The following is a 59595-nucleotide window of genomic DNA, read 5'->3' as shown; positions in this document are numbered from 1 at the left end:
GTCGACGGGATTTCCCGTAACTACCAATTTTTATTTCATACTCATTAAGTACTTATATATGACAAATTGTATAAAAAGTGCTTGCATATACCAAGTACTTACAGTGAATTCAAAATATTTGCGTGTGGTATCGCGAGAGTCCTGCCGCCGTGCAACCCCGCCAAGAACGGCCCTGCTCACGAGCCGCACTGTAACTCCTAAATAGACTTCTCTAACATCAGTTCTTCCCATACAAAAAAAGCAGAAATAGTATTTATTTAGACATTTAGTTATCTTAGGCACAAAATATGACAAATGCAACTTTGAACCATTATCTGCGATAAAATAATGTACCACTCGAAAGCTAAAGTTCGTTCTCATTCGAGTGCTGATATAGGCAAAGCAATCGTTAAACTGATTAAGGTTGCTTTTATCACGGGTCTTTCAAACGTTTTCATTTTTATCGCTTCAGTTAATATACAAAAACGGATGAGAAATCATAAAAAAAATTGAGTACTTACAGTTAAAAAATTCAGTAACACAAATATATCAGAATTTTTAAAATACATTGTAAGTGTTTTTAAAGTGATTTGTTTCTTAGCATGAGTAAAATGTCGCACAGTTACCTATTTAGAACGTCTTAATGAAAACGAAATTTTGGGCATCACTGAATGTTTTTAACTTTAGGCGCGATGCTTTGATTTGATTTCTGACTAGGTTATCTTGATCTTTAATGAAGACCTAAAACATTTCTAAGTCATTATGTTCCGTCTCGTTACTTAACGTTATTTTGTATAGTCAAACTGTTTATCATCTGCGTGATCTAAGAAGTATTGCCAGTGTACAAAGTATAAGATTTTTTTATTCACTTTTCACGCCATTTTTGAAATAATATATTTTCGAAGTATTGTCATTCATGCCGTTAAAACATGTTTTATTAAATGCGTTTATAATGGAATGTATTAGGTATCGTTACAGAATAGTTTGATTTTTAGATTTAATTTATATCCAAGAAATGTTTCAAATGAACTTGATTTTTATTTTGCAATTTAAAAACCAAGTTTTGAAAGATAGCTATGCTAGTTTTCGTCAATTTAATAGAAAATAATGCTAATTTTAATTGCAAAAAATCTGAAAAATTGTGAAAAAATATTTATTCTTAATTTCCAAATGGATATTATCATTTATAGTTAACAAGTTAAATATTTTTCACAATAAATGTTTTGATCTAAATATTCTCTAAGCTGCTTTCCAGTACAAACGTCTTCAGTTGTTTTAGGCAAATATAATTCGTATATATCCTAGTCATGAGATTATATTAAAATGTCGGTCCTTGAAAACTAAATTTATCTTTCATTTTCAATTATTTTTTATTTACTGTGAAATTTTTTTATCTGTATTTGAAGACAATTTAATGGTCTGCATTTGATGTCATATAAATGAGCAGTATTTGAAAAGAAATGTAATGCTTTCTGTGGATGAAATCTGTGTAAAATACTTAAGCCCACCTTAATTTCAAAACAAGGTACTGTAGAGCGTCAGTTGCCACTTAAGTTATAGGAAACATTTGTTTCTGCTTAATAGTAAGGTGTCACAAATAAGCATGAAGTTTAGAACCCTGAGTATAACGAACAATGTGTCACGGGGTTACAAAGTTGGAAGCAGAATGAGTCAAATATTATATTAGATGATTGTTTATTTAAAAATTTTGCATTCCAGCCTTTGGATTACGTGGATTTCCATTCAGAATACTTCTTTTCTGTAAACAAGACTCTACACTAGCAATCTCCATTACAAACTCAGAAGCAAAGTATCATATTTACAGATAAGCGGTATCAAGTCAAATCGCTATTTATTCATTATCCGGCGACTGAAACACCATTTTGAAAACAAAACAATCTTAGAAATGAAATCTTAGAGCCTAATTTTCACTTTATTAATTAATTTAATTATCACTTTATTTCAGACCGAAAACCGACGATATTGAATCAGGTAAATATTTATTGAGCTAAATTCGAAAATTACCGTAGTATAAGACGCACCCCCCCCGTTTTTTGTACACATTTTTGAAGGATAAAGCTTTATTACTGATCATTATAAGGAATTTACAGTATATTAAATATAAGATAATACAAATATAAAGTAATACTTTCTGCAAATATCCAATCTATCTGGGAAAGAACACCTTCTAATCTCCTTCGTCAAAACCCAGACACTCATCTCCAGAGCTAAATGAAGAGTCACTTGAAACGTTTTCTAAATCAGCATCTGAAACCTCATTCAACAAATTGTCTTCTGTACCATCCAGTATGTTACTAATGCCACACTTCTTAAATGATTTAACCACTGTCTCTGTTTTCACAGCATTCAATGAAGCTTTGACCCATTCACAAATGACGTATCGACGCTATAAATATCGACGTATAAGACGCACCCCGTTTTTCAGACCTATTTTCAAAGAAAAAAGTGCGTCTTATACGCCAGCAAATACGGTATTTAAGAAAATAATTTTATTAAAAAAATTCTAGCTCATCTGCTGCTTTTATATCGTGTATTTGATTCGCATCCAACTTGAGCTATACTGTTTTTTCGATAAGAGTTTCCTTTTGAAAATGTCGAGCTGATTGAATACGATTCTTCTACTCTGTAGGCCATGAGACGAATTTTCTTTTCCTTTCAGCACCGTTTGGATAGTTGTTCTGTATCGTGCACATCAGCATAGCCGTCTGGCTGATCATCCCGTGATTTCCACGGGCAAGTCAAATGTAGCAAAATTTGCTTATCCCGCGATTTCCGCGGGCATATGTTTTTTTTTTCTTTATTGAGGAGCGTATCCCGTTTTTTCCCCGTTTTACCATTGAAATAAATTATATATAGTATTAGGCGTTTAGTTTACGTTTTGGCCAACAGATATCGTTAGTTGTCCACTAAATTGCGCCATTTGAAGGCACGTGGTATTAGCGCTCAAACTTCACTTTTTGCCGCTTTTTTCTTACAGAAATATCTGCTAGAAAGCATTCAACGATTATCTTGATTGTTGAATTAAATTATTGAATTATTAATTAGATTACTAATTAGATTGATTATTACTTAGATTTATTGAATCTGGTGCAAAAACTGCTAAGTTGGACTTTGCCTTGAATCCTGTTTTGAACTCTATCATACTAAAATGCATTTCTAAGGTATTTTTCCCTCAGTGCTTTATATTTTCTTAAACTTTATACATTTTACTTTTATATATAATGCAATAAATAGAAATTAACTGTAATTCGATTGAAATTTATTTAAAAAGTTATTTTTTTTGGTGATAACATCTGAAATTGGTTTTTCTGGCAACTTAGTTTCTCATGATAAAAATCTATATAAAAAATATTTTCTAGAGAGAAAAAGTGCATTTTTCAATTCTCCAATATATATAGATTTAAAATATGAAAAATTAATACACAATTTTTAAAGAGATTTCGGTCCACAAATTGAGCAGTCAGAGGTTTAAATATCTGATCAATGATATGTTTGTATAAGCCTGTCGATCATGGAAAAGTACCATAAGACAGGATTTATAGAAATGTTACATTCTCAGTGAAAATGTCGCTGCCGTGGAGAAAAATTTAGATCATAGACATCCAAAATAAAAAGGGCATTGTTGCATTTTAGCAAGCGGGCTGTTGCTTGAAATTATCTTGATACAATTAGAGTTGTAGTGTGAATATTACCAGGATTCCTAAGCAGACGTGACCGAATATTGTCGATTTCTTGTAACTTACTCCTTTGCCGAAAGTAATAGAGCTTCCGAAAATAAACAAGTTAGTGAACACACCCACATTGCAAGTTATCCTTGTACATGAAATTTCCCAACCACATTTGAAGCAGATATTCGTCTTCTTGTTGCTAAAGATTTATCAATTACAATATAAAACTGAGGTTACGTTTCTTCTGGTCTGAAAAACAAGAAAGAGATTATCTGAAGGAGTTCTAACCAGTATAGAAATATTAAGCGCCTGTAACCGACCAGCAGAAGTGGCGTCACTTCCGATTCTCACGTGTCCCAAGATGGCGGTGGTAATACTGTGACGTCACTTCCGCCGGCCGCTTAGGGAAGGAAAAAATTCGTCGTTGCAGCTAAATAAAACTTTCAAAAAATTTTGTCGTTGCCACAAAAAATGAAACTATTGTATATGACAATTCATCTGTCTGTGTCACTCCCATAAAAAACCAAGATTGCAGCTGCGGTCACGAAACTTTACAGCCTTCGGCGTTACCCATTACTGTTGTGACATCATAGAAAAGCCTCGAGGCCATCGCTATTTGGGATCAAGTGACAGACGGAAGTGATGTCATTTCCGCAGATCGGTTACGGACGCTTACTACTTGCAATATTTCAGAATCGCCAAATATTTCAAATAAATTTTACAGAATTTGAAGAATGTATCGGACTAGGCAAGAATAAAAATGTTTAGTTTAATGGCATTAATTTGATTGGACAAAAGATTAATTGATACATTTTATTTTACCCTAAAAAAATTGTGACTTCACAAAGTTTCCAAATTCACAAAAAATAACAATATTGCATCTTCTTTTCGTAATATCGAATAATTTATTGTTAAGAATTTATTTATAACGATGTCTCTAAAAATGCAATTGAAAAGCTATTTACCTCTGTTTATAAACCCATAAAAATTACATAAAAATTTCCTGACAGAAAAAGTTAAGATCTTTATCAGTGCTTACTATAGAAAAACAATCTCGGCTAAATTTCGAACATTTGTAGAGACATTAGGTATTTTTGGAAGCGGACAAGACGAAAAATGAGCAAACTCCTTCGCCGGCAATCAAACCACGGACCTCTGGAATACCGACCCAGCGTGCAAAACCACTACAACATGAAGGCACGCTAGAAAGGCGGGAAAAATACCTTATAGACTTATGGTTGAAATTTCTGAAGTGAATAAGCATAAACAAAAAATTAAAAATTTTAAATACTGACTAATGATGACGTAATATTTCATGAGTAACAACTTATGTAAATACGATCCCCAATGAAGTTTTCCTGAAGTAGACTAATGGCTTAATCTGGAACTGGTTATTACAATGTAACGTATTGTACCTGTGTTTTTAGTTTAGTTTACTTTAGAAATAATGAAAAATAAGAAAATTAGAAAAGAAACATGCCAATGTAAAATTTATAATTAGACAAAGATTCAGCTCTAGTCTGTCGTACTGTTTAAATAAAACTATCGTTGAGGGGAATCAGATTCAGGTCCATCTTATTAAATTTAATAAAATTTAATGTGATTAATAAATGGGTTAATTCTTTTACTATTATTATACGATGCATATTTATTTCAACATTCTCCTCACATAGAACAATTTATCTTTAAAACCATGGTTAAATTTATTGAAAAAAATCTATAAGCACTTTTGTTAGACGTATATTATCCAAAATATGTTCAAAAGTTTTGATTATGCTACATGTTCTGAACTGTTAAAAACATTCAAACTTAATCATCAATGGTTTTTTAAATGAACTTTATCTGTGCAATGAAGAAAATGTGCATTTACATGAGCATCTAGAAAAATGAATTAGTAATCGTTCTATCGTTAACTTCTTAATATGCATACAGGATTTATCTAAGTATACTGGTAGTGAAGGTTCCGCTATCTGTGCTCGAAAGTTGTGATATATTTCTGAGTTTTAAATTATTTATACCTACTTTGTCATGGCTATGGAACACAGAACCTAGTGCAAATAAAAGTTTTGCGAACAGCTGAATTTATAAGATTTTAATTAAAGTAACCTTATCAACCAATATTATATTTTTACAATAATCTATGAAAAATTAAAAAAAATTAAATCGCATAAGAAATATTCGTGTTTTGATTCTGTAGCAAGTAACTTGAAACATTCTAGCCATTTTGTTTTGTTCGGCATGGATCAAAAAGGCTAATTCATTTAACCTTTTCTGATTAACTCATAATTTCTGTTAGAGTACTACCAAAAATTTTACAAAGAATTTAAATTGAAATGAAAAGTAAAGGATACTAAAAACAATTTATTTTAATTCAGTAATTCTTGCTTGAGAATGAAGTATTTTATAAGAAACCAGTTTGCAAATCTTATCCATTCTGAAGTAAAAAACGTACAGTTAGATCTCAGCTTTCTGTTACATGATTGAGAGAGGATTTCAGGGCCACAGCAGAGATTAAAATGCGCCACGTCCTACTCGATATCCAACATTTAGATATGATAAGGTATATGATCTTCGAACATTTGCATTTAGAAACGTGGTTGACTAGACGATAAATTTGAAGTAGCCTATAAATTTCAGTACAGATTATGTTAAACACAATATCAAAAGCAGTCATTTCGGAAGCAAATTTTCCCACACTCTTCAAGATGTGGATTTAAGAAATTATGGTGTTCAACATATTTAGCAAGCTGATTCTAATTTCAGCTACACAGATGTTATTCATTCTTGTGAGAGGCGGGCAGTTCGTTTTTAGTGCTGCTCTTAGATTGGTAAATATCAGTCATAAAGCATTTATTACTATCAAAATATTGTGAAAAGTTTCCTGTTATACAAACGTAAAAAATGTTACTAAATATACTTGGGAATTAAGTTTAGGAACTAAGAAATTTTTGTGAAGTTTGTTTGTTTTATGAATACTGGCTTAGTCATTAAAATATTATATTTATCTTAATCATACGCTATTATTACAATGTAAAGTAGTTAACCATGTTGTAGGTAAAGTACATGAGACAACTGGTCAGAGGAATTCAACAAGTGTCCAACAAATATCGTTAAATATTTGCCGTGTTTGCTGTACTGTACGAGCTGTAATTTATCAAGAATGAGATTAATGATGAAGGGACGCGAACTGATAGCTTATAATACTTCCTGTATTAAACGTAGATTGAACTTTGATACCTGCTTTTCTTAAGTTTCACTCGCTCTTGACAAACCACAGTTTAATGGGGTAGAATGACGATCTTTCATATTTTGATCACATCGCATGTATACATTACTCCTGGTATTTTGTGACACGAAGAGTAATTTGGGAAAATATTTGTTAGAAACGACATAATATGGAAAGCACATTATTGCCGTTTTGATATAAAAAATAAAGAAAATACGCATTGTGTGAAATAAACTAATGTGTTCTAAAATTCATTAAATAATACAAAATATTTTGTGATGAGGGGGATGCACGTTGATTTCATCTCAGCTAAACTCTTAGCTGAAACATTTCTTCTACAATTGAATAAAATCAGATCAGTTCTTCTTTGTACCAACTTAAAATGTTCTATAAAATTTGTTATCAATCATAACGCCAAGATATTTCATATTACCTACAAATTTGATTTTTTGCTTTGGTATTTCAAATTTGGTGGTCTAGTCTTTTTACCTCCTCTGGGAAAAAACAATGCACATGTTTTTTCTATATTAAATTGTAATTTTTCTTTATTTTCCAATCACTAAGTATTAGAGCAATTACATCAAATAATTTTTCCATTTTTTCAAGGGAATCGTGTTTTATGAAAATCATAATATCATCAGCATATGCAATTAATCCAACAATTTGAGAAAACTTCCCCTTCAGCAAGTTAACCACAAAAATTTAGAGCAGGGGAGCACTGCAGGAGCCCTGAGGGCATCCTTTATAAATATTCATTACTAAATCTTTACTATTATTATTAAAACAATTAAAAACAATTTTTCTATTGCTAAAATAACTTTTAAATAGATAAAACAAATTTCTAGGTATTTTTAAATCAGTTAAACCATGCAACAAGGCAGACCAATCAACAGAGTTAAAAGCAGTCGAAATGTCTAGAGAAATCAAAGCTACGTGTTGTTCACCCCTAAAACGTCTGACATATCCAACAACTCCGCACCTCTTTCTAAAGGCAAATCCATATTGAAACTCACTAAGTGGACATTTATTAACCATAAAGTGTAAAATTCTATTAGTTACCAATTTGCCTAGCACCTTACCCAAAATATTCAAAAGTGTAATGGGTCTTTGCTTTTCATTAGGCTTAGGAATCAAAATAATTCGACCAATTTTCCAACAATATGGAAAAAGAGTAAACTTAAGACAGGCATGATATAGGCAAACAAAAAAATCTGGGTAATAAAAGAATAATCCTTTAATCAAAATAGAATGTATGCGATCCGGACCTGCACCAGCCATATTCCTCAAACCCAATATAATACTCTTAACTTCATTATATGTGAATGGTGAGTCATTCTCACTACATTTAAAAACATCATCTTCAAATATGTGTATATCTTCTGGTTCACCCAAATCAATGTATGAACCTTTGTATGTTCAAGTACCTCTTTAACCTGTGTCTAACTTGAACCTGTGTATGTTCAAGTACCTCTTTAACATACACAGTATTAATATCTTGCTCATCACCCATACCATCAGGTCTTTTCAACTTCAGCTGTAAATTTCGCTTTCTAATTGCCGTCTTATGAAGACCATCGTAATAAACAAGTAATAAAGAATGCTTCTTAAAAAATAATTCTCTTTACATACACTCTTGGTCTTCCTAATCAAACTTTTATAAATAGCCAATTTTTATTTGTACTTTATCTTACGTAAAATTCTAGTATTATCATCTAATCCAATACCTGTCAGATTCTCCTATATGCACGGATACGTCTTTTAAACCTTTTCAATTTGAGCGTCCACCATAAGATTACATTTCGAGTCTTCCTCTGTATCAGCAGATCGCAATCTACTCTCGCCTGAAGCAACATTCGAAAATCGTTTACTACACCAGTCAATTGTTCACTGTCATTTACAACACTAATTTTCTCACTAAGCCTCATCATATCGACTTTAAGTTTCTTACACAGCCTGTTGACTCTTAGAATATTGCTCGATACCAAGGCCCCTCTTCCATATTGAAGACAAGAATCTGTCATTCCGAAGATTATATAAGGAAGATCGTTCAGAGAATCATCAGTACTGATTTTAAGTTTGCATTGGTTGATCCAGGTTGCTGGATCCAAATCTGTCAAGCCTTGTGTAGTAAAAAATATCACGGCACCATATGTGGTGAAAATATTATTATGAAGAGCTATATGTAGTGAGAATAATTTGTATGTAGTAAAAATACTTATATATTTTAATTTCTTATGTAATGAAAATGTGTTAATTTCTGCAAGCTATGAGAAATATTTAATATAATTATTCAGGTGTATAAGTGATAACCAAAATTTTGAATATCAATTTTATCAGCGATGAAGTTATAACAATGATTAAGAGTACATCACGTTGTTTCCGCAATAACCCGAATGATAGGGATAAAATATGTGACCCACAGAGGATAGCAAAATAAAGTACTTACCCCAGACTTCGTGATATTTGAAGAAGAAAATACAAGTTATTCATCTACTATTTATCTTTCCTATCAAAAAACTTTATTGCTGAGCTCACACAAATAAACAAGAAAATTAAATATCAGATCATAACTATAGTCCTACTATAAATACAGAGCGTCCATTCGTTTATCGATATACTGCAGAGCACTATCCATTTGCATCACTTTCTATAGATCACTAAAAATCTGGAATCGAAGAAATATGTAGACCAGGAATATACTTATCTTGAAATTTCTTTTGATTTTGAAGCTTCTACCAGTGAATTAATTTGGAGCAGTCACCACGTGGCGATAGACAATGGATGAGTCTTAAATTGCACAATGAGATCGTTAAGATTCTTGTTTTAAATCTTCATTCCACCCAGGATGAATTTTCAGCAACTGCATATAGAATGAAGATATTCAATTAAAAAAACTACAGTTATCGGACTTTTTAGGAAAGTTAAACGTGTATCATGGCACGGCTATAGGTGAAGAGACAGTCCGTGAAGAGACAGGCCGAAGCCCGTCTTTCACCCTTGAACTCCCAGTAGCGAAGAGGAAAAAAACCGGTCCAACAACTGCCAACAAGGGCTTGGACGATACGATGACGATTCTTGAAGCGATAGTCTGATGATAGATGCCGGCTTGCTAGCACACTTTGTCCGACAGGAGAATTAAAGGTTGCAATAGAATTAAAGTTATTAAACAAAATTAAATTATTAAATACAATAAAATTAAACACCAACGTTCCTCTTGCATCGATCAATTTGGCCCCCAGCTAAAATGCTTTGAATTAAAAATCCCCCACAATTAAAAACCTTTTATATATAGATAAAACCTCTTCCAATTTATGAAGATTCACAGCAATTTCCTCTGCAGGAGAAAAGTATGCTGATATGAAACTAAATTCCTGATCTCCCATTAATACAATAATAGCTGTTATTTCATCCATTTCACATTTCATAATCCACTATAAAATCAGTTGCCTCTTTTAAAACAAGAATTGCAGTTCGTCCTTCAACTTCAGCTGCAACTGTCCAGTCATTTTCAATAAATGCCAATTTTCCATTAACCCAATAGGGCTCCTGCAGTAATGATCAGGACTAACACCAATAACATTTTGGAGAACAAACAGCTTGGCAGCAGCTAAGGCGCAGTCGTTTATGTTGATACTTAAAATAATCATACAAATAAATTTATATAGTAAAACCATGTGAAAATAAAACAGATATACACAGAAATGAAAACACATCTGCTAAAATCTAGTTATATAAAATACTAGAGCCAATAAGTACATACATGCTAAAATTCATGAAGATTAAATCATACTTGTAATTATTTAAAATCAAAGTCCATGTGACCTCTAATAAATTCAATTTCTCTCTTTAAAGAGGGGCAGTTCTTATCTGATACACTGTGATCACGTTTCAACTCTGTACCATACTTCTGATTAGAAACCACGCAGTTAACACATTTTCTACCTTTGTCTTTATTTTTACAAACAGTCACAAGATGATTTCCAGCACATTCGGCACAATGGACTTGGACTTGATCCTTACAAAACCTCTTAGTTTTGACAGTATGCCAAGCATTGTGTACACTGTCTTGGTCTTAAAAAATCTCGCAGAGAAAGCACGCCATCCAATTGCCTGACGTGTTCTTCCAGTATTTCCCTTTGATAAACAGAATCAACAGAAAAAACACGATGGAGTGTCCTACCCAGTCCTTTCTTAGGAATATCAAACAAATGTCTAGCACATTCGGCATTATATACACAATTACGTTTCAAGACATCTACAAGTTCTTCATTTTTAAAGGTCTCCCCCAACACCATAAACAATAATTTTCGGTTTAATAAATCTACTCCTCCTTGGTTTAAAATACTTCCTCAAAAATTTCGTTTATTTCAGTGGCACTTTCAAGCCTAACTACTTCATCTTTACTACCTAATTTCAACGAAAAGTCTCCATTTTCTCTTCTAATGGACCTTTTAATCTTAACCTTGATATCTTCTGGCTTGATCATGCTGCTAAGTTCATATAATACATCAATGCCATCAGAGGTAGACTTTATCACTATCTCATCATGATCTTTTTCAAGAACCGAAGAAGCCATTCTTTTCGAGTTGGACATCTTATTTTCACTTAGGCAATCCATTCGTTCCAATAGAGAGATATTAAGATCAGAAATTTCGTCTTCAATGTCCTTGATATCATTTCTATTACTGCGTATAATATCAGCTTCGGTCATAAAGACACTCCTCCACAAATAATGAAATAATTAAAAATTCAAAGCCATAAAGGTCATAGGACCCATCTGTGGTTAATAATTGCACATCGAATGTTTAAATCAGTAACTGGTAAAAAAACTTTGGAAGCGATACAACGTTTGTAAAAATTGAGGTATGGAGTGATAAAGATTCCTAATCTCATACTGCGATACTATCTGCTAGACATTATTCAATTATTTCTCCATTTTTGAGATATTTTTGGGTGCCCGATTCTGGTGGCCTTCCATTTACCATATATTTTCGATTTCGAAAGGTCTGGTGACCTTGCTGCCCAAGGAAGAGTACCAACAGCTCGAGACAGTCTAGAGATATGCCAGCCGTATGGGATCTAGCAATATCCTGTTGGTAATGGATCCAAGATAGTGTGTCATGAAGGGTAACGCTAACGGTCACATAAACATATTGTTGATCTGTTAAAGAAGAATGAAGGGTGACTAGGGTCGACTTGCTGTCTTAAGAGATAGCATTTAACACTATCACAATAGGATAATGTTTGTGTGTCTCAGTAAAACAAAAGCTGATTGTGATCGCTGGCCCTGGACCCTCCACACCCCGCCCTTATAGTCATCTGATCTCTGGCCTTAGACCCTTCCCTATGGTCATCTGATCCAAGACTGAAGAAGTTATATCTGAGCGCTGTGTGATGCCAAGTGAGCGTAATCCCGCCGAAGCCAAGCGCCGTGACTTGATGAAGCATGTCCTGCATGGTATAGAGGATACTGTAGCACGCTGGATATGGGCAATGATACCGTTGGGGCAGTTGGGCCCTGTCCACATAGTAATTCGTTTTTGCCTCCCATTTGTGCACCTTCACCTTCCCAGAGCTTTAATTTCGCCGATGAGTACTTTGCAGCAACCCATTACTGCTAGCATCTTTGAAGAATCGTGACCATACGGTGCAGGGGCGGCCTATTGCTTGGTATGAATCTGTTTTACGTATTCCTAATATGTGATCATATTCGAAGTCGTCCAACTGTCTATAAAGTCTTCGAAAACGTCTTACTGGAATTGCTGTGTCCTCAGGGAATTACAACGCCGGCAACGAGAAAAGATAAACGTCTACAATTGTTACTTGTTTTATAAAATACTATCTTAAGATGCTAAAGGTACGGAAATGCGGATATATGTAGTCAACAACAACAGTAGCAATAATAACAGCAATAACAAAAAAAGATAGCAATTTTAATAATAATAATAAATTTTGCTAATCTTGTCGTGGGCCGCAAATAAGAATGAAGACATCAGGAGCTACCAGGCAGTCATCTTTAGCCTATATAATTACACATGATTACATATCCTTCATTCTTTGGTTTTATACACATAATTACGAACTTCAAGTTTCAATGTTACATTAAAAAATAGATACATCATACCTACCAAATATACTGCCTTGAACTACCAATAGCTATAAATCAACTGTTTGTCAGCCACTGTCTTAAAGCGCGTATTTTGAAGAAACTGTCAGAATCTCGCAGAGCATTATTATCTTTTTTCCCTGCGGTTGTTTTGGTTTTTATTTTAAAGTACTTATTATTTAGCAGGTCTTTCTTTTGTCTTCTGAAATTACTAAGGAAATAGTTTGTGATTGTAATAATTTTTGCCAGCCAACGTGTGAACATTTTTTTAAATCGTCATATAAAACTTATTGAAGATTTTTACATGAAAATATAAAACTATCTCGCCAGAGAAATAGTCTCGAATAGAATTTTGAATTTATATGTTGCGTACTATTAAAGTGAATTGAAAATAAGTCAGGGGAAGGAGATCGCCAAATTAAAAATCAGTGTCAGTGAATATTTTAGAAATGCCTTTTTTTCCTTTCTAGAGGTCGATCTGAATGGAAACAGTAATATTTAACAAATATATTTTAATTTTAAGCCCAATAAAAGTTCTCGAATCTAAGGATGCGCTTAATAACCACTCGTCGTTCGACAAGGTAAAAAGTTTTTATCATACATAAATTTAACTTGTAATAAGTTTATTGGAAAGGTAGATGTTAAAGATGAGATTTTATTACCGTCGTAATTAATTACTCAGAGAAGTTTAATGCTTAGATGGAATGGTGGACTTGCAGATAAACATGGCTGAATTTAATATACATTTTTTATTGGATAAAGAAATTTTGGACACGCAATATTTGATGCACGTATTATTATGGGTACGAGATGCAACTGAACAATTTTTGAAAGCTTAGCTCTTCTTAAGATATTGGACGATACAGAGAATCCAGCAGCAATGCACGTTAGTCGCATGGGAGGAAAACGGGGGGAAAAAGGCGGTACGCGTTAGCAAAGCGCGACATATATAGTAAAAAGCTTTTTTTTTTAATCTGATAAGATAAGAGCTGTCCGTATTGCAGCAGGATTAGATAAGCATGCCTGAAATAAATTAATTTTGAAAAGATGCTGTCTAAAAAGTTATTATAAACGATTTCTATTTTTAGAAAGAAAGAAGATACAGCCAAATTAGGAGTATTGTCAAATTAAAGTTAATAATTTTCTTTCATGTTTTATATTTTATATATTCCACCTTTCAAAGAGAAAGAGGCTTATATATTCCTGCATGTGTTATTGTGATTTTGTTTTTATACTACATAGGCAAATGTGTTTCCCTCGAGCGATTTCAGTCCATTGTCAACTTAATTTTTATAAATATCAATAATAAACTCTCTATAAATATCATCGCACTGTTAGAAAAGTTCCTATATATACTACTAAAAATTATAACAATTGAATTTTTAGTGCTCTAGAAGTACAGAGGTTTTCATTATAGAAGTAAATATAAAGAAATTAACCGTCTGACTAGCAAGACGGTACTTACTTACCGCTTAGAATAATTTTGTAACGTTTTAGAGAAAGTAAACATACTTGAATCTTGAAATATATCTAAGAAATTAAGGCAATATATTAAAAGTATATAAATGCAAATACAAAGTAGCAGGGATGTTTTGGCATTAAAGTCAAGAAAATAAACTCTCTTTCCTGGCAGCTTTGGAAATTTGAAGTTTCTTAACAAAACCCTGTGCCCGTTAAATAAAATTAATCAAAGAAATTGCATTAAACATCGTTTGTTGAGATTAATAGTTTTAAAAATGCTTACTCCATCATTTTAAAAATCGAAATTCGTAATTTGAAGTTGTTTAACAAGCAGCGTACCTCAGCTTCAGACTTTCTTCTCTAAATGTGTATTAAAAACATACAGAAATTTAAAACTAAAAAAATAATAAAAATTAAAAAAAAGAAATCTGATCTTCTCATTCAGATTCTATTTTAATATCTGCATTAATTTTAAGATGAACTATTACAATAACTATATTAGTTAAGAATTAATATAAAAAATAAAGATGCAGTTTATAATAATATCATATATTTAAAATGCATTATTAAAAACAGCAATATTAAATAACAGGAAAAAATGCTGTGGTATTATTCAAATATAAAATAACATCAAGGTGAGATTTTTGTTGCTTTTATATGACAAAGGAAAGAATCAATTGTTCAAGACACAGCTGTGCACTTTTTGACACTGGATAACTTGCGCGCGACATATTTTCAATATAACACATATTTTCCTAATGTGAAATGATGGCAGCTTCGACTTTACGAAGACACGAAATTAGTTTAATGAAAACAATAACATTTTTCTTCGTGGTATTAACAATGCTTTCATTCTTCTTCTCACTTATTGTAAGTATAGATCATAAATATAATACTGAAAGTTTTCCCTTTATATATATATATATAAATTGAAGCTAATAAACTATATCATGACATTTTCTATTGTTTCTATTGGCAAATGCTAACGTTTGCTATGATATCTCATTTTAGTAGGGAAAATAACGATATATATAAGAGTACTTACTAAAGGGAAAAAAGGATTTTAAATCAATGCGAGTATTATTTATTCATTAAAATATTACCTATAAAATTTCCGCTTCTTATGTTTTTAAAATATAAAATACTTTCTTCAAATGCTGCTTGCTTGGACAAAATTAATGCATTTAATCATGTAATCTTAAAAGGTTTGAAAAGTACGAATCGAAAATATTAATTTATCATAAAAATCATTCAGCAGCATAAATTGTCATCCTTCCATTGCGGCTTTATGCTTAGAAAAAGACTGCACGAATTCGAAAGCTTTTACTTATAAACATTTCGCAATGACAATTAAAGTTGTTCCTTTATATTAAGTATTTAGACTGGATTAGATTGCGGTGTTTTGAGTGGCAAATAATAACTAAACTCTTGCGTATGTTTTTCAAGTATTTAAGCGAACATTAAAAAGTTTTCTGTGTATAGTCAATGATGATGCAAATATAAATACTCAGAATGCTATTTAAAAAATTTATTAGAAGTACGATGTAAGAAACGAGATAGACATTTTAGAATTTCTATTAAAAATATTATTCATGCCATTATGTGATGCTGCCATCTAGTGACAAAAGTTTAAAACAATAACAAAGTTGAGAATCTATAGTATTTCTGAATGAGTTGGAAATGCGTTTGAAAGAAGGAAAAAATACAGAAAAGCAGCTTAGTTGTTGTTATAATGTGCTATCAATTTAATTGCTGTATTAAAACTTAGTACATGAGCATATAATTCAACAAAAAAAAAAGTTCCGTTAATTTGCGAAATGAAAGGATTTTTACGCAGTTTTGTAATCCTCCCCATTCCCGTTGTTTGAAGACAGTTCTTCCTTTAAAAGATGATAATATTTACCTCCTATTAAAACATTAATTTCAAACTTTGATTTGCATGAACAAATAGAACGGTCTGTTGGTGCCTTTCAGTCTAGCCCCTCTTTACAATCAGATAACAATTTAGGAGAAAGAGCCGAACATAACCCGGGAGTGGATCAACTGGCTAACCGGAAGATAAATAAATGGAAGATTTTGGGGATTTTTGAATAATAAATTTCGAATTCTAAATTTTTGAATTCTGTATTTTTAAATCTTCAGAAATGATGATTTAGGTGAAAGTATGCGTTACCTTAAAAAGACTCACGTAATAAAATAATTATTTATATGGTTTACTTCAAAAATATAAACATAAATAAATAAAATATTAAAACAATTAGCAAGGAAAGGAAAATTAATTTTATTCGATAATGAGAAAATTTGTTTAGTTGTGTGTACAAAAGAAAGAACTTAAAGACATCTGAGGGCTGACATCTTTTAATTCTCCAATATTTTCCACCTCTTTTTATTTCATTCATATTCCTGTTATTTACAAATCAAGATGCTAATAGATGAAAATATTCGTCTGCACCGAGCATCTCTGGCGTCAGAATGCAGGTGATTTAAATGACGGAAAACGAGAAAACCGGGTGTTTAACATAGGCAATAATTTTTTTTTTCTTTGTCTTTCCCTGTTCAGAAGCAATCCTTTTCCGGGGATCCGAAAACGCCGCATTGGGAGTAGAATTTAACCGTGGTACAACAACATTTGTTTACAATTGGTAGGTGTTGTTTACATATGATAGTTATTATATTGAGACTTTTCAGTTTAAGCATTACAGGGGTATATACATAAACATACGTAAACAGTACAACTACATAATATTAATAATAAATAACATAGCAACAACATTTATACATACAATATGTAAAATGCATATTCATACATACATAAATATATATGTGTTAATGATATAATTCGAATACATTTCAATAACTTAATTGATGTAGGAACTTATTATGCTTTCTTGCTTAATTACACTGTCATTTTACGTGACTTTATAAGATTCTTTTTTCCACATACTGACACAGATGAAAAATTATGTTTGTATTAATTATGCTTGGTTCAGGTGACACATGATATGATTTGCTGTAATATAATTTAGAGTTTAAGTTATTAGTTGTATAACAGTTACTATTGGACAGATTTAGATAAACTTGTATATCGTGAAATCAAAGGAGCAAGATATTTATTATATGTCAACAATGTGTTATCCCAGAGAAATTAAGATACTGATAACTTTGCAAGAGTCTTGAGACTATACCTTTTGTAAGTTCTGATGTTCATTGCTGGGAAATGTATATAGTATATTAAAGTCAATAGGCAGAGTTCTACATAAGAGTATGATAGATCTTTCTCTACGGATACATATATTTATATCCGAAACTGAACGTCTGTAGCAAAAGCAGGAAAAGAACCATGTCCACTTATAAATCTGCTCAGATATGGCACAATGTTCAGTTTGTTGGTGTTGACTTCTAAAATGAAATCATAATTTCGTCTACCGAGTGAACTTTTCTCCAATGCTCTTTGCCATAGTGTCTAAATACAGGTGATAAAGGAGAAGGACACCTGGCCGCCACACTGGTAAACAAATATTGTTCCGCGCCCACCATTATCTGTAGAGCTGCTTTTTTTCTCGAGGCCACGAGACGCCTCATCGGGAGTTCATTTTAAACAATTTGGTTACAACGCCAAACAAGAACTGTTGATTAAATTACATTTGGTTATTCAGAAAACATTTTAATGACACTAACTTGACACTTGAACAACAAATATACATATGTATGCACTAACACTTATAAATACATAATGTACATAAATCACATTTAGACCCATAACACGCATATAAATAAATTCAATTGTTTAAGCTTTTCTATAAAATACATAAAACATTTGTAGACGCATAAATCATATATGGGTATATAAAACATGTATAAGCGGAGTAGTTCGATACTGATGTATGACACTATGCAAATGACAAAACATAATGTTTACAAAATAATGCTAGCCGTAATTCATAGAGGTATAGGTAGATTGAAGAACAACCTAAGAACACATACATACACAGGCACATAAACAAGCTTAGTGAAATTCTAATAATAAGACTTAAAATTAAGATGTATACATCTTAGATGTTAAAGATGCCGTATAATGCAGACATTAGGAATTTGAGGTCTGCATACGTGCCTTGTGCTTTCATTGTTGAATGCGAAAAGATGAAATAATTGTGGGTATTGGAATGGGAAATGCACAGATAAAGTTACAGGAATGCAGTAGCGCGAACTTTACTTTAATTATACATAACACACAAAAGGGCCACTTAAGGAGACAGAGCGCTATTACACGTAAGGAGTAAAGAGACAACAAGTAATGAAGCGTATGTACAAACAATACAAAAAAGGGGGAAACTGATGTACTGCTACAAATATTCAAATTATAATTCTAATGAATATTGATCAGAAGAGCGGTGTGCTACTTTGCAAGATCTTGATCAAGATAAGTTCTATGAAGTAAAGATGTGAGATTTGCATTTCTATCGGAGTATTTTAAAGACAGACTTTTTGCAGAACTGGGAAAATAATTTTCCGTAACTTTTGAATTTCCATATATTCAACTCAAGATTCATTATTTTGAGATTATTTAACTGATCAGTATGATAATCTATGTTAAGTAATGCTTTCAAATTGTTTTTAATCATTTTTCCATAAGTTACGATTTTTTATTTCTGTTACTATTCTTTAATTTTGAGGAGCAATGTAGATGCCAAAACATTTTTATTAGAGAAAAGTAGCGAAGATTCTTGCACTGAATAGTGTGATATGTATGTGCCGCCATTTTTTTATTGAGAAACGCTATGATAGCATTCAACCCTGTAAGGCACGACTTTGAAAATCGACATGCAGTGTTGCAAACTTGCGACAATTTCATTGCGAGACACTTGTAAACCATGCGTTCAGTCTAGGGTTAAGGAAACGTAACGGTCAACAGCAGTAAAAACAATGAAATAGGCATGATTGTTAATTGCAATAAGATATGGTTAATAGCAATAATCACTCAGGTATCTTTCGATTAACGAAGCACGCTCGAGAAAAGATTAGCTGATTGAAAAGGCTATTGGCTTTGGTATATTTATTATTACAAAGGACTCCAGGATCATCTGCCTAACGGGGGGAATAGCCTATGTGGAGGACTTTGTAAGTGAACTGTCTCGTGTACATGCTACCCTTGGGGAAAAATAAGAAGACGGTCATGCAGATAGCCCATTGATTGGTATTCGAACACGGACCGCATTACCACTGTTATCGACCTTTATCGCTACTCCGTTGGTTGGCCTGATTGAAAAGGAAAAGCGAGTTTTTGATATGCTCTTTAAACTAATCTTCCTACTATATTTCATTATGAGATCATTTTTCTTGGGTGTTAGCAAAATATAATTTCATTTTGTAGATTTCGGAACAAAGGTTTTCGGTATTGGTAAGGTCACAAAGGTATCTTTGTGATGTGAAAAGAATACTTTAATAAAAGACTTGAAAATTATTGGATCGGAATTTTTTTCCCGATTATTCGCAATGATGTCACTGCTTGGTTACTCGTGAGCTGAGTTTACTACATTTGGTGCTTTAACATATTACAATAACTATTGGCGCCTTCGTTAACTGAAAAATACTATCATTTACATTACTAATAAATTTAAACACGAAAAATAAATACCATACCCGAAGATAAACGTTTTAAAAAAATGCCGTTTTAAAGCGGAAATTTGCTAGAATTCTATGTCATATTAATATGCGCTTAGTTTGCTTTTTATTTGCATTTTTGAGATAGTTTGCCTATTTCAGTATCACATGCCATAAGTTTATAATTATTATTCTTTCATGAGGTTTATTAAGGCCATTTAGAAGCTTTTATAACATAGCTAATAGAGTTAAACTTCATATTATAAAATAAAAAATATTAATAGTTTTATTTTACAAAATATTAATAGTTTTATTAAATTATTAATAGTTTTTTAAATAATGAAATTTAATTACCACTCCCTGGATATCTGAGATAAAGGTATAGATGTTAAAAAAGCTCTCAACAAATGTAAATAAAAGTAACATCTTATCAAATTTTTATCATATTACCTTAAAAAATTAATAAATAAAATTTAATAAATATTTTTACATTTTCATACAATGCAGCAACATAATGCTTGCAACTTTTCTTCTTCTTGATAATGTACAAATATTAAAAAACAGAACAGAAGATATCATGTTTGGTAATTTGAAGCTATCTCACAGTTTTGTGCTGTTTTGCAAAAATAGAGGCTGAAAAATTTACCAACAGCACACATGTCTCCAACATCTAATTTCAAAAGAAAATATGCTTGATGTTTTTAGACTGCTTCTGCATTTACTTTCTAGAAATTTATTAGAAAAAAGAAAGCACTGATACAGAAGTTCCATTCTGCTGTTCTACCTTGGAAACTTAAAATATTGTCTGAATTTGTTTAAAATTATATGCAAGATACCCCATAAACTGAAACACTTTTCCCAGAACCAATATAAGATTTAAAAAAAAACTTGCGTATCAAAATTCGGTTTGACTTCTCTGAAAAAAAAAAAAAAAAAAAAAAAAACACTTTTTAATTTTTATTTTAGATTTTTTTTAAACCTGAGAGGGAGAAAATATATGATAGATGCTGCTGTTAATGTCCCGCTCCGCTGGAGCGAGTAAAATTAAGGCTGCAAATATTTATTAGTTTGCATTTTACCAGCAATACTCCTATTAATATTGCTATCCATTTTGAGCTTTCAGTCACATTTTGAGCTTTCAGAATCTTAAAAGATATTAATTTGCATATTTTCGCGATGTCAGAAGCATAGTGTCATTTAACTATAAAATTCTCAATTAATGCAGATTTTTCATTAGTTCTGCTCTCCCCTGCCGAAAAAGTTCGACTCTATATTAAGTGGAAACGATGTTATGGAATACCAGTTTATTCATTTTACATGATGTTTTTAAAATATGTTCAAATTTATAGAGAAGTTTCGGCAGAACTAAATACAGAAAATAATTTGGAGAACTTTTACTAAAAAGTATTGAAGCACATTAAAAAGATATTTACAAAAAGCATTGTTTTTAATGAAATATTTACTTAAAATGAAAACATAGACTGTAAGTATAATATTTAAATAAAGGTTTCCTTCTTGAAAGCATGTTCTTGATTTCGAAAATCAGTACATACTTGTTCTCATTCTCAGTTTTCAGCGCTTGCTCTCCAAGTGCATGCACACTTTTGCAAAAACATCGAAGCACCAAGAAGGACTTTTGCGATCGGGACGAAATTTGGTATACAAAAATATCTTGATCAAACATGCAAATGATCGAAGGTTCAAGGCAAATGAACAGGAATTGCGATCATAGCGCGCATTTCTATTGCGCAATTCGCAAAGTATAAAACAAGCAACAGAGGCGCAAAATTTATCTTTTTTTTTGTTGCTGCAATGGTAATTTCGTAAAGAAGCAACTAAAGATGCCATTACGACGATATCGAAAACTACAGACAACTAAACGACTTCGAACGTGTCGCAATGTAAAGTTGCGTGAAGCTGGGTGGTCTTACCGAGCAATAGGCCGCCACTTGCAGCATACAGACACTGCTGTGCAAATACGTATGTTGGGAGCAATGGTTGTTACAAGGAAATTGCCGATGAAATGAAGGCTCTGAAAGGCCAAGGATCACAAATGCGAGGCAAGGTAGGATGATTGTTCGCCAGCCCCGATCCGCCCCAACTGTATCATTGTCGACTATTCAATGCACTACAGCCACGTCTATACCTCCCGTGGTACCGTCCACCATCTCACGGGGCATGTTTCTGAGGCGGGGTTACGGTCACAGAGGCTTTTAAGACATTTGCCTTTGACCCCGCAACATCGGCGGAGTCGTCTAGAGTGATGTCGCAGACGATCATCATGGCTGCATTCGGACCGACATCGTATAGTGTTCAGCGATGAATCCCACTTCACTCTTGAAGCAGACGACCATCGTGTTCGTGTCTGGAAAGGACGGGGACAGCGGTCCCAATCAGCCTTTGTTTTACAAAGGCATACAGCCATAAACCCTGGTGTGACGGTGTGGCGCGCTATTTCTTATGACAGCAGATAATCTTTTCACCTCCGTACATGTTCAACAGCTCAACGATATGTTGATACCATCCTGCGGCCGGTTGCATTACCCTTCATGTCACGTCATCCTGGGGGCATTTTCCAACAAGATAATGCCAGGCCACATAGCGCTCGCATATCTCTGGACTGTCTCCGTGCGGTTGATACTTTTTCTTGGCAGCAAGGCCTTTCACTAATCGAGCATGTCTGGGGCATGGTAGGCCGCCAGATTCGGGCACCACAAAATATCGCTGATATGGAGCGACAACTGTTGAATGCTTGGCAGAATGTGTCGCAACATTAGAAACCTCTACCACGCCTTGCCTCGGCGAATTCAAGCATGCATTGCCGCCAGGAAGGTTCGACAAACTACTAATTTGAACACTCAATGGGTTATTATGAGCCGTGAACAGGTATTATGATCTTGATTTTTTAATCATTTTATTATCTGTAAATACACACATTCAATTTCATCAAAAACAACCACTTCCTTCATGGTGCTTCGATTTTTTTTGCCAAAGAGTGTATGTCACAAATGCTATATCCGAATTCATTCTTTTCTCTTCACAAAGAAATTTGTTTTTAATTATAAGCTAAATTGACTCACTTTCTTGAATCCCAATGCAAGCGTATCTGACACTCACTTTTGGCTGAGTGCCAACAAATTCGACATGCTTTTTGTAAAGCGCTGGTATTGCTGTGATAAGAAAATACCAGAACATTTTAAAAATATTTCGATATCCCATGGAAACAGGCAACAACAATTATCTTAAAATATGGTCACAAAAGGAAGGTATCTCTGTTAAATCTATGGAAATTGTTCAGTTGAAAGACGAGAAAACTTTTAAGAATAGTTTAGAAAATGAGGTAATTCAGCACAAATCATAGAGATTTACGTTTAAATCCATTAAAAAAGATAAGTAACAAGTCTTAAGATGAACTTTCAGATTACCATGAATAGTTTTATAAATCAGAATTACTATTTTGGTGTTTTTCGACTTTGGTATTAAATTATGGCATAAGTTTGAATATCTTGGTTAGAATTGCATAGTTTTAGATTTAAATATTAAGTGTAAAAGATAAAGCATGCAGAAATTTTAGATAAAAAGGAAATAAACGATTTTATCATTTTTTTTCAATTTAAGGCTTTAAAGTCCATTTTTTTCTATGTCTGATATTAATAATAGTGATACGGTGAACAAAACAGGAAAAAATTGCAGATGTTCTTTATATTATCAGTTAGCAACAGGTGGTAAAATTATTGTATATATATGCGTATGAATCTGAATTTGGTCGGAGGTCAGACTAACAATTTTTTTATCCTAAACTCCGATCTTCGAAAGGTGAGTCAGACGTAATTTGCATATTAATTTCTATAAGAAAACAAATGTAATGATTTTCGTAAGGATTAAAGCTGTATTTCTGAACCGAAAAGAGATATATGATCGTATAAAATGAAATTATGGATAGTGAGATTTAAATAATTTGGTTTTTTCCCCTAAAGAATTCATGAAAGTTCTGTATTAAATTTTTACTTTCTGACAAATTAAGCACGATTAGGAGTTTGGGCAGTTTAGATTTATTTTATATTGCAGCTGCAAAAGGTGTCGCAAAAGAAATATTTATTTATGAATATTTTATGTCTGCTATTTACTAAATTTGAAAATTAAAAATTTCTCCAAAATGTGCCTTAGATATGATCTACTTTGAGAACCATTCTTAAACTAAATTAATTTAAGAGGATAATGGAAAAATTATCTATGCATAATTCAAATTAAATAAATATATATATATATAAATCAATTTATTATTACATGTATAATTAATTCAACATATTCGTATTTTTTAATATTTAAAAAAAATTGATTTAATTTATATTACTCATGTTATTATCATGTAAGACATGTATAAGTATGTATACATAACATGAAATCCGGTGTATATATACATGTATGTGTGTGTGTGTGTGTGTATGTGTAATGATTTAAATGTTGGTAATATGAAAATGCGCAAAGAGTAGCTGCAGTCGTGATACACGCATTTTAGTAATTCTTTATTCTCCTTGATAAAAAATTTTAGCTTATAGTGATACAGTAGGTATAGTGGCGAAAATATAACTCATATCAGAGAGGTTAAGCAATTACAGTTTTTAGGCATAAAGAGGAAAAAATTCAAATAGAAAGTTAAGGGATTATTGCAAATTAAATTTAAGAAAGTTATAATAAAATACTTCTTTAGCTTGCATATATATTTATATCTCACATGATTAGTTTCTTTCATATCAGAAGCAAATTTCTTACGTGATAAATATTACTTAACCATGCTGAGGATTCTTAATAAAGGAACACATTACTTCTTCGGTATTATTGGTTTATTATAAATCTTGGTCTCTATTATTAATAATTTAATTGGTCGCTATTATTCATAATTAATAATTTAATTGGTCTCTATAATTAATCTTCATTCCTTACTTTTGCAGTACTGCTACATTTTGACAAAATTACAAGTGTGTGTGAAAAGAATTTTATATCTATGTATTGAAAGAGAAAGAAATCCAGTGTAGTCAGTTGAGACCATAAGAACGGTAGCATGATTCATTTTGTTTACAAGAATCAAATTATTGAACATCTCGAAACAATACAAAATAATTATTCCAATATTTTTGGCAAAAACCTTCAGTAATTTCATTCTGGACGTTACAGCTACCTATAATTCAACGAATTGCTCCATAATTTTAGACTATTAGAATGTCACAGATAGTGTCCTTCAAAAACCCTACGAACTTTTCATACAGGGTGGTCGTAAAATACTTCCCCGATATATGAAATCCACTCAACCAATCGAAGTGAAATTTCAGGTATTGTAATGTAAAGTTATGCGCTCGAGATTGTGATGATTTAAAACAACAGAGCTCTCATGGCTACAGTTATAATAAAAAAATTTCGAACGGCAACACTCACGTTTTTCCTGCGTAAGTGATCAGCGCATTGTAAAACCATACATGGCTTTGGAACGATACACGCATTGAAAATTAGAGCATAAAAACACAAGATGGGAGAGGAAGAAAAATATTAAACGCGTTGTACACTTTTAAAAAAGTCTTCAGTGTCTGCAACGTTTCAAGACAGAGTCATCTTCTGTAACACTGTAGTTTTGTAGCCACCGCGATCCCCTGAAATTACTCCTGTGCACTTCTTGGTCTGAGATTATCTGAAATCTAAAGTCTACACATGAAATCGAGGAATGTAATTCCTATACAAGTCTCCCCTCTTGCTCTTTTTTGTTGTCATTGATTCCCACTGTAACCGTATCTGTGAGAGCTTTATTGTTTAAAATCATCTCAATCTTGAGCGCATACCTTCAAACGACGATACCTGCAATTTTATTTCTATTATTTGAACAGATAGGCTGCTAGGGGTTCAAATATTGGGGAAGTCTTTTTATGACAACTCTGTATATTTCTTCATCATTCCCATTTTACAGAACTCACAAAAGCCATATATAAGAATATTGTTTCGTCTTGGATATGTTCATTTTGATGGACTACACACTGCGTTTTAGAAGCTCACGTGCGCTACAACATTTAACTACTCTGGCACTGACAATTAGGGGAATGAAGGCTTATAGGGAAGTTTCAAATAAAACCTTAAATTATTAGTTAAAATAAATATAAATCCAAGTTATTTTCCTTTGCCGCAAAGAACCTTTGGTTGGAGAGAGGAATTATTCATATAAAATGCAAAATACAATAGACCAGATTCAAAGAGGGTAACATTCTATATCAGTTTTTAACTAGCTTTTCTGTGAAGAGACTAAGCATGAAATAAACAGTTGAAGATTTCGAGTTACCCTAAACATCAGAACGTAATCGTAGACGTCCGCATTACTGGCTATTTGAACAAGAGATGACTGGGATGTGTACCCATTAGCACCCCGGATGCTGAGCCCATAATGACTTTGACGAATGCAAACTGGCAACATTTGCTATTCTCGTTACCTTCATACACGGATATGTTCATCGTGAAGCTGCACTCAGAACTGGGATTAGTCTGAAAAGACAAAGTGGTGTTACTCCTGTGCCTAATGTCGTCTTTAGGCGTACCGGTGTAAGCGCGTCTTTCGGTGTACCACTGTAAGCAAGGGAGGCCGTGCTAACAGTCCATGGTACAGCAGATGTGGTTTCACTGTCTGTGCGTATCCTTATCGTCCTGCATTATTATCATTATCGTCCTTATCGTCTATACGGATCCTCATCTACATTAACCAGTTCCTGACTCAGGGGACATGATGTAGCTGTAGGATCTCTCAAGGACAGGAGGACAAGATACTCGTTTTCTTGGGTGTTAGTGCTCTGGGCCGCTGAGATAAATATGATCGATTCCACATCCATTTGATATTTATGAGATCCGCACCATCACGAACAGTAATCAAGCGGAACGATAACCGCAGTCTCGATATGCCACCGTCCTGCCGCGATCGAATTCCAAGTGCTAGTAAGAAATTCTCCTTCTCGTATGAGGGATGATAACATGAACTTTATGAAAACAATCAATGATGTTCAATTGCGATTTCTAATTGAGAAATCTTCTGGTAAATATAAGGAATTTGTTTGAAATCTTCTCATTTAGATAAAATATAGATGGTGTTATCCATACATGCTTTAAACGCATGCGCTGGAATGCTGATCAGTTGTATATCTCAGCATGTAGTACTTTTTATACAAATTTGACGTTTGTTGCAAACAGCCCTCATGGTACAGCAATTTTAATTGACAGCAGAGTAGATGAAGATTTATATTTGTTTTTAACAACTCAAAAGTGTCAAAGTTTGGATAATATTTCTCTTATTAACAAAATATTAATAAACGTTAGAACTTACATTAATGAGATAGATGACCTGTATTTAGATGTAAGCTACAAATTTATGTTTGAGATCGACTCACACATCAATTCAATTTCGGTACCTTGCTTGAATTTATGTTGAAAACTCTCTCATACACAGATATAAGTATATTGAATTGTACTTTTTAAAACATCGTTGTACAGTTCACTACAATTTGTTTTCAATGCTAATGATGTTCAGAAATTTACGATACCTTCTACTTGAAATTTCATTTTAAGTTTGGTATAATTCAAAAGTTAAATTAAACTGCTCTCTTTCATCCAATGACATTTTGCTATTTTCAGTATCGCATTGGGAAGGATCACAAACAAATTCCTTATATTTACCAGTTAGAAACAAATTTAAAATTGCGGCCTCAGTATTTTGAGATGTTAACATGAGTCCCTGTATAATTCTCTAGAGTAATGATATCATTTTCTACTAAAAAAATTCCAAGTCTAGAAAATATGAAAAATTTCTTTGTAATACGTACATTTTGTACGTACGTGTTTGTACATACGTGTTAATTTGTACACGGCTAACCCACAAGCAAAACCTCTTTTTCCCATGAACATAGAGAACAGTCAAAGAGTTATCCTGTTCACAGAGATTTAATGAATTAGTTTTGAGAATATATTTGAAAGATGTGCCAAAATATTTAGCCAGATCTCACCAAAGGGAAAAAAAGTATAAAATCTTCGTTAATTCCGTTTTAAAATAACAAGATTTTTTGTCTCAATTCAAGAACTTTGAATACCTGGAGGGTATCTTACCCAGTGAGAAGGCAGCGAACTAAATGAAGAAGAAGCTTTCTGTACTCGCTATCCATGTCATAACATAAGAATGAAAATATTCTGTTGTTCGGAGGACTTCTGATTCTGCGGCTTTAACTTAATAAAGTTGATTATTGTAATGCTGTTTTCTTACAAGGTTCTGAATTTTGATAACATACTTTTGGTAGTTAAAGCTGCTTGTGAAAGAAATAATAAGTCCATGTAACATGAGATGTCACAGCTCCAACCTTAGCTACAACGCCACTATACCTACCCGGTAAGTGCACGAACCCTATCCGAAAAAACCTGCACACTTTTCCAGTCAATTTCATACTCTTGCATTCATTCATTTAGCACTTTAAAAACTTGTTCTCTAGTTGTAAAAGATGGGAGAGTCTTCGAAAATATCATATCTTCATGAAAGGTATTGTTAAACTCCTAGCTGACCTATTAAATCAATTGTAACTTATTCGAAATTTCTGTTGTCTCGCATTTTCGAAGTAAGTAAAATAGACTTTTGTCACTAAAAATTTTGTTTTGTTGGTAAGTCCGTATTCTATGTTACAAACTATGTCACTGACTCTGCGTGTAATTGTTTATTTGAGAGTGGTATGAAATCAAACAATATCTTTCGTAACTGGAAGTATTAACGTCTCACTTGTAAAATAGGTTATCTCGATCTCCGCGATGGGAAGACTTGCAGTGTAGGTTGTAAAACATACAAAAATGCTTGCCTTGTCCTCCGTGTGTTTCTTTGGCCACTGGGCAATTCTCCTCTTTATTGCAACACTTCAAGAGATATTAATACAAATGACCAATACATGTTCGCACAAAAACACGTTTTAATGTGAGCGAAAATATACATAAGGTTAAAGGATACATTGAACGTCTAAGTGAAATTTTTAAAATCCAGCACGATGTGCGAGTCTCTCCTTCAGCGAGCCATCTGCGTTGTGAGTTCACAGTTCAACACAGTGACGTCACAGAGGAGGCGTCTTAATTCGCAACAGTCCGTTTTAGTGTCAGAATTTATATTAGAAATAGCTTTGATTTTTTTGTTGAGTTCTTCAACATATCGGTGAAAAATTCAACATCTTTACTTTTTACCCTTGGTATTTCGTCTCTAGGCGTCGTTTCAGTTCCGAAGGTTTCATGCAACTGTTTGCTAGTTCTTCGAAACGTACAACTTACTGAGGTTTTTAGTTCATTCACATTGCCACATCAAGTAAATCAAGTTTCGGAGGAATTCTCATCATATTGTAGAGCTAACTTTCTTTGAACAGCTGGGATTATCACTAAATGTTTCTTTAATGACAAACTGATACTAATATCACAATCACACACAGATTCATTAAAAACTTTGTCTAAATGAAGCATTGTATATTAAAGCATTGTCTAAATAAAGGGCATCACCGCGTCTCTTTCATTTCAAAGATCCAGGCCGAAGCCATATCTTCAGTATGTGCAAAGGACATTATATAACAGGGATAACTACTAACATGTATCACAAAAGAAGGATGTCAAACAACTCCTACGTAAGTACAAGCAACCGGGAATATATATTATAAAATGCCAGTGGCGGAAGAAATGGTAATGGACGATTGTCATGTGTAATTTCCAAAGTCTGAGAGAGACAATTACAGTGTGATATGCGGCCCCAGCTAATTTGAATTTTATTTTTGTCTTTTGTACCAAATCTAGGAGGACAGTAAGTTCGGGCTCTAAGAAAACGTTGGTTTATGCAATAAAGTTTATCATATTGTAAAGTTCACTCAGTCTGCATGCTTCAGTATTTTTATTTCAAAATAATAACTTTTCTTCTTTGTGATCGAATTTCTGCCTTAGATTAATAATTAGTTATGCAAAATAGGTCCATCTGAAAGTAGATTACAGTTGCATAGTGTACAGTTTTAAAACTTAGGTTTTTAGCGTTTTGTTTACTTTTAAATTCGAAACATCATTTAAAAGAAGATGTAAGAGAAGTGTTATAGAGTAAAATTTTGCTTAGTATATCTTTCGAATCGGGATTTCTTTATCAAAATATAAGAAAATACTAGAATACATTTCATAATACATGTCAATAAAATATAATGTTCATAATACAATGTCATTTCATAGAACACATGTCAATAAATTTGAAAATGCTTGTCAGAAATTCATGCAACTTTTTATTTATACTAATCTTATTTCAGCCACATCATGACGAGCATTGTACTGCCCTTTCTACTGTCCATGTTTCTGGGTCGGACCATAGACTTGACAACTTATACTGTTGGAGGTGATATTTACGATCATCAAGACTACATAGAAGTACGTGCGAATTTTAGTTCTGATTTTAAACAATAAAATTTACATAAAAAATAACATTTAACATAAAAAATAAAATTTAATATAAAATTTCATTATAAAAATCTTTTACCTTATTCACTTTTCTAGCTAACAACAAGAAACGTACATCTTTAATTCTTATAACTGGTAGTATTTAAGTGAAACTTAAAGATATAAAGTAGTATTAAATTAAAATCATCAATAAATTTAGAAGTCTTAAAAAGTCAAATTTATTTCGAAATTTCAATAATATGGCTCTTAAAATTAGATATATTTAGCTTTTGATACTTACATATGGTAGTGAGATGAATCTGAAAACAATATTAGTTGTTAAGATTTCTATAGTAAGAAAACAGCATGTAGTTATTAGAAAAGTTTCTCTAGAATTTAAGGAAGATATTCTCAAGTTGATAGTCTGAAGTCCTTCAAAGGCTTTTTAAATTTTGAAGAGGATTTGAAAAGAAATTTATCGTTTTGTCCATTGCTAGGTCAATCATGATCACAAAAATACTTGAGGACAAGTGCAGTTATCAAACAGAATATGTAGAAGTGGGATTTACAGCAGTGTTTTTTTTTTTTTTTTGCTTGACATTAGAAGCGTTTTTAGCCAGAGTCTTTGTCTTTTCGAATTTGAAAAGAGGTATCTTATGCTTTGATAACACGAAATTTATCATTCACCAGGTTAGAGATTCTTGCTATTATACAAATTATAAGATTTGTTTATCTTCCAGGCGTCTGGTAGACAGCCAGGTTCTAAAGTAAACATTGAAAGCTACACAACATCACAGGGTACTTTTCAAATTCCTGTAATAAACTGAGAATAAGCTTCTTAATAACATTTCTTTTAATTTTTTAACAATAAACTTAATTTCATTAGATATTAAAATATAATAAATGACAAGAAGTAAACTTATAACATACTAAAATAAATAACAAATACAATAAACAAGCATAAACAATAATTAGGTATATTAATAAAACAGTTTCTCTCCTCTAGTTTTCTCCTTACTCCAAAGCAAGTACATGCATGCGTATCTAAACAAATGTCAATACTTTAGCTATTAACCGTTTAATATTAGAAAAGATATAAAATAAAAGCGCTAACTCAACTAACTGAAAGGCCACATAAATAATTTTATAAACACGGTAATTACTTCAGTTACTCATTCGATAGGAATAATTGATAATGAATATGTAAATATTTTTCACAGAGGAGTCTAATATTTTTAAAAATATAATAATCATACATATCAAAGGCATTCAGTTATGAATGCATTTCAGACATTTAATAAAAAGTATAATCATAAATTGAGAATCATAAATTGAGAATAAAGAAAAGTATAATCATAAATTGATATATCCTTCTTATGAGAATTAAAATAATTTATATTATTGGTTGTAAAACCTTTTTCCTATACAATTTAATAATTTAATTTATTATAATTTTTCACTTCTAATCATAACTTGACATCTCTAAAGTTAAATCATGTCAAAAACTTGTGTCTAATGAAGTATATTAAAAAATAAATGTAATGTCTATTTTCCAATGGTTACAAATTTTGGATATTAACAGGTAATATTCATTCTAATCTCCAACTTTTGATCTCCTTATTTTTCTGTAAAATCTCAGGCATTGAAGTTCCTATTTCATTTAGTGATAGACTGCTTAAGTGACAAATTAAACACAACAGAAATTCCGTTTCGACTAAGAATGTAAGAGGATGTGCTTTCTTTGAAATCCATTTCTGAAATTAATTTTCATGGTTTGATTTCTGAATATCATACCCGTCAATCTAATGTTAAAATGTACTAAGATAATTTACCACTGATCCATTAATATTTATTTCAAAAGTAAAAAATATTTATTTATACCAGCAAAAATATACCCTTTATATATAAAACTTGCATCACATCATATCTATATGACCTCTTGTTTTTCAAAAACTTGAAAATTCGAAGTTACGATGCATCTTATGTTTTCTTATTTTCAGGTATATGTGGTACTTAGAAATTTCGTCCTTCTTTTTAGGTAACATTATTTACTTTAGAAGCTAAATACATGTAATTTATAGATATATTAAACATGTGGGATATATGATTACCAAGCTTCAGTAAATGAAATGTGGAAATATTGAAAAACGGTATATAAAATACGGATATACTGAAGTGTGATTTCCAAAGTATTTCAGTTTTTCTCCTACAGTAGGATTTAAGAAATTTTGAATCAAAAGTAGATGCGATTAAATTCTTAAATAATAAGGAATACTTTAAAGAATGCGATCACATTTAAAAAGACTTTCTTATAGCGACAACGTAATTGAAATATTATTTTTTTTTTGAAATGAAATGTAAGATCTTTGATTTCAAATTATTGTTTCTTTATAAAGAAGTGTCTCACAGTTCCATGAGGTCTGCATTATGACTCAGTAACATTTATTATATTCCAGACCCCTTTGAATATAACGAGTACCAGGTACTATGTATTTCAAGACAACACATACCCTTACCCTACCATGGGTATCCCGGTGGACATTGTGCTGCGAATCAAAGGCAACTATTTGAGTTCAACTTCTGGAATAATGGGCTTGGATGGAGTTTTAAAGGATACTATATGGAAATATGATAGTGTCATGGTGGCCATCTTTACTGTGATTCAAACGGTAAAATCATATATACTTTTTTACGCGCTTATGAGCATAATCCTTCAGTACGTTAAAATGAATATGATCTTTAATTAATAACTTCGGAATAATTTTGAAAACATCAATATGAATGACAAGGTAGAGACGAATTTTCTAATGTTTATAATAATTCTGATTATTTTGCACTATATATTACTCGTCTCAGAGTTTGCCTTCATAACATAGAATACACTTTAAAAGTATAGAAATTAATCCAATTTTTTCTGGTTTCAAGATTTTCATCATCATAAGGTATAAACTAAATATTTCGGAATGTATTTAAATACATCAGAATTCGTTTTAAAATTTTATCCTATAGAAGTAAAAAATACATGAAAAGCGCTGTACTTTAAGAAATTTATATAGTTAAAAACTATTTAAAGATCATATTATATGATGACAAAGAATCCTATCTATTCCTTCAAAACCAATAGGATAATATAGTATTTATTTATAATTTTTTTCTAACAATTAATGCAACTGCTGAACTACCTTAGCCTTTTCCCCTGGATAACTGAAAAAGTCTACAGCTATAAAATAACTTGTACTATACTACACTCCGTTTGTTACTGAGAATTGCTGCCTGTAGAAAGTCTTAAATCTTCTAAAAATAGTATGAGGAAGTTAAACCTTTTGCGTTGATTTCACCATTAGTATGCAAACTCCAGATACAAGCTTTTTTGTTGTGTCTCTTCCGAGAGTTTATCAAGTAAGCCTTCCACTGAAAGTTCTTTATGAAGACTTAAGACTCTCATTTAAGCCAACTTCATCCTATATTCTACTATCAATCAAGAGCACTCCCATGCCCGTATTAACATGGAAATGCAATCAGACCATAAGCTAAACTGAAAATAAAAACTGAAGTCATTATTTATTTTCCAAAATGGAATTCAATAAACTGAATGAAGAGCAATTATCAGTTAGAAAAGCAGTTATTAAGCTCATTTAAAATTTCTCAAGGCATTTAAGAAATGATTAAAATCATAAATGCTTTCAAATTATATTCAAGAAAAAATGTTAACTTTTTTCTTTGTTACAGGAATAAAAATATTGGATCTGACAGTACTTTTATTCTTTAACTAAGTTATTTTTCTATCATGTGTAACTAAACACTTGGATAAAATTATATACAAAAATGTTCAAGAAATTTAATGCCAGAAATTTGCTGAAATGCAAAATGTAAACAGATCACCTGAACCTTTAAATGGCAAATGCTTAGAATCCATTTTTACCATAACTCTGGTTCTAGGGAAGCGTTTTACATGAGATTTGTTTTAAAATGCCAATATGAAATCAAAATTTAATATCAAAACATATGATAGACATCTGAAGTAAAGTAAATTACAGTTTAATTATTATATTCTTCAGATAATGTAAATGCGAATTATCGAGTTTATAGCAATCTCTTTCATGCAATTAAGACATTTAACAAATACTAGGTACCACTCTTTTAAGCGTTTTCAATAAATCAATCAAGAGCCAATCTTAAAATGGATAGAGATTAGGAGACTTAAGATAATCAATCACATGTATTTTAAAGTAAGAGAGATTTTAAATTAAAACAAAGAAATTAACTTTAGATTATATAATTTATAATAATTATAAATAAAGCTATTTTTATGCTGAAATAGCTCATGGTATTTATGAAATTGCAAGTGATATATTTTGTATATACAGTGGATGGACAAAAATATGGAAACACCTTGTGAAATGCATGTTTGAAAAGAAAGATTGATTTTAATGAAATATGTAGGTGGCGCTGGCGTTTTTGACTACTGACGCCACCTATACAACTTCGTAAATGTGCTAAACAGTTCAGTTGTTGTCGGAGTACTGTTATGTGAGGTTGTTATTGCATTATGTCAGAGTTAACAGACTTCGAAAGTGAGCAAATTGTTGGAGCACGTATGGTAGGTGCTTCCGTAAGCAAGGTAGCCGAGGTGTTTAGCGTTTCAAGAGATACTGTATCGAAGATTTATTCCGCGTATATCACAGCGCGGACGAAAGTGTGCCCTGAGTGATCGTGACAGACGATCATTAAGGGCAATTGTGACGAAAAATAAGAAGACCACAGCTGCAAAGTTACTGCTGAAATGAATGTTGTGTTACCGAACCCTGCGAGTACCAAAACAATTAGAAGGGAGCTTCATAAATAGGTAATTGCTGGCCGTGCTGCAATTGAGAAGCCACTCATTAGTGATGCTAATACCCGTAACAGGAAAAGGTGGTCTTTAAGTCATAAAGCCTGGACTATAGAGCAGTGGAAGCGAGTAATATGGTCTGACGAGTCTTCTTTCACATTGTTTCCCACTTCTGGCCAAGTTTACGGCTGGAGAACGCCATCTCAAGCCTATAATACAGACTGCTTGTTGCCAAGAGTGAAACATGGAGGGGGTTCTGTTATGGTTTGGGCAGTCATATCGTGGTTCTCTGCTAGCCCCATGATAACTGTGTCAGGGTACATGACTGCCAAGACTTATGTGAACATTTTGGCCGATCAAGTTCATCCCATGGTACAAAATTTGTTCCCCGATGGTGATGGTGTCTTCCAAGACGACAAAGCCCCTGTTCACACAGCTCACATTGTTCAGGACTGGTTTTCTGAGCACGAGGATGAGTTGTCCCATCTCCCCTGGCCACCACAGTCACCAGACCTGAATATTATCGAACCTTTGTGGTCTACATTGGAACGGAAAGTGCGTTCTCGTTATCCACCGCCAACATCGTTATCTGAACTTGCCACCGTTTCGCAGGAAGAATGCTATAATATTCCCTTGGCAAACATACAGGAACTGTATTTATCCATTCCGAGAAGACTGCAAGCTGTTTTGGATGCCAACGGGTTTCCTACACCGTATTAAGCAAAGAAACATGTTTTTTTAAAGGTGTTTCCATACTTTGTCCAACCCCTGTATATGTATGTATATGATATTGCAATAGTTCATAGTTTATTTGAAATTATCAGACTATATATATACATTTGAAACCAATTCCACAGTAACCTTTTCAGAAATATTAAATTTCTAATATTTTAAATTTCTTGTAAAATAATCAAAAATCTGCATGAAAATATAATTGAGTAGATTTTTGTTTTAGTAGAAGGGTGTTCAGCGATTCGAAACTGTTGTTTTGTTTAAGTTGCAAGTAAATGAAAGATAGAGACAATAAAAATAAATTGACGAATCTTCGAGAACTTACTTGTAGCTAATCGTGACGCCTTCTGTAATGGAGGAAATAAGAAAAATAATGAAAAGAAACTAAGCAACTTCTGTCATCTAAGGATGGGAAATAGATCAGAACGTATTACTACAGTTAGAAAATGGAAAGTGAAATGAATATTCTACAACGAAAGCCTTTTCCTTGTTTAATGAAAATGATAAAGATACAGTTCTCGAAGGTTATCTTTTTATCATAACATTAAATGTCGCATTCTTTGCTCCAAACTTTAATTTGGGACTAATTCATTCTTATTCTCATCATTTCCTTTGATGGTACTTAAAATTCACACTTAAAATGATTAATAAAAGTGTGAATACATAATAGGTAGCTTCTAAAAATATGATAAATTCCTACATCACTTAAAGTTTTAGTATTACCAAATCATATTTCCTTTTAAAAATAATTTCGATACAATTTAAAACCGAAGGATAAATTTACCAATATTTTTGAAGTTTTTAGAGCATTTAATCGATTTATGTCTTTTTATATATACCATTTAAAAATATGCTTTTTTAATCAGTTATAATATTTTTCATTTGCTAAAATTTAATTATTGAAAAGGTATTGACGCAAAAGTAAATTAAAATTTGCATAGGGGGTCGATCCTAGAGAGCGTTACTAATGGTTATTTGGGTAAGATTACTGCACCAAAAATTCGCCCGACATTTTAATGAACGTACTGGTTACAAAAGGTTTCATTGCTTTTCTCACTTTCACGTTGCCGTTATCTACCGTTACAATAATACGAACTAATTTCCGTTAAAATGGCCTCTACAAAATTATCCTTATTAAGGAAGATAATTTTTATCTACATACAATTTTAATTGATGATGTAGATAATTTTTGTCTACATCATCAATTAGCCAGTAAACCTGTTGTTCCAAGGAATATCATATGAATAAGAAATGAAAGCACAATTCAAAATCCGTGTGATAAAAAACCTGAATTATCTGCGAAATACACTAATTTATTTAATTTATTATTTCATATTAATAACAAACGATGCTTTTGTTAAAAATGTTTTGAAGCTTTATAATAAAATCTTATCCATGATAAGAATTTGAAATATTAGTTTTCTTCTTGAGAAACATATTTCCTCTTGTAAGTAAAATTAATGAATTAATATTTTATGCTTGATTTTTTATGAGTTTAATGAGTTTTTATGATTTTTATAAACTCATAAAAATCAAGCCTTCGCTGTATGAACGCTTGGATTTTTTATGAGTTTTTGGAAGGTTAACAGATTTATAGTGTGTGTGTGTGTGTGTATTTAATTATGGCAAAGCACACTAGGGCTATCTACTGGGGAGGGATGCCTTCGTGGAGGACTTTCTAAGGGAAACTGGCTCGTATACACGTTACACATGGGGAAAACCACGAAAACACCCATGCAGCCAGCCCATTCGCGGGATTCGAACCTCGGACCGAACTACCAGTGTTCAGCGACTTTACCGCTCGGCCGCTGGTGTGCCTACAGATTTATAGGACCCAGCCTTTCCTTTGTATTAATATTTGGTAATACATAATAGCATTAATTCCCTCAAATATTTTAGACTCGCAGAGATCTGAAACCAGATGCAAGCCTCGTTTCCAACTGGACAGACCGACTTGAAGATACGCAGACCCACTATGTAAATTCTATTATTTATGGAGGCTGGAACGCAATTTTTCTCCGACTGAAATGTGACTTACCTGGTGACATTGAAGCAGTGAGGAAAACTTTGGCATCCGTTCTTGGAGTGACTGGGCAAGTAGGACCGGAAATAGTGGGTGAGAATTCAGTTCTTATAGTTTTTCTCAGCTTTAAATACTAACCTGGCATACGTGAGCTTTTCCTCTAATGTTCTACTTGTTAACTTTATGATTCGACAGTTTATCATCCTACATCACTTTAGTTTATATTTTATCAAAACAGTCCTCCCACAGATAGACCAAACTAATGTAATTTATTAAAAGCCATTGCCAGTACCATTAAATCTTACCTTGTCAATGATAGCGGGGCAGCGGCACACCGAGGCAATTAGCAAATTGGACAATAAGCCCCTCTGATGAAAGTATTTTTGCTTCAAATTGCCCAGATTGTAAACCTCCCAAGTGATCCTTAATGAAAGGGAAAGTAAACGGATATATTTAAGTTCATTTCTGAAATCCCATTGCAAAGACATTAGGTATTTTTTTGGAAGCAGGAAAGATGAAAAATTAGCAACGCCTTCGCCGAGAATCGAACCGCAGACCTCTCAATTACGTGCTGAGCGGGCAAACCACTACACCACGAAGGCTCGCTAAGAAAGCGGGGTAAATACCTTATAACATTTCGTGAGATTCCTGTCAAGGGTTAGGCGAGTGAATGGTTAAGGATGAATTATGTAACACTACTGGAAGAAAACATATTTAGTTTTATTGAGTTTTCCTGACGCTCTACTGATTAATAGAGGTCAGCTTAGTTATACGGTTATGAATTTTAAGGTGACAGAATTTTCTTTGTATAAGAATTATTGTCTTGCTATGGGAAATTTCCACATTTCAAAGAACCTGAAGTACCTGAATGTAATAAGAGAAATGGTAACATTAAATTAAACATTTAACGTTAACATAATAGCGTTATTTTGTAGAATACTAATTTAAGTACAATTGAAATTATTTGTTACTGGAAATACCACCACGAAATTTTCTTGTTTCTGTAACATGGAAGAACAGTGATCAATCTCTTTCTATCATGAACTCTTCAATTCAAAACGAGGTGAGAATTTCCTAATCCACGTTACACCTACAAGTACGTAGGATTAGTGGTCAAAGTATGTAGGATTAGTGGTAAGATCTGTATTAGTGGTCAAAGCAACTAAATACATATCTTTTGATCCGATTTGGATTCCAAGAATAGGGGCTGGTTTCAAAAACGGTTTCCTCTTTTCCAAATATTTGACGTGAATACTATAGTTAGAATGTCCTCTACAAAGGTTCATTTCCTTGAAATATAATCATGAGAGCTTTACTTTAATTATATATAACAATTACCTGCAATCTATCATGTCACATCTAACATGAACGCAAACTTTCTCTTGGAATAGCCTCCATTAAAGCATATTTGCCATCACACATATAACCCAGGTGAGCTTTGCCGTAATAAATATATTCAAAATCAGCCGGGTTTTACTTGATCTGAAACTGGTAATTAGTCCAATAACTCAAACAGACGTAAAGCAAATTATCTTTATATTTGAATTAACTAAGAGGTCTTCAGAAGCTTTAAAAATTCTTTTATTTAAGCCGAATTTAGGTTTCATTTACGAGTTTTATTCATATTTTAATTCATATGAAGAATGCACCGAGGATTTTCAAATTTATGAATGTAAAAACTACTTTTTTTCAAGTTTTGGTATTTATCAATATTTTCTAGCCTTTTCGTTGTTTAATTTATAAAATAGGTTAAAATTTCTTCTAAATCTAGATAAATAAATACACTTATTTTTAGAGTTTTAGAAATGAGAAAGGGAATGAATAATTTTCTAGCAGTGGTGAAAGGGGTGCATGGAGCAAAAAAAGGGGTTGAGAACAACTATTTACGGATTAGAATTCATGACAAAGAAACAAAATTATCTATTCCCCCAAAAGGCCGTTTAAAATATTTATTATTCTTTTATCCTCCGTACTAATTTAATTTGTTATTTACTATTACTTTAACTTAATTTATTTATATATTTAATTCTTAAGTACTCATTATTTATTATATGTTTATATCTTTATTATACGTTTATATTTATTATTTAGTTTTTCATCTTTTCCTATGCTCTTTCACAGGACTGCAGTATTTCAAATTTTAGAAACTCTGCGGTGATGATTAACAGTGTTAAATTATTTTTGATGCTCAATCAGCACACGTAACACAGCTGTAACTAAATACTTTAAGAGTTAATAGAAGAAGGGCCAACAAAGCCAGTTTGTTAACTAAATAGGAAGTTGATTTTAAAATAGACACATTCTGAGGAATTTTTAAGATAGTGAGTTAATAATACTATACGAGTAAAGTGCAAACAGAGATCTGTAAGAAATTTACAGACATTGCGTAATAATTTATTTTACCATATAACAATTTCAGGTGATAAGGTATACAAGTCGATAAGAAATTTACAATAACTAATAGCTGAATATTAATAAAAATTAAAACTTTTACACGAAGTTCTTTTCGATTTTTGTTTGCTTTCGAAGTAATTTCTTCGTTCTTTGTTATTTACTTTCATATTTAGGATTATTTCGCAAAAAGGTTCATATTTATAATCAATTTCGCAAAATTGATTCAAATATTTAATCTGAACTAAGGGATATATAGGATAGTTTAAAAGCATTCGAGGGCTATCTGCTTAAGCAGAAGATAACTAATCGGTTGGTTATAGGATTATAGAAAAGCATTCGATGACTGTCTGCCTAAGGGAAGGGATGCATTCGTGGTGGACTTTCTAAGGGAAACTGGTTCATATCCACTTTTCACTTATTCCATATTACACTTTATTATTTACTAAGTTACACTTTACTATTTATTATTAAATGAAAGAAATTAAAATAAAATTTAAATTTAGCGCCTTGTTTTTCAGATTGCATTTTAATACATAAAAGCTGACATAAATTTCCAGTTTCCGTCATTGTAGTACTACCGATTAAGAATTAATTGCAGGTTAGAAAACAGTTTCGTTGAGAGTCTAACAAAAAACTTAAATAAATGGGGTTTTAATAGTGTAATATACGTTTATACTTGTATTTGATATAGCATATTAAACTCAATGTTTGATATTTTTTTGTAATAATAAATAGCATTTACACGGACATAATTACGACGTGTAAACTAAACACGAATTGAAAAAAAAAATTGAATTATTTGGATTCTTTGAATCGAACTTCAGCGAAATGCCTATCAAAAGGAAATGATATAAATAATTTCGTTTTCCTTTTTCAACAAAAACAAAAGGAATTCTTGCCATTTAATAAAAGAAAAACTGAACTCTGAAAATATACTTCTTTTAAGCATGGGAATTGCAAAGTACTTTTGTGTTACCTAAGGATGAACTGAATAGTTCAAATGGATAATTTGACCAAGAGCCATGATACATCGTACTCTGTATGTAAATATCACTATGCATGAATTGGTAATTCTTATTTTAATTGGACCATGAAATGTCTAGAGCGAACTTTTCTTGCTTACTTGAAGATATAACAATTGATTTTAGGTATTACAATTATGCGAAGTTAGACGAAAACTGTCTTATTCAGCAAGATGACTAGAGGTGAGAGCTGCTACATAATTAGGCCTGGGTTCGAATCTCAAAGCATACACGGATATTTTTTATTATCCATTCGTGTGAAATCGGGGATGGAATATTTTTTCGTGCATCCTGGGCAACACTATTAGAGATGAGGGTAGCCGAATGATGGATGGGTTCTCCCGTTCCCAACTGATGCTTAAAGATCAAGTGTTTGATTATTCACATTCAAAACATTTATAAGCAATGTCTTCTAAAATCTCTTTTAACTTAGAGAATTGCAAGTTATTCCTAAATTTGTGGACGACCGAACGTCGGACGAGCCAATGGTAGTTTCAAGGATAGGGAATGGATGGATGGCGTTTTCGTGGTTTCACTCATGTGTATTTGGATACGAGCCAATATCCTTTATAAAGTCCTCCATGAAGGTATCTTCTCGTTAGGCAGATAGCCCTCGATTGCTTTGCCATAATTAAATAATCAAAATCGGATTCTAACTTTATGGAATAACTGTTATTTAAAAAATCAGAAGAAAAATATGCTACTTTCCCTGCAGTGAAATTATGATAAACGGAAAATAAATTATTTTAGTCTTTGTTTAATTAGATATAAAAGTGTATGTTTGATAATCTCCGCAACTGACATCCATTTTTTTTTAGAATTATGGAAGGAAGCTATTGAAAAAATAGAGAAAGATGAATTTATTCGAGGCAAAGTAAGAGTCGGCGTTCAGACATATTCAACTACTCCTCTTACTTACGTTGATTTAACCGTAGAAAATATACTGGAAATAATCTCAGAATTTCCCAAGAAAGTTGGTGAATTAGGTCAACCGCTGTACGTGGAATTAAAGCCTTTGCATGAATTGGATCCTAAGTTCCCTGCTGTTCAAGAAAACCAGTAAGTTTTTTTAAACGAAATGGAATTTGACAATATTTACAAAATTTTGAATAAGTTTTTAATTTGTAAAATAACTTGCATAACTTACTTGTTATACATTTTTACATGGAAACTTCAATTCATTCTAATGTTATTTCTAAAAATATTTAATGGTTTATCTTTCATTTCAGATATTACAACTACTTGAAAATTTATTTCCCATTTTAATTAATTTTATTATATCATATTTATGCATATTCTTCTATATGCTTTGCCAAAACATTTATAAGTAATTCAAATATTTACTATGTTTATCACCAAATTTTTAATATTTGTTACATGTAGAAGTATTCAAATATTATAATATGTTACTGACAAAGTATGTTGCATTACAGTTCAGTTAAGAAATGTGAATAGCTCAATTAAGATGGAAATATCGCCTAGTAATTTAGAAAATTTGGTGTCAAAATTTTCTGATTTTACAAAAATGAAGGCTTAAGAAACTTTGACGAGGCGTGCATTAAATTAAGGTGAAATTTCGAATTTTGAATCATAGTCAACTTCTTTTAACAGGCTGTACTACAAGCGGAGAACTAGACCTCAAAAAGTTTCTGTTAGATCTTCATTTTGAGTTTATTTCAATGTTTATTGAGAATTTACTAAACTAAATTTTATATTATTCATTGATTTATTTTCTATAAATACTCTTGTGGTTTTTCTTTAATACTGTATTCCTGATTTTCTCATCATGATTACGGTGAGGAATACTTAATTTTGTCTCTTTTTCTGGAAATGGGATTGCAAAGTGTCTGAATTCCTTGTCTGCCCGTTTTTCATGCCTATTGAATAAATGAAATCAAGTTTTTTGATCTTTCTAAATCATTAGTTTAACAACTATTTTAGCGTTAAAGAGCTATTTTGTATAGCAGTTATATTATTGGAAATAAGGCATCTAATTCTGTCTTCATTTGCTGTCAATTTCAACTCCATTATGGAGATATTTTGTAGATTCATAGCAAATACGCTGCACAGTCAAAGATAAATTTTGTTCTACTAATAAAGGAGTAAACTTATTAATTTTTTTTAATATAGAGGGGTGCATAATATATTTACCATTTTAAATAACAACACAAAAATTTTGGGTGCTTTTATTAATTTTGTGTGATTGCGAAATAACAGTACGCATATAGCCATTTATTGCAGTGTGTAATAGGAACAATTCAAACTCCAGCGAACCTTGAAAATAAGGTCCACATTGTATCCTCCAGCTGTCTTATCCATAATTCTGACGATTTTCCCGGTTCTGCCACAATATTTACTCAGCGTCTGGAACTAGAGTCTGTTCTACTCAGAATAGAATCCCTTCTTTCACTGCCTCAACCCATAACTGTAAAGGCCAGTGGTCTATAGTATACAAATTGCCTCCGCTTTGTATTAGACAATTTATGCAGCCTATTTTTAAGATCCTTGATGTGAGGGAGCCAGGAGAATCTGTCGTCTATAATCACACCCAAGTAGCGGAAATGTCTCACGAATTGTTTGGTTCTGCCATGAAGGTTTACGCACGGGGTACGCTCGTGCCTTTTTCCTCGGCTAATTAGCATTCCTTTTGATTTTTGCTTATGAAATTGTGAGCTTATGTTCACTGGCCCAGCGGACTATTTTGTCTAACGCTTTTTGGGAGTTTACCTCGTAACTTTTACGGTTGGTTGGTGTTGGTGTATTTAATTATGGCAAAGCACACGAGGGCTATCTGCCTAAGGGGAGGGATGCCTTTCGTGGAGGACTTTCTAAGGGAAACTGGCTCGTATACACGTTACACATGGGGAAAACCACGAAAACGCCCATGCAGCCAGCCCGTTCGCGGGATTCGAACCTCGGACCGAACTACCAGTGTTCAGCGACTTTACCGCTCGGCCGCTGGTGGGCCGTAACTTTTACGGCTGTGACCGTTTGAAATTAGCAAGAAGTCGTCAGCATTCGCTATTATTTCTGATGTTTCATCATCATCAAACAGGCTGAGCGCTGTGTCTGCTACCAGGTTCCACAGAAATGGACCTAGGCAGGAGCCCTGCGGGCAGACTTTCGTCACCTTTTGCATGTGGACGCCTCCGTCTGTTGTAGCTTGAATTCGTCTTTTACTCAGGTAGCTGTAGATCAAATCAAATAAAGTTATGGTACAATTGATATCTTTGAGACATTTCAAAACATCATGCCACCACAACGAATCGAAGGCACCTTGAATGTCTATGCTGATGACAATAGTATGCAATTTATTCTGCTTGTTTCTAAGTACCGTGTTCCGTAGGTGATTTAGTGCGTGATCCACTGACTTTCCTGCTATAAAGCCATATTGACTAGTATTTATGAGTTTATTAGCATGAATGCAAAAATTCAGTCTTTGAAGTACTATTCTTTCGAGGATTTTTCCCATGACTGCGAGCAGGCAGATGGGCCTATAAGAAGCAGCCTCGTTTGGATTTTATTTTCCTTCAGGAAGAGGGCAACTTCTGCTATTTTTGTGCCTTCTGGAAAGTGGCGAATTTTCCAGCATGCCTGTAAACAGGAGAAAAGTACCACAGTCGCTGAGCGCATAGCTCTTCATGGCGTTTCCATATGAGGCGTCAATGTCACGATTAACATGAAACATGCATTGAACTCCACGCAAAGACCATTTCTTCTGGGGATCTGCAGAGGATTTCGTACCTCTCCTACAACTGCATTAAATATATTGGCTGGGCATCCGCCCCTGCACTTGATAGTACAGAGCGAGAGTGCTGTGGTGAGACTGATCAGACTAAAACAAGACGTTACTATTTGCATTAAGACTTATGTATCCTCGGACTACGAGAATCACATTGCCCACTCTCCTTGCCACCCTGAAGATTTCGATATCGAAGCAAACTGTAATCCTCCAAGTGCATTACAATCCTTAGCCGTATATACTGATGGCTCCAAAGGAGAACTCGGGACTGGCAGTGTCTGGTGTGCAATAGAGTGTGACCACATAATCCATTCCTAGGCTAAGAAGCTTCATCCCAGTAACTCGGTGTTTCAGGCAGAACTTACAGCCCTAAAGGCAGCTCTGGACTTTACTGCTAACAACGGCAGATATAAAGTAATTTACATAGACTCAATGTCAAGCTTGCAGGCCATCTAGGGCGGACGCAGTAGACATCCATTGTCAGAGACATACAAAAACTATTAATTTCGATTCCTGCAAGTCTGAGGCCCCAGCTACGATGGGTTACAGCCTATACGGGGATTAAAGGAAATGAAGCAGCTGATATGATTGCGAAAGGCGCAGCCACTGACCCCACGTGAGTAGCATTGGAATGCCCCTTCCGCACAGCACTCGTATCTGAAAACTACTTTAAAATGTGAACTAATGAAGCAATGGCAAAACTACTAGGAGACAAGCATCACAGGCAGAAGACTGAATGATTTCCAACCAAAAGTTAACCACAATTTAAACAGCAGCTCTTCCCACCTCACACAGTATCTGATAGAACATGGCCCATATATGTCCTATCTTCACATATTTCGTCTAAGAGACAGTGACCAATGTAGTATTTGTGGCAGTACTGGTGACCTAGATCACTATCTGTTTGACTACTCGCCCACGTGGAATTCACATTTAAAAAGACCAACTGCAATCAATATGCCAGCATGGTTCAAGAACACAATTAAGAATAAATATGCGCTCAGCCGCATTAGAGACTGCACTACCATTGCTAAGAGCATAGCTGACAGCCTGGAGTGACTGCTTTCCTTGGACACCGTGCCGTAAGCAGCCCGCTCCATACATATATTAATTAACTTAATGTCTTGTGTTTTTTTTTGTTGTGTTTTGTTTTTGCTTTGTTTTTGCTATTTTTAGTTACATTTAATATTATGATTAATCCAGAACTCATTTAATGTATTCCATAATTTGTAATGTATTTGATCATCTTTACATCTGTACCTGATTATTATAGCACATCCTTAATATAACTGTATGCCTAACATGGACGATAGTAGTGAAAAGTGTTCCGCTTAGTCTCAGCAGTACCCACCATGCACCTTCTTTCTATGTTCTGGTCCTTAATTCAATGTTCTTCGTTTCGTGGCCAATTCTCGGAGGACACAGTACTAAGCTTTTTATTTATATTTATTCATATATTTATTTTTAATTCCATCGACGGGATTCAACAGGCTGAAAAGCACCTAACCCAGTGGGCCAGCTGTTTCGTCGATGATGAAAAGAAAGAAAGAAAACATACAAATTGCCTGACATCTAGCTCTCCATGGATATCGGTATGCAATATTCGTGAACGTGTATTCTTGACGAATTGCCAGTTTAGATTAGTAGAATACAATAATGCCATCTTACATATTACCAAAATGCTCAATATGCCCTCTTTTTCTGGTACGGCATAGATTTAAGCTTTAATAGGAGGATTTGCTTAGATATCCTGAAAAACTGGCTGATGTTACAGCTGAATGAAAATAGTACTGATTTTTACTTTTAACAAGATAGTTGTTCGGCTTATTATCACATAGACAATTTTCAAGAGTATCTCAGATAAAAAATTTTGCCGTAAAGAAGTTATTTACGAGGGTATCTTAATCAAAATTTACTCTTAAGTTCGATGAAGATGCATAGATGAGGAGATGGTGAAGTAATACGATGGTCACTCCAATCTTCATTTTTAGTGCCATGTGTATTTTCTTGCGGGGATTTCTCAACGATATTGTTTTTGCGTCTCCATTCCTTGCTAATCTGCGAGGCTATTCGCCAAAGTACCACAAATATTGTAGCTTTAGTCAGTCAAAATATATTGTCACGCGTTTGCTTTGAAAAGGATTATGACATTGATGTTTACTAAATCAGAAATGATGGGATCATTAACCATCTGTGAAATACGTAAAAACTAAATTTATGAAATTGTATCTATTTTAATATAATAATAACTGCTACCAGTTTTAAAGTTATTCAGTTTTCAAGTAAATTTAAAAAATGGTTGACTGTTTTGAATAACCCTATCATTTCTAACACTTAATTTGTTGCAAATCCATGCATTACTTATAGCAACTCTTCATTTAACACAGCCTTATCCTCATAACATATTAATTAGTAGCCAGTTACAGAATAAAAGTTCGTGGAAAAAAAATGATGGTGGCCAGTAATAATAATGATGGAGGCCACATGGGATATATTTTATGTACGATAATTGAATTGTTCTAAAAACATTATGTATTTGAATATTTAAGGTTTGAAATCATGCATCAGCTCAAAACCAGAAGAAAATTAAAGAGCAAAATTTTTGGATATGTTATATCTTTTGAGGATATCCCATTTGTTTCCGGGGGCATTTTTAGAGATTTAAAATGCGTAAATCAAGAGAAAAATGTTTGAAATTGTCTTAGCAAACATTTAACTGTAAACATTATAAAAACTATAATATTATAAACTATAAACATTATAAACATTGTAAAATCCTAGCAGTTTACAACAAGCTTTGACAACATTCTCTTCGTGGGAACCTCTTCAAAGGAAACACTCTCAATGTTAAAAGTATTCGAAATTTAATAAATAATAAAAATCACTTTAATTAAAAAGTCTGGAATGTCAAGTTTAAACATGACACAGCAATTGCTTTTTATGTGAGTAAAGAAAATTATAAAGTATGCTTAATGACATATTTTGATTCGTTAAGGATAAGAAACAGTTTTGATTTTGGTTTGTGTTATTTGATTTGTGACAAAGCACTTGAGGGCCATCTACTGAAACTGACGGATGCTTTCGGGGAAGACTTTTTAAGCGAAATTACTTGTACACACGTTAGACATGGGAAAAAATACGCATGCAGGCAGCTCGTGTGCGGGATTCAAACCTCGGACTGAACGACTAGTGCTCGGCGACTTTATCGCTCTGCCACTAGTGGGTGAAACAGCTTTGGAATTTCTAAATTCAATAAATAATATTTTAGAAATGTATATTTAATAGATTTTGAATTATAATTGAACACATCATTTAATGTGTTTACTTCTATTATAATGCTGTAGAGAACTTGCAGTCTAATACTTTTATTATAAATATTAGGATGATGCATAGCTGTTAAATTTATTAATCTTTAATTACTTTTAATATTTAGTGAACTAGATAAGATGCTTGAATTCGTGGATGAAATGTTCGATGATATCCATAATACTAAATCTGCTCTTCTCCGATGGGTGTTGGAATCACTTGAAGTTTACACAGAACAAGAGGAAGAAGAGGTAAGATTCCAATTTATCAGTTCAGTTTCTGTTTTTAAACATATTTGCGCTTATAATTCATATCTTTGTATACCCTCATAACGATATCTGTTACTTAGTTTTAAAACAGTAATGTATACGAAAAATATCAATGATTGAAATAAACAAATGAGAGGCATTCTTATTCCCTGAGATTTACATATTAAAATTTCATTGTAAGTTTTAACTGCATTTGAATTTTGTTTAAAACTCATTTCATTGAAATATAAATGTTATATATTATGCTTTTTGAAATGAAAACATATCATGAATTATATAAATTCTAATAGCGGAATCTAGAAGTATTGTAGAGACATTAGGTATTTTTGGAAACAGGCAAGAGAAAAAATTAACAAAGCCTTCGCCGGGAATCGAACCGCGGATCTCTGGAATACCGGCTCAGTGTGCAGACCACCGCACCATGAAGGCACGCCAAGAAAGTGGGAGAAATACCTTATAGTATATGTTCGCTAGCCCGAATTATCTAGATCACTATTGATACATTTAAAAAATAAATTACGAAAATTGCACAGGTAACAAAAACGGTAAACGTTGAAATCATCGTGGCAGAAACATCACCAAAGAAAACAACGCAAGGCGAAAACGTCATTGTATATGAAACACCATAAGCGAAAAGATAGCAAGAAGGAAACATGTTATTTCTATAATGCCGTGGTATAAAACATCGTCGTTGAAAATAAAGCGGTTCAAAAACACAGCAATTTTAAACAGTTATTGTAAAAAAGTATCGTTTTAAAAATATTGTATATATCGTGGCATGTCGATAACATCAGAGACATGTGTTTTTCAGGCTTTGAAATTTGTAAATGTATATTTGCATAATGATTTGTGATTTTGGAGAAATAAAGAATATATTTTACTCCACATTTCATATTTTTAATTTTATTATTTAAGTTTTTCAAATAAAAAATATCAAGAAGGAAACTTAAGCATTCAAAAACTGAAAATGAGTAGAACGTTAATGCTACGTATAACAGTTAAGATAATTTTAAACTCATGTATTTAGCTATTAAAAGTCATTCTAACATATTTAACTATATTTTTTTATGAAAAACTGTCAATGAAACGTTATAAAGAAGATTAAATAATGAACTTTAATATTAGTTAACTACATAAGTTTAAATTTTTAATAACTGCTATACATAACATTAAATGTTTGCTCGTTTTCAGTTTTTGAATGATTGTGTTTCCTTGATTTTTCTATAATAAAATTTCAGTTTATTAAAAAAGTATGAAATATGTGCATAAACATATTCCTCATTCCTTTTTGCGTTCACAAATCTTTATGCGAATATACATTTACAAATTTTAAAGCCTGACATACACATGTCTGCGATGTTAACCCCATGCCATGATTTGTATTTGCTTCATTTTTTACAAAGATATTTTAAAATTACCATTTTTTTGAACCGCTTTATTTTCGATGTTTTATGCCAAGGTGTTTCGTTCGAAGATATACGTGAATTTATATATTGGTGCGTTCTGAAGTTTGGCATATTAGTTGAAAGCGATAAAACATCAAATGTGGTTCAGCCACTTTGCTAAAATTATTTGGAAGTGGAAACGATGTGACTTTTTTTCTGCTCGTACACAATGTGAAAAGGTAGGAGCGAGGTGCCTTTCTTCCCGCTACGGCATAATGAAAGGAAAGGAAAATTGGTTGCCACATATTAAGAAGTTCGCCAAGTGAATTATTCTTGGCGCAAACTAAAAAAAATTGGGTCAAGATAAATTTTTGAATTTCTCCTTAAATTTCCACCAAATTTTACAAAATTTAATATCTTGGCATAATTTGAGTCGTAGAATCGAAATATGGAAAAACATTGGTATGTTATTTCAGGAAAAGTTGGCTTTTGTATGAAAATACCTATGTTAGAACAACGCTATATATAAATCTAATATATACCCTAAGTCGCGCTTTCGAGACATGAAACCCGCAATTTGAATTTTGTCAATATGTATTGGCCCAGTAGAACGAAATGATTCTTCCTTCGCCAATAGGAAAATATTTTTGTGCATTTTTTCACTCATTTCATTTCTACATCGATTATAATTGCCACTGATTTGCTTGAAACCAAACAAGTAACAATGCGTCTCTAACAATATACTTAGGCTCCAGCTAAGTGTGCTATTAATCAAAGAAAATTCTAGCAGATGAAAAAAAAAGATGCTCTGTCGCACTATTACTACAAAATAAACATATTCACCTAAAACGTTTCATTCTTAAAATTTCTTCTATAATATGAAGTGGATCGTATATTCGAAATGGATCTAATTTTCAGGTAATAAAAATAGATAAATAAAAAATATTTCGAAAATCAGTACCTGAGTAGCTTGCATAAATAGAGAAAAAGAATAACAGTTTAAAAAATATACTGTTAATGACACCAACAAATGTAAGTTTCGGAACCATACAGTTAAATTATAAAGCTTCTTTACAGAAGCTAACTACAGTTTTGTTTCTTATATGTTTTATACTGCTTATTTAACTCATGTATTTAAATACAAATAAAAATGCTTCACAGATAGATGCTTTGTTACATCATCTAAATCGTTGTTCGAAGTTAGTCCGCAAGGTTGCTTCCGAAGCGACTGTGTACAAACTGATGGACCAAAATATCTTAAGAGACGCTGCCTTGTGCTATACTCATGGGCTTAGAACTGGAGCAAAATCGTATTATGAATTATACCTGAAACTTAAAGAAGATATTAGTAAGTAGCAGAAATTATTCACGTCATTTTGAAAATAATAGTCTGTCAAATTTAAGCAAACTTATCCATTCTACCCTATCGGAGTATTAGAATAAGCGTATCAATTTCTTGAAAATGAAAGCTGTCAACATTAGTTAAAATAATTTATTGCAACTTATAAAAAAAGTTAATTGACATTTCACAAAACCTATGAAAGTAAGCCTACGCATTTTAATTTTGTATAAAAGCACACTCTATTCTTTATAACATTAAAGAATGTGTACTTATTTCTTCCATTAATTTGTTAATGTTAATGAAGATTAACTGTCCCATTTAAACGATATAAAAATTTTGAAATCTTAATGCAAAAAAAAAAAAAAAAAAAAAAAAAAAAAAAAAGAAGGAATTGTTTATTTTAAGCGAAGTAATCAATCTTTATATGCATTAATTTCAATAAAGGGTTTTGTTCGCTTCGAAGAGAAATTTTCATAATTCGAATTTTCTCAAAACCAGGAACATCCTGACTTTTAAACCCTTTTACCTCAAAGCAACGATTTTACAGATTCATAACTTGGGCTTAATATCGACAATTAAGACATGATAATATTAATAAAGTGTAAAAAACGTCTGTATGTTTTTTAACCTCATAATCGATTACATAAAATTTATAGAACCGATGAACTTGACATATTGGATGTTACTGGAATAGCCCCTGAGAATATCTGTTAAAATTCAACTGTTCTTGTTTCGTTCTTAGGTTATATCAAAGACTACTTTTACTCGATGTCTTTAAAGCTTGACGGCTTGATTTCCAGGAATAAGAATTACAGAAGCTAACTTCATGCTCACAAAAGAAAGACTAGACACAGTATAGCATAAAATAGATTACTATGTGAATGCTGGCATATTTCGTTCGCAATAAAAGACTTGGGTATTCAGGCCTGTAGTTCGAAGCATGCTTTTAGCTCTATTACTCTGACTACCTATAAGTATTTGGACACCTATGCAAATGACGATATCTGCGATCCTAAGGTACGTCACGGACTCCGCCGGTATATATCGTGTAGGAAATAGCATCGGCTTTAGTCGCATGCAAGATGCCTCGCAGTTTGGAGCTCTCTGATTTCGAGAAAGGTATAATTATCGGGTATCACAAATGTGGCCGATCCTTAAAGGACATATCTAGCGATCTGAAGTACCCAAAATCGACAGTGGCCTATGTGATTAAGAAGTAGAAGGTGAGCGGTGACTGTCGGAAAGTGCGAAGAGTCGGCAGACCAACGAAACTGGGAGATAGAGACCGACGAGTGCTGTCCAGAGAAATTTGGAAGAACCGCACCCAACCGATGGCCCTCATCCGCGAGGAGATTCAACAGGCATCCGGGAGTATTGTATCAATGAATACCAACCGTAAGGATGGTTTTCTGCTTGGATTTCATGGTTGTGCTGCTGCCCATAAGCCTTTGATCAAAAAGTCCAACCGCGCTGCTCGGTTAATGGGGTGCAAAGCACATCGAAATTGAACCGTAGATCAGTGGAAACGGGTTCTTTGGAGTGACGAATCAAGATTCACCCTTTACTGTTCGGATGGCAGGGTCTGGGTCTGGCGTCTACTTGGAGAATGTCTCCTGCCAGAATGCATTGTGCCAACAATCAAGTTCGGCGGAGGTGGAATTATGGTCTGGGGGTGTTTCTCCTAGTATGGGCTGGGACCCTTGGTCCCCATTCATGGTAAGCTCAACTCCGATGCCTACTGCACTATTTTGGATGACAATGTGCTTCCTACGTTGTGGCAGTTTTACGGGTTGGACCCCTGTTACTTTCAGAACGACAATGCCAGTTGTCATGTTTCGACGCTAACCAAGGCTTGGTATGGTGCCAATAGAGTTCATCGAATGGACTGGCCTGCCCAGAGTCCAGACGTGAACCCTATTGAGAACCTCTGGGACGAGTTGCATCGCTCAATTCAGGAGTGCACTACCCGTGCAAAATCGGTGAAGGAACTTATATGTCTGCTCCAAGCCGAGTGGAAGAAAATACCACTAGCTGTCATACAAAGACTTGTGGAAAGTATGCCCCGGAGGGTCCACGCTGTTATTACCTCTCGTGGAGGCTCTACCAACTACTGATTTTGAATAAAGTTAGCTTTTCTTTTCTATCACAGGTGTCCAAATACTTATTGGTAGTCAGTGTATAAAAGGCGTCATGTCGCAGTTGTAATGAATATCGAACTTTCGCTCATGGCGCTATCTCGTAGCAAACATTATTATGGACAACTGAGACTGTTGTCTTCAATAGAGATGGCTTTAACTGAGAATGTAGATGACATGACTTCAGAAAGATGTTCTCAAGGCAACAACACCAGTGACTTAAATTATTGAAAGTGTTCCCATCATTTGTAAACACACTACGTATGATAAATTATTTATATGCCTTTACCAAACATATTCACATGCTTAATGAGAAAGTAATGTATTACTCTGCTCATTTTGTGCCAAACTACTTTCTTGTAATTAAGTTCATTGGCGTTAAATTCTGCTGGTGAAAGTCTAATATAGATCATACTAAATGTTCATATTTTCTTTTCAGATTCTAACTGTAAAGATAGCTTCCGGCGCAAGGTTAAAGGCTTACTGAATGTCAAAGCCGATGAACACATTGAAATAGGAACATTAGCAGGAGGAGTAGAAGACTGCAAGACGTTGTGTCTTAGTGAAGAAAGGTGCAGGGCGATTGGTTTCGTGGACAGCATCACAATCACACTGTCGCATAGGAAAGGAGACGTTAAAACAGTCAAAAAAGCAAATCAGTAAGTAGAAGCAGAATATAGCTAATAATTGCTTAAACAAAGCATATAAGAAGTAAATCCTGCAAAATACAATGAACAAAAGTTTCAAGCTAATTCTTTGTTTTTATAAAATAAACAGTTTCACAGTAATTCTGTTATTTCTAGCAATGTATGAAAAAAAATCGAAAAATATTTCCTACGTGAAGAAAGAAATTATGAAATGAAAAATCAATGCTATAAGCCAGTGGTCTCAGACTCAAAGTATCCGTGGGCGAATCAAATTGCCCAACCTGAAAGTACCTGACGAATCTCAATCAAAACAATACAAAAAAAAGTTTTTGTTTTTTAACAAAATAAAATTTGTCAACTAAATTAAAAAAAATATTACATATTTGTCAATGAATATATATAAAAATAAGGCAAAGAAAATATTCACATTTTTACTTATTTTCCTCCTGAGATCTAGAAGTTTTCCTATTTACTTGAAATTTTTTTTGATCACAATTTCTAGTTCAAACGTTTTGACAACTAAATATTAAAATTTTCAGATTAAATTTTACTCAGTGAATTGTAATGTATTAAAGTAGTCATTAAATAACTTACTTTTAAACATAAACTGAAGAGAAATATACAAAAACTTTCCAAAGAGAGATAAAAACTTAAAAATAAGTAATGGCAACCTATTTTCTTTCTTTTATTATATTTTTCTATAACGCATACAGAGAAAGTAATATTTGTGCTTAAATAATTATAAATTTCTTTGTTTCTTGCTGTATATTTCAGCCACGACACCTGATAGTGTTCAGTTTTTATAAAGTTTCTAATCTTGGAGAAAAAATACTAGAAAGTATCTTCATCACAAATTGTAGATACTCATCGGCAGTCTGGTCCTTTTAGTAGATTTATTAATTAAATTCAGTTTTCGACTACTAAGAGAACTGTTTACCTGTACATGCACTGGTAAAAAAAGCCATTACTCTTATTGCAAAAATACATGATTGAGGATATTAATCTTCTGACAAGTACTAATAAAAGTTAATCAAATTTGTATATTCAAGTCTGAATTAGATTTATATTACAGAGTAAATTAATCAGGTCCACTTTCAGGAGAATTACTCATGCTCAATTTTGGCAATGAAAATAAGATGAAACTGGGTTCCATGCCATTGAAATCTTAAACGTTTTCTTCAAATTATTGTCAGAATAATTCCAATTAATTTATGGGAAATGTATTCGAGAGCGGCATAAAATTGCTTCGGGAGCTGTATGCGGCCGGCGAACCGCCAGTTTGAGGCCACTGCTCTAAATTATTTTTAAACAATTAGATAAAACACAGTTAAATGCAATCAAGAAACTTCTCTTAAAAGGTAAATAGGCGGATAGAATAAAATAACTAAAAAAAAAAAAATCTGTATTTTTAATTCGAGATACAACTTTGATTAAATTTAAGATAATTTATTAATTTTTATGTAGAAAAAGCGTGAAGAATTTTACAATTACATATATATTTTTTGATTGTAAAAATAATAAATAATTGCATTAAGACACATTCAAAAACTGTTGAATTGCACTCAACTTTAATAAAGCTGTGGGACCATGAGCGCTGTGATTTGCAAGCCTCATTGCGAATGTGATAAAATCATTTGATATTTATTTAAAATTTTAGAACACTCAAAAATTTTTATTTTTGTTTCTAAACCACATTTGTAGTACCTTAAGCAGAAAATGCTGAATTTAATCCAAAATCTAAATTAAACTATTCCTAATGCTATACGATTGTTTGAAATTATATATAAATCTATAAAGATTTTAAGTAAGATATATTAAATTTTGAATTTTTTCCTCAGGGTTGTTATAGCATACCTTCGTTTTTGCCTTTTGACTGATTATTTATGATAACATTACGTAAGCAATCTAACACAGTTAGGAATATTTAATAATAAAGAATGCCAACGACGGATGTTGAAAGAAAATTAGGGTCTTCTCTCTTAGAAAATTTATATAATACTTTTTCCCATATTAGCTTTGGCTATTATTCTTTCCTTAGATAATTTTAATAGATTTAAGATAATAGAAATAGAGATTATTTATTAAATAATCAGCTTTTTGAATTTAAAATATTCTTTTAATATTTAGTTACAATAGTTTCCGATTTATGTAATGTATTAGAATTTAATATTCAAGTATTCTACTATCATTGCATTTGACAGTGACATTTCGAGAAATTGATACTAAATATTTTTATTTTAGGTGTCACATTTATTTTAGAAGCACAAACACAGCATCGATATACACACCAAATGGAGCTGAAAATCCTGCTGTATATGACAGAAAATGCGATTAAGGGATGTGTTGTGACGAATTTCAAATAAAACTGTTCTGTTTGTAAATTTGTGTGTGGTGCTGCCATCTATCGGCTAATATAGTAATCGCATGCGACAGAAAGAGAAGCTACAGTTATGTAAATAAAAAGTTTTACAACTTTTTATTTTTTCAGTTGCAGAAGCAAAATCCGAGCAATACAGTTAAATAACTTGTTTTATGAAAAATAAAACTTTGTTGTTAAGAAGTTAGAAATTCAATACACATTTTAAAATACAAGGAATTTTAAACAGTAAATTTTCTTCTCTTTTAAAAAGACTTTGAAGTATTTAAGTAAAAATAACAACAACGTCTCCTTTCTAAAAACAAATAAATAAACGAAGTTCCACAGAATTACAAGGAATTGATTACAAAAACGAATTTACAAGGAACAGGATTGACTTATTCCTAAAAACGTGTATTTAAGAATTATTTTACTCCTTTGTAATTATCAGTTTATTTTTAAACTGGATTAAAAATAAAAAATTACTAAGCATTACTAACCAGAAAATTTTAACTTATTTTAGGCATTTAATTGGGTGTAGTAAAAATATGTGAGATATGTTCAACTTCAACCCCCTTCGCCTCTCTTTAAACTATAGCTATTATTAACGTGAAAGTTACGGTACAACTACTGCACTACTCCAACGTATAATGAAATAATATGTGAAAGAGTAGTAGTAGAATTTGGAATTTAAATAAAAAAAGTATTAACCTTATACTGACTTTTTTTATAGAAAAATGAACCTTTTCCTGTTAACTTGGCTCTAGTCGCCGAATGTGAGCTAAATATCGTTCATGTCGCGTCATAAATAACTGCCCAATACTTAATGTGTGCAATGCAAAGGCTATGCACGAGGCTGAATTCATGCATTTCTCTGATATTTTCGTATAAAAAGACAAGGAATTACATAAATTCACTTAACAGAAAAATACCAAAACATTCTATGAATTTTAATCAATGGCAAAGAAATATATTAAATGCAATGAAAATGACGTAACTTAGCTAAACGAACTAAGAAAGAAAGATAAATTCGAAGGCCAAAACTACAAAACATTCAACAGAAGTATTTAAAGATCCAATTCATATAGAATATTTTAATTTGAAAAGAAAATGGCAAGCAAAATCCTCCTTCGCTTCTTGAACATGTTCGAACTCCGAGTTTTCTGCAAAATGAAATTAAGAATCAATTTTTCTAAATTATAGAGAGGATGTGTCAACATAAAACGCACTAGAAAAGTCAACATGTTCCAAGTGCAAAAATACATAAAAGACAATCTTTAAAAATTAACGTTATTTCAATTTCAGAACAAATTAATTTCTAGAAAAAAAAAAAAAAAAAAAAAAAAAAACAATATTCTACAGAAATACATTATTGAATGATACGATTTTTGAATTTTTTTTGAATTAACACAGTTTTCTAAATTCATACACAGTATAGTTACAATCATATATACATATATTTTTTGATTGCGCTCGTTATTTAGCACAATTACAGTAATTTATTTACATGCTTTTTATTACCCCTTATTTTAATCTTTATGCCATCGAGATGGTAATATGGGTTTGAGTGCTGTAGTTGGTGAACTATCGAATAGGGATAAATAATTTTTTAAGCAGGATAAGATATTCACATCTTCGACTTTACATTTTCGAATCATTTTTCGTGTTTCGAAGTTTTTGAATTGTATCTTAAAAAAACTTTTAAATGTTTAAACTCTGAACTTCGCAAAAATTATTTTTAAGTCTAACAGAAGCATTCGTAAAAAATGTGAAATAACCTGTATTTGAACTGCTACTTATTAGCCCAAAATGGTTTTATTTTCAAAACATGATTTTGCGTGTTGTTTCACTTTTCATTCCACTCCGTTGTCATTCGGAAAAATGCAAGATATTTATTTTTCAAATTGAATCTGTTTGTTACCGATGAAAAAACCAAAGAAGCTGGAATAGAAAAAGGTAGGTTTAGCAGTTTCCTCCACCACCCGAAAATGAAACCTGCCTAGCAAGAGTCTGCTATGTTAATGAGATGAAAATATTGTTCTATGGCAGTGAAATGTTCTTGTTTCTAGAATGTTCCGTACATATACTTTAAAGAAAACTGCATTGAATTTATAACGAATTTTACTGTGTAGTTACATTTTTGTTTCAAAGTAATTAAGAATGAATATTTGTAATTTACCATATACAAAAATTGTTTGAGAAATAGTGTGAAATCTAAAGGCTAATGCTGTTAATTTAAAGTTTTACTTTAAAAACAGTTAGTTTTGATTAATTCACCATATTATCGTAGTTTAATAAAGAATCATTTCATATAAAATTGTTTAAGGGTCAGGAAAGGTATTTTATTTCAGTATGCTTCATAGCTCAGCTTTAAGCTGTAATATACTAAAGCAGAAATTCACATACTTTTTTAATATTCACATAGTTTTACATAAATAACGTATCATCAGTAATCACTAAAACAAAATTGAGTAGATTTATGTAAATTTAAGGAATTTTATTTTATATATGTTTCATATTTATGAATCTCGATTAAAGAAATTGATGTAAATTCAAGCTCTTAAAGAAATGAAAAACATAAACATTTGCATATATCTTTCCAAATGTTCAATTATGGTAAATATTTTATTTATTTTTATCGCTATATTGAATAGAAAAATATGCTATATTGAATAGAAATAAATGCACAAATTACATTCATAACAGTTCACAATACATAAAACTGCAAAACAGTTACTACATAAGAAGAAAAATGATACTATATTTAATACTTTTACAATTCATAAAAGTCAAGTTTTCAGTTTTCATGAAAATTATCGTTACAAATAAGCGCAATTCAAATCCTAGCGTGTTAGCAATTCTAGAATTGCATCTTAAGAAACAACGATACTGATTATAAAAGG

At 32.4% G+C, this 59595-nt stretch overlaps 1 protein-coding gene across 1 annotated transcript; it reads left to right on the top strand.

The window, feature by feature from the left end:
* The first annotated feature begins 23740 nt into the window (after positions 1–23740).
* LOC118184899 (uncharacterized) lies at positions 23741–56717 on the top strand. The gene is made up of 9 exons (XM_085816880.1): positions 23741–23878; positions 30382–30499; positions 32965–33177; positions 37971–38187; positions 42329–42569; positions 48686–48809; positions 51374–51560; positions 54129–54348; positions 56578–56717. The coding sequence occupies exons 2-9, from the start codon at positions 30389–30391 to the stop codon at positions 56669–56671; spliced, it is 1407 nt and encodes a 468-aa protein (XP_085673006.1). The 5' UTR covers positions 23741–23878; positions 30382–30388; the 3' UTR covers positions 56672–56717.
* The last annotated feature ends 2878 nt before the right edge of the window (positions 56718–59595 follow it).

This window comes from Stegodyphus dumicola, chromosome 5 (genome assembly GCF_044657685.1).
Source record: "Stegodyphus dumicola isolate Sdum_Otavi_A_Nest chromosome 5, ASM4465768v1".
NCBI lineage: Eukaryota > Metazoa > Arthropoda > Arachnida > Araneae > Eresidae > Stegodyphus > Stegodyphus dumicola.
Note: the sequence above shows the minus strand (reverse complement) of the source record. Positions and strands in the feature narration are given on the sequence as shown.

Coding starts and splice junctions, on each gene's coding strand:
- LOC118184899 (XM_085816880.1), top strand. CDS start 30,389: ATGACGAGCATTGTACTGCCCTTTCTACTGTCCATGTTTCTGGGTCGG. Junction 48,810..51,373: donor CAGAACAAGAGGAAGAAGAG/GTAAGATTCCAA, acceptor AATGCTTCACAG/ATAGATGCTTTGTTACATCA. Junction 54,349..56,577: donor ACAGTCAAAAAAGCAAATCA/GTAAGTAGAAGC, acceptor TTTTTATTTTAG/GTGTCACATTTATTTTAGAA.